Genomic DNA, 55,362 nt, shown 5'->3' on the forward strand with positions numbered 1-55,362 from the left:
AATGAACACCAGATTCAATCTAATTCAAAGTGTTAGAACTTAGAGGTTAGGGAATCTTGGATGAAGTACATATGAATTAGTATTGACTTACATTATTGATTGTCTGTTGAGTTTGTATCTGTCCATGTTCATTGCACAATGTGAGTATGTTGCAATAATCAACATAGAAAAATGGACAACAATAAACATATCAGTGTAAGTTCCAGCTAATTGATTTGGTTAGTGACACTACATCATGAACTTAAAAGCAGAGCGTATAACTAAAAGTACATGGTTTAAGGTAATTGATTTGGACACTTAATTTGTTCCAAACAAAAGTACCGAACATAGTACAAGCTCTATTCTAGATAGAGGGACCAGAGTTGTGGCATAGGCGACCTAATAGAATGCATTAAGCTCGTAATCTCCAACATAGATAAGCTTATTGAATAGAAATTCACAAGGCTTTACTTTTTGCAAGGGACTTCAAACATTCAACTTCGACCTTAGTTTGAACCCACCAAAACAAGAAATCAATTTAAAGTGTGCACTGCACTGACGATAGATGGTATCAGAATTAAGTTATAACTATGGAGTTTTTAATGCCTACATCTAAGTTACTGGCTGATACATTTTGCAACAATTGTCGATAGTAACATCTATCAAGACTAAATGCTTAGAAGGATTATATTTTAATCTGCATCAGCCAAATTTATTTAATCAATAATGAAGTGTAACTCCTTTTGTCAGATCCACTTTTATAAAATATAGTGTCATACATAAGATTGTGTTTAGTTCGCGTGACTAATAATCTGTTTACGTTTGAAAACTTGGACGTGATTTTGAGAAGCAACTATTAGTTGCTTTTGCTGCGTTATAACGTGAAAATAGGGAAAAATGTGGATTCCAAACGTATTACCAAACACGCACTAAGACAATATCATTAAGACCATTTGCCTTAGACCCTGAACCGGATTTTTTTTAATATATTTCTTTTAAATTAAATAATGAAGTAATATATTTTATTATATGATGATTAATTAGTTAATGCATGACATCATATATTTATTTAAAATTTATATATAAACACATTAATATTATAATAAGATTATTAATTTTTAAAATTTTATTATAATTTAAAAGTTATTTTTATATTTATTTTAAATTTTAATAAAAAAATGACATTAAAATGAATATAAGAATTAATTTATATAAAAATAATATGGTATATATATATAAATTAACGAAAATAATAGTGATAAGATGATAAGAATATTATGTTAATTTGGTTCTTCTAAAAAAATATTTTATAGTTTTAATTATTTTGTATTAAATATTAAATTATTTTTATTTTATTATATTCACACATATTATAAAAGATTTTAAATATGAAATCACTTTAAAAAAATATTTGAATTTCAATAAATAAGATTTTTTAAAAAATATTGTCTTAATTTTAGTGATGATGAATTTTTTCCTCTAATTTAAAAATTTTAAAAATAACTAACAAAACAAATTAGTGTTTCATTATAAATATTAAATGTATTTAAAAATTAATTTATGAAATATATATAATATATTTGAGTTCACTGCAAAATAATAATTGAATTAATTACCATTAGATGTTGAAACTTCTTAATTATAAAATTTACATTTAATTAACAATTTTATTAATTAAAAATAAAAAAATTTAATTAAATAAGATTAAAACATAAATATTTTTTTTTCCTTAGATGTAAAATTTATTAGACACCACCCTATTAATTATGTTGCAATGGTAATTTTGCTTTCAAACAACATCGAATGCTATGGTGATGGAGTCAGAGGAGGTAAAAACGGTGAGAATGGAGGCCATATGAAATCAATTGCAGGAGTGTAAAGAGAGATTAAAAATAGTGTCACAACTTACTAACATTATTCGTAATTTTTTTTTTAGAGGAACATTATTCGTAATTATTATAGCATCAAATCCACTTTTTCACATTTTTGTTTACTTTTTATGTTTATATATATATATATATTTTTTTTCTTTCTTTTTTTCTTTTTTCATATCAATTGACATTATAATATTAAATTAGTAAAATGACACTTTAAATATTTTTTATAACTCAAATTTAATTATTATATTTAATAATATTTTAAATTAAATTATATATACAAAATTATATATAATTATTAAGTTATTTAATAATTATATTATATTTCTTTATTTTAACATATAAAATGATATTTAAAATATATATAAATATATATTATTAGATAATATATTCGAAAGATTTCAAATCATTTAAAATTTGATATGCATTATTATGAGTATAATATAATTAAATATAATGGTTGAATCAATTAAAATTTATTATTTTACATCAAATTTTAATTTATTTATTATTTCAACAAAATAACATTAAATTTATTTATATATTTTATAATTTTTTAATCAAGTTAATAAATGAGGTTGTAAAAAAAAATAAAGTGAATAAATGATATTGAAGTAAAAATATTAAAATTTTATAATATTTTTTTTAGATATTAAATTATATATTTAATATAATTAAAGAGTGAAGGTACAATACCCTTATTTCTAAGAAATAAAAGCATAATTTTCTCTATATTTTAACATATAAAAGAAAGATAATGTAATACTTACATTTCTTACAAGAGAGGAGTGTAATTTACTTAACGTTGTTAAGTTAAATAAATCAAATTATATATTTTAACATAGGAGAGAATAATAATGTAATACCCTTATCTTTATCTTTTAGGAGAGGATATCATAATTTACTCAAATATACAATATAAATTTAAACTAATTATATATTAAATATGTTAAATTAAATTAATATTTATATATTAAATTTCAAAACTATTTATTGATATAAATTAAATATATATTAAATATTTTATATTAATTTATTATTTATATTTATATAAGTTTTAAATTAAATATTTATACCTTATATCAGTCAAATGTAAATATGTCAATAACATGTCGATGTTAATTTACTACTGTAATTAATTTTTATAATATTACTATATTATATTCATATTAAAATAATATTGATAGAAATTTTAAATTAGATATTTTAGACCTGATGATATCAGTCAAATATAAATATTTTAAAAACATATTGATATTAATTTAATGAATATATTAAATATTTATTTTAATAATACTACTATATTATATTAATGTGTTAATATTAATATTAAATTATTATATTTATTTATTTAAAATTTAAATTTAATTCTTTTGACCTGATATTAATAGAATATAATTATTCTTTTTATATTAATTCAGGATAGCAAATTAGCATCAATTTAACAGAATATATTATATAGATACAATATATAATATAATATAATATAGTATAATATAATAAATTTATTTATATTTTAAAATTATTATAGAATATAATAAATTTATAAATATAAAACATAAATTTTTATAAAATTTTAAATGATAATACTAATAACATCCTTTTTATTTAATAATTACAATATATTTTGTTAATAGTTATATAAATTTTAAATTATTGTTTTTACTTTAAGTTAATAAAAATATATTTTATTATATCAATCTAGGTTATTATATTAACATTGATTTAACTTTATATTCTATAAATATATAAATATAATGTAAGTTATTTATAAAAATATAATAATTTTTAAAGATTTTAAATAATAATAATATCCACAACATGATTAATATCACACATGTAAAAAATATAACAATAAAAAATAATTACAGTGACTGTTTTAAAATTGGCGTTATGTGAAAATGAAAACCACTTACCGACCGCTTAAAATTGTTATGAAGTGTGAAATTGATACTTTTTCCGATTTCATTAATATGATTACACATTTTTTAACAATCAAAATATCTAATTAAATATCTTTAAAATGGATACCTAATTCAATAATCTTGAATTAGTTTAAAACTTATTATTTAACGAAAACCACTTTTAAGAAAAAAAATATGTAACTCCTTACCAATTGTAAAATATCTTTTTTATATTTATCAAGTTAAATAATTTAAAAATAGATACGAAATTGAATAATATATTAATATTCTATATTTATAAATTGAAAGATCTTGAATGAGTTTTCTCTTTGACAAAAATAAATCTGTATTTGTTAGAAATTATTATTCAACAAAACTTAAAAATTTAGTCTATAAGCACCAATTTTAACAAATCATTTTCATTTTCATTTTTAAATCATATTTGAATATTTTAAAAGTTATTAACAATTAAAAAATTTGTTATATTATAGTTCGAATTATTAATCTTAAATATAAAATATAATTTACGTATTCATAAATATTTATCTATTGTATAAATGTGAATCATAACATAATTTATATATTTAAAAGTATTTATTTTTATAAATTTAAGTTATATAAAATACATAATAAAAATAAGTATGAATAAAAGAGTGAAAATAATAATTTAATCATAAATTTTTGTTGTATAGTTTTGGTAGTTAATTTTACTTATTATTTGAAAGCCAACTCGAATCACACGAATAGATGTTGGAAAATTATGATGACAAATCCAAAAGCCCCCTAAATTATTTAGAAAGGAATAAAGCCCAATAACGCGGTCAAATTTGAAAGCCATCTGATTCTCGTTGAGTTGACTTGGGACCCACGAGACCGTACAATCGAGGAATGAACGGTGGAGATGCGAGCACTCAGCATCCCCAGCAGAAGTACGATGGTCGATGGTGCAATGTAGCGGTGCTACAGAATCGAATTAATTAATAGATATAAATTTTGATTAAAATGAAAAAAAAGCCTAACCGTCCAATGGTGGAGATGGATGGATATAAAAATGTAATGGAATTAATTTCCTGAAAGAGAAAAAAGAATAATGAAATAAATTGGTAGTTATGAAAATGATATTATTATTATTATTATTATAAATTATAAATAAAAAACCTCGTGTTCTGTGTCTCAGCAAGTACTCAAAAGCCTTTTTCTCTCTCTTCCTCTGGCTATTGGCTATGGCTTCTTCTTCTTCATCTTCTTCTTCTTCATTCTCTCTGTGATCGTTTTCGGAACCCTAATTCAGCCGCCACGATCACCGCACGCACAGATTCTACAAACCTACGTCTCCATCCAGAAGCCTCTCAGCCTTGCACATTCCGCTCCCTTGCGTTTATTTGCGATTTTCATTGTTCGCCGAAAGACTTTTTCGGGGTTTTAGGTGGATTTCGCGTGCCAGTCTCTGATCGGGGTTGCGAGTGGCAGAAGTATCGTTTTTGTGGTCTTCGTCGGAATTTGCTGGAGGATGGGATTTGAAGGATGAACGATGCCGGTGCTGCGTAGTGGAGCGCGCAGGGGCCGGGCAGCAGCGAAGCAAGAACAGCGGCACCAGCAGGAGCAGAGTCCGGTGGTGGAGGGGGAGGCGATTGCGACGAGGACGCGCCGGAGGCGTGCGGCGGCGGCGGCAGCGGCAGTGCCAGTGCCCGTGCCCCTGCCTAAGAGTAACAATAACAATAACAAGCAGCAACAACCGCACCAGGTGGTGGTGGTAAATGAGAACGTAGTTGTTGCGGCCAAGGAAGAAGAAGAGAATCGGGTATTGGAGGGTGGTGGAGCGGAGAAGGAAGAGGTAGCGGAGAAAGTGATGGATGGGCATGCCAGTGGTGGCCGGAGCAATGATAAGGCCAATGCAGGTGAAGATGACCCGAATACGCCTCAGATTCCTCAGAAGGTTTCTTTCTTGATTATTCATTATTCATTCTCATTTTATTTGTGATTGGATGGTTATCTTGCTAGTTTCTTGTATAGGTTTATGTGTTGTTTATATTGCTGCTTTGTGCTGGAAACACTGATAGGAAAATATGGAAATCATTGTCTTTGAAAATGCGCGTTTTAGTTTGGCCGACACTAACATTTTATGGGTTAGATCATTGAAACGATGATTAGGGTTTTTCAGTACTAGGGTTTTCCTGTGTCTTATTAGCTGTTGTGATTGGGCCTTGCTTGTGGAGCAAAGGCTTGATACATCCTGATGCTTTTTAAAGTAAGGAATCTGCCTGAGAAATGGACTCCTTGATCACAGATAGGAGTTGGTTCTTGAAAACTGACTGGACATTCTGTTGTTTCACTTGGTAGAAGTGTACACGTGAGAGTGGATGTCATGGTTGACAATGTTTGTTTCTGTGCAGTAATTCCTAGGTTGTATTTGATCAGAGAATGAGAATTATCATATCATTCTTTTTTGGTTTCTGATAAAACAGATTTTGGGTGTGTTGTTGATGTGGGCTTTCTGTTTTGATTTTCTTTTAACGCATATTGGTGTGTGTTGTCACACGTTCAATACACACATAATCATGCCAATTTTCTTCAAATAATCAAAGGCTGTACGTTGTTGCTTCTGTATATTGTCACTTTCGTATAACATGCGTAACATTCAAGACTGGGGCGTAACATTTAAGACTGATTCTGAAACAAACACCCTAATAGCGGTGCAGTTGCTTGTATGTTTTGTTTCTACACGCACTCAACCCAGCCTTCCTATGAAAGAATCCACTGCTAATACTATTTATCCATATACATATGAAACAATCCTACTTCAAGTACCAAGTGAATTGTGAATATTTTATCATTTAGTATGTTGATATGCGTTTGTCTCATATTTGTGATCATGCCCATCCCAACCTAATACCTATCACTCTACTTGAAATTTAGCTGGCACCACTTAAAAGTAGTCAACATTTCATGGTCTTACAAATATGATTTTGCACTAGGAATATTTTATTATGAATTTTTTGTTCAATGGCACTTCCTTGCATTTTAGAGTAAAGGTAGGAATGAGACTGTAGATGCAAACCAAAGAATGTGTTCGGCTTGCTGTGTAATACCAGCAGTTTGAAAAGTCACATTAATAAATTTTTTAAAAAAAGTATAGATATTAAAAAAGCAATTGTTTATCAGTCTTGTCGGAGGTTTCAAGGAATTGTTTTCTTTTTCCTGTTAATATTCTCAGATTTCTCCGGTCATGGATATGAATAAATGTAATTCTTTGTTATAAAAGTTCAGTTGCCCTAATTTAATCTTGAAAATTATTAAGCAAAATCATGCATTATAACTTTTGTTCTGTTGATACTTGTATCCTAATTTTGTTTTCTTCTGTTCACAGATTCAAGTAGGTAACTCCCCTTGGTATAAAGTAGAAAGAAAACTTGGCAAGGGAGGATTTGGTCAAGTATATGTTGGACGACGTACAACAGGTGGAAATTTGAATGAGAGAACTGGACCTGGAGCTGTAGAGGTATGTGTATCCTCTTAGTGTTGAATGATAAGTTATGCTACCTCCTCCAGTCTTTATTATAATGCACAATTTAGAAATAATTGTTAGTCCTTTTTGTAGGTATTTTACAATTTCTATAAAATATTAATTTTATTTTTCATTTTTTGCTCCTATTAAAGATTGTCAAAGTATATGCTTCTCTCTCTCAGCTTTTAGACTCTCCAATTGTCATTTATCATTTTTATTGGTATTGGTGCATAAACCTACACACAAGGTAATATCTTCACCTCATGGAAATTTAATGATAAGTAAGAAAGGTAAAATTGATAAATCATGATTTTGTATGTGTGATTCAGTTAAAAGTGCCTTATAATAAGGACCGAAGAGAGTATTTCTTATTTTTAAATACTTAAATTTTTGTAATTTAAAAAATTCACATTTTTTTAAAACTATTTGATCAGGTTGCATTAAAACTTGAGCACAGAACTAGTAAAGGATGTACCTACGGACCACCCTACGAGTGGCAAGTGTACAAGTGAGTGCTATTCTTGCTCCTTTTTATATTTTCCCTGTATTTTCCTTTAGGCCACTGGTTCATTTATTTTTCTTTTTCCCTCTTATTTATACAGCACTCTCGGTGGCAGTCATGGTGTGCCTCAAGTACACTACAAGGGCCGACAGGGTGACTATTATGTCATGGTATGTTGTAGAGCCTTCTTTCTTGAGTGTTTGTTCATTATTATGACTATTATTTTAAATGATGATTCAATATTTTTTTTTTCTAAGGTTGCCATGGTTAAAGTTTGTTTGACTTAAGACATTCATATGTGTAGGTTATGGATATGCTGGGACCTAGCCTGTGGGATGTTTGGAATAATAACTCTCACACGTAAGTACTTGAAATTATGTCAGATATGAATAAAATTGTATTATTTTTAGTTGATTTTGACTCAGTTGGCCTGTTAATGTGTTTTTGTGAATTCCAGCATGTCCACTGAAATGGTTGCTTGTATTGCCATTGAAGCAATCTCTATTTTGGAGAAAATGCACTCTCGAGGGTAATTTTCATACCACCCACACTAGATAATTTCCATACACAAACCACGTTTGCTTCAACATACTTGAAAGATGAAAACTATGTTTTTCAAACTGTGGCTACATTATATTGCAGGTATGTGCATGGGGATGTAAAGCCCGAAAATTTTCTGCTCGGTGCTCCTAGCACACCTGACGAGAAAAGATTGTTCCTTGTAGATCTTGGATTAGGTATGATTTAGTTGTCAACTAATTTTTTTTATTTATTATATTTGTTTATTTTGGTGGTATTCAATTACTCACTTCCTTTGCTATTTTTGGCTTACAGCTACAAAGTGGAGGGACAGTACAACAGGCTTGCATGTGGAATATGACCAAAGGCCAGATGTTTTCAGGTATTTATAATTGAATTTGGATCATGTAGAAAATGTTCATACATCTATTTATACAGTTTTCTGTATTAGTATTAACTTGTATGGAAAATGTTCAGAGGCACGGTCCGCTATGCTAGTGTGCATGCACATTTAGGAAGAACTGGAAGCAGGAGGGATGACTTGGAATCTCTTGCATATACACTGATTTTTCTTCTCCGAGGTCGCCTTCCCTGGCAGGGGTTCCAGGTTGGACACATTAAAATAACTTAAGTTTTGTTCTTATGTTCTGAAGGTTGGTCGTTAACAGTTAAAACTATTTTTCTCAGGGAGAAAACAAAGGATTTCTGGTTTGCAAGAAGAAGATGGGAACATCTCCAGAGAGCCTATGTTGCTTTTGTCCCCTACCTTTTAAACAGTTTGTTGAACATGTTGTGAACTTAAAGTTTGATGAAGAGCCTAACTATGCAAAATACATTTCTCTATTTGATGGGATTGTTGGTCCAAACCCAGATATTAGGCCAATTAATACCGAGGGTGCACAAAAGGTATCAATTTTGCTATCCCTTTGTACTTGTGTTCTTTTTATGTGTGTTCAATGATTTTAGTAAAGATACTTGATATTGGTAATTTTGCTTTGATTAAAGCTTATTGGTCATAAGAGAGGCCGGTTGGTGATGGAAGAAGAGGACGATGAACAACCCAAAAAGAAGATTCGTATTGGATTGCCAGCATCCCAGTGGATAAGTGTTTACAATGCTCGTAGACCAATGAAACAAAGGTATATATACCCATATGTCAAGAAATTTGTTGTCATTTATATGATTCTATTTTTTCAGGCATTTTAAAGTGATGCATTGGGGGTGGTATATACTCATTTCCGCATCTTCAAGATTAATGATATGTTTGGTTTAGAGAAGAAAGGGAAAGGAAAGTGGAATGATCTTATAGGCTGTTTGGTAGTAAAGAAAGACAAAAAAAATTCTTCCCCTTGTTTGACTATGTAGAAAGTGAAAGGAAAGGATAAAAAACATGTACATAAAAGGCCATAAATATCCTAAACAGAGAAGAGAAGTATATAAAAATAAGGGTATTTTAGTCCTTTATTATACGAAACAGTTTTCTGTTTCTTTTCTCTTCCAAAATGGAGGGATTACTGCAATTGTGGGCCCCACATTTTTATTCATACTCCTGTCTCATGTTGAAACCCAATGGGGGAAGGATTGTAACTGTTCTGTCCTCTGTCGATCCTTCACTTTTCCTGCGTAAACAACACAGCATAACTGTTCTACAATCTCTTGTGCGTTTTTGTAGTACTGTATGTTTGATTTTGGATTTTATGTTTCAATCACAGAAATTATATGCCAAAAATTATCCTGTTTTGAAGTTGTTGATTTAAGGGAGTTGTGCAGTAGGACTGATTGTGTTTTGGATTGTAGATATCACTACAATGTATCAGATGGAAGGCTATCCCAGCACATTGAGAAAGGAAATGAGGATGGTTTATATATTAGCAGTGTTGCTTCGTGTCAGAATGTATGGGCCTTAATCATGGATGCAGGGACAGGTTTCACTGCCCAAGTTTATGAACTCTCACCACTTTTTCTCCATAAGGTAAATTACTAAATTTCTACCCAGTTTTCTATTTGAGGATTGTTTAGAAGGCATGCTTGCAACACACTTACCAATAGACTTACAATTCATCCAATAATAAATAACTTATTTGAAAGTGTCTGAAAGTATATAGACATTATATTGTGTTTTCTGCTTACTGTGATTGTAGTCTGTAGATTTGTTAGAATATAATTTCAAGGCATGCCTATTAATTGGTGATTTTTGGTTTTGGCTAACTCGAAGGAATGGATCATGGAGCACTGGGAAAAAAATTATTATATAAGCGCAATTGCTGGAGCTGCAAATGGGAGCTCGCTAGTAGTAATGTCTAAGGGTAAGTTCTAAAGCATATATTGGCTATGTCATTGGCAATTTTCAATTTTGTTTTGTGCTGACTATTATCTTGGACTCCAGGCACACAGTATATGCAACAATCATACAAAGTTAGTGATTCATTTCCTTTCAAGTGGATTAACAAAAAGTGGAGGGAGGGCTTTTATGTGACTGCAATGGCCACATCAGGGACGAGATGGGGAGTCGTTATGTCTCGTGGTGCAGGATTTTCAGACCAGGTCATTGTTAGACTGAGCTATTATCTGTCGGTAGTTCAGTTCATAACAATGCAATTTCATACTAAAACAGTCTCCGTTTATGTTTTTATGAATTTCAGGTGGTCGAACTAGATTTTCTCTATCCCAGTGAAGGGATTCATAAGCGATGGGATTGCGGGTATCGAATCACTGCTACTGCTGCAACTCTGGACCAAGCTGCTTTCGTCCTGAGTGTGCCAAGGAGGAAACCCTTGGATGAAACTCAGGAAACACTTAGAACATCTGCTTTTCCTAGCACACACGTAAAGGTGGCCAATACTACTATTGTCATTGTTGCTTAGAAGCTGCTTGCATACACGAGTTTAGAAGAGTTTTTGAAAGTTTCAGTATTTAAAAAATCTCTTTTTATTTAGTAAAAAAGCTTTTCTAAAACTCTTATGCATATAGTTATTTCTGTTAATTAAGGTCTCAGATCATATCATACCTTGTTTTACAGGAGAAGTGGGCAAAGAACCTCTACATTGCTTCTATTTGCTACGGACGTACAGTTTCTTGACCCTGCAAACGTGGCTGCTGTGAAGCACAATCCGCTGAATATTTCAAGTGGTCCAGGCCCCAAGAAATTTTGATGACTAAAGTTTTAATTATTTGTATGTAGCAGTATCAATGTCTCCAGTGAAACTAAAATAACCGAATTCGTGTGGAATTTTTTTATGTCAATGATTAGTTAAGGTTATGCAGACGGACGAGGCTCTAAATTTTTTCAATCACCTAGTTAAGGTTTAGTGTCTAACAACATAGGTACGACGTAATTTGATTCACAAAACATCTAACAATAGAATCAAGAGAGAATGGATTTTTTTTTAATTGCAAAATAAAATTCTTATTAAATCGTACTCAGTAGAGTACAAGATGTACCAATAAAGTATACAAATACAAAGATTGTGTAATAATACAAAGACATCTCAAAATACACGAGTCTCACAATAATTGTGTTATTTTATGATATAAATCTAAGTCATCTACATGTTTTTCAAAACAAAGACTCTTCAAGTGTTCTCACTCTATCAGACCATGCAAAATCTCACCAATTTCTCTTAAACTTCAGAAGAGAACCCTTTTAACAAATCATGTCCACCATTTTCTCTTGCACTCCTGAGGAACCCTTTTAACCAATTCAAGTTCTAAGAACTAGCTAAGTGCTGTTATGTGAATGGATTATTATATAGACAACAACTGGGGACATGATTGAAAATTTATATATAACTAGATTTATACCTGCATCTTATTCAAATGATCTACAGGATTTGTATATTAATTTTTTATTGAAAAAAAAGACTGTTTTTTCACCCATGATATAGCTTTAATTTATTTATTTTATTTAATAAATTCATTATTGAACATGTCATTTCACTTGATGTTAGAATTATAATTATTAAATTGTAAAATTTTGGAACGATGTATTAAAGTTTCTTATTTAGAAAATCAAGATTAAACATGTATCAAATGGGAAAGTAGATTTTTTTAATAAAATTTTATTAAAAAATTTAAAGACATTGATTTTATTATTTTAGCTGGTTACAAATTTATATATTTTAAAAATGATTTAATTTTCTAAAAATAACTTTAATTTATTGTGTAACTTTAAAAAATACAAGTAATTATTAATTATAAAATATTATAATATAAATCTCTAACTTCTAAAATAATTTGATATGGTAGATCCAATTTTTGAATTTATGGGATTTATATTCTTATAAAAGTTATTAAGGAGAGGAAATATTCTATGCTTACTTTTAAAATAACAATTTTCATATAAAATAAAAGGTAACAATTTCATAATCTTATGAAACAGATTGAAATTTTTTTTATATTTTCTTTGGTGTGTTTGTCTTGGTGTTATTAACTCAAATCTGACGCCATTTTTGTGAAAACAATAAAATATTGCAGAAGGTATTTAATTCTGAAGCATATCAAGTAAGTGAAAACACATATTCAAACATGTCATTTACTGACGTTATGATTTGTTTTACAGCAAAATTGTTTTTCAAATAATAAAAATTCCTAATAATTTACCTCTTTAAGATTGTGTCTTTGAAATCAAATTTTGGTAGAGCTCTAATATAATTTAATATCTGATTTTTAAAGATTTACATAATAATGTATCTAAATTCATGTATTTGAGGTTAAACTATATTAAAGTTTCGTAAACAATGTCTAAAACAACACATTGTATAAAAGTGTGGGATAGATAGAGAGAGAAGAAAAAAAACTGTTTGAAATTTGAAAAAATTGTTCAAGATGTCTCGAGACTCACTTTTGATTTATATATGTAAAATATGTACATTTGATTTGATAGCAATGGTGTATAAATGTCTTTTAAGTTTTAATTCAATAAAACAAACAAATATAAAAGAAAGGAAAGTCTAATAATGCCTCTTGAACACAATTTTGTAACATCAAATATTTCAATGGTACAAAGCAATTGATGACTTTTAACATAGCAACAGAAGTTATAGAAGAAAAATGTTCAATGTGTAATCCAAAAGGAAAGAACTAATTAACATTTATGTTTTTATTATTTTCTCAATTTTCTTAGTATAGTAAGTGGCTCACTAAAATAGTACAATTTAGCTAACATATAGGTTGTGTTTGTGAAAACATAACTTGCTTTTAATCAAATAGGATAAAAGAGTTACTTCTCGGTTTGATATATTAAAATATGTAAAAATTTACTGAATAGAGATCAAATGATAAACCAAACACATATATATTTGGTCTATGTGAGTTGAACTTGAATTCCTAATGATCACACAATGAAAATTTTTGTTAAACTCAAAAATATATTAAAAGTGGTTAATCAATTTTAAAAAAAATAATTATCAATAAAACTCATAGTATTTCATACCTGTTACTTGATTAAAATAAAAAAAATAGTGTAACTTTGAAAAAACAAAGCAAAATAATAATCAACATGTTAGTAAAAACTCCACATTTAATTTGTTAGAGTTGTTGAGTTATTATATAAGATTATGTAATAAACTTAATACAATCAATGCTCAAAGAACATTCTCAACAACAGGATGAAATTAACTTTTTGTTAAAGTTTTTCCATGAAGTTTGAACATGGTATACTATTTAAGAAAAAAAAAGTAGCTTCTAAGCTAACCGTAGTATAGTTGTCACTATTACTTGAATGGATAAAATATGTATTTACGTTCTATAAAAATGGTTAATTTTATTTTAAATTATTGGTTTTGGTCTTCATAAATTTTTAAAAATTTAAAATAGTCATTAGGTACATGTCTTCTTAGAATGCTATTGGCATAACTACATAACATACTTGAGTGTATGTTACTCTTCTATAAGGAGTGATACAGAATAATTTAAATATTTGGAAGACTAAAATTAAATTTATAATATTTACAAGTGTTAAAAATATATGCAGCCTTGAATTTGTTATTCTGGATAGGCAATTTGATAATCCCTCATTAGTCATTGGTCTAGTTGTACTTGCAATATAGGTATTCTTGGACGACGAAATTTAAATTGTAATTTACAATTTCAATTCCAATTCGAGCGAAATCCTAATGGGTTTGGATTTATAAATTTTAGTGGTGTTAAGAACTAAATGTAGAGTTAAAATTATAAATTTAATTCAAATTTTATTGAGTAGACATAAGTTGTAAATTGTGAACATAAAGTTAATTACAATTATCTCATTAATTTTTTTTAATAAGTCTTAATTTAAATATAATTATATAGTTATTTGAAAATAATACTTTAATTGAGTTGTATGATATATATAAAAAAATTGACTTAGTTAATCATATTTAATAGTGGTGTTTGTCGGTTTAAATAATTCAATAAAATTAATGATTCAAATTAAACTAAGTTGATTCATTTTTTTAATCAGATCAAATCTTATTCAGATAAATTAAATTTGACCTTAATTAGTTTAGATTAGGAATTTATATTTTACAAATTGGATGGTTTGAGAATCAAACCAATTAAAATTATTGATATTACTATATTAATATAATAATTATTATTTTAATATTATGACATTGCATGCAATTGTATCAAGAAGAGAAAAAAGAAACTGAAAATTATATTGTATGCAAATAATTAAATGGTTTCTGTCACCACTAATACTTGGCTTTCAATTCAAAATATTAATTAAATGTGTGTGATTGCTCATTATATTGATGTTGAATGGAGATTAAACAAAAAGAATTACAATTTGGTTGTATTGTTGATCACAAAGGTGACACTAGGAAAAAGCCTAGAGAAATGGTTGTTGGATTGGGGTATTACAAACGTTTTTTGTGTGACTGTTGATAATGCAAGTGTTAATAATTTAGCCATATTATAGTTAATTAAAAGCATGAGTGATTGGAATGACAATACTTTGTTAGCCGAAGTTAATGCATATGAGGTGTGTTGCTCATGATTTGAACTTGATTGTAAGTGATGATTTGAAAGAAATTGATCCCTCTATTAGTAGAATAACGGCTACATGTAAAATTGTTAGGTCCTCTCTATCTAGGTTGGCTACCTTCAAAAGGTGTGCACAACAGCACAAGAGGCAAGTATAACTAGTGAAGTTTCTATTTCTCTTGATGTATCAACTAGGTGGAACTCCAGATATTTAATGTTGGAGGTTGCTGAAATTTTTGAAAAATCGTTAAAAAGACTTGAATAGGAAGATCATTAGTGCTTGATAGCTCTTGCAAATGAAGGGGTTGTCCTAACAGTGATGATTGGAAGCGTACTTGGAATATGATATTGAAGACTCTGATCCTAATGATGAATTTGACATCTTGGTGGAAAGGAAACTCATTCAAATATTATGTTTTTTAGCACATGGCTAAAGACATATTAGTTGTCCCAGTATCTAGTGTATTATCTGAGAGTGCTTTTAGCAAGGGAGATTGAGTCCTTAACTCATTTCAAAGTTCCTTAAAGGCTAATATGGTTGAGGTTTTGATTTGTTCCAAAATTGACTAATGACTAGTCATCATGATTGAGTTACGAGAAGTGATGGATCAAATGCAAAAGTTTGAATTAGGTATAAAAATCGATGTTTTTTATTCATATTGTTTATTGGTTTGTATTTATTGAATTGTTGTTCTATTGTATTTAACTTGTATCATTGGATGTAAATGATGGTGCAGTTGCTAGTATTGGACCTAGATTCAACTCAACTAATACATCTAAAGGTTGTGGAATTACTTTTAATTTTAAAATTTTAGTTGTAGACTAAATACTAAATAATTTCTGACATTTATTTTTACTTAATATATTATTTGCAGCTTGACATCCAAGTTGAAAAAGAAATTCGTAAAGACAACATAGATTATAATTATAACTTATAAAATTTAGTTACATTTAAATGACTACCTTAGTTTTAAATGATGAAGTACTTTAATGTCAAATATTAGATTATAATTGTTTACATTTATTTTATATTTTCTATATTAGTTTTTTATTTACGTTTTGAATGTTATTTATACTCTTTTAATAATAAATTTTTATTTAAATTTTGAAAAAATAATATATTTTTTGTTTAAAGAAAAATGTTTTAAAAAAATAATATATTTTGAGAAAAATTATTTGTTGTCAACCCATTGTTAATTGATTCCATTTGACTTGGATTGCAAAAAAAAAATTTAGTAAATCCAATCAAAATTATTAGTTCCAACTTCAATTTACCCCTAATCCAATCAATCAAAACTATGAAAATATCCGGCCCATTTGAAGCCTCAAATAAATACAGGGTGGCCATTGGCAGGAGTTAAGAATTGCCGCGGTAATGATGGCACTGTTAATTGAAAATGATAGTAATATTTAATTAACTCAATGTTTTGGTATTTTAATTAATATTTATAACATTATAAATAAAATAGACCAATAAAAGAAGACATTCCAAATTCCCTGGCTGTTTTTCAGATCAAAATCTTACCATCTTACATTGTAATAAACATTAACCAAAAGTAACGGAAATACGAACAAAGTTGGCTCTTTTTATCCCCACAAGGATTCTATGGGATTTAAGGTGGGATTTAGGGTGAAATTAAGGGCAGGATTTGTGTAGACCGCAGGTTCCTCTTGTGTAGGCCTACAGCATAACCTCTTCCAAGAAACTCCTTCCTGACATAGGCATATGAAACAACATCAGGTAATGGTAATATAAGGATTTACCTAACAAAGGACCAAAAACGGGAGAAAAAATTGATAGCATAAATGCTCATGACATGGTCATTGTTTGGGGGCATAAGAACATAAATCAAAGATCACCTCAGTGTTGTCATGGACAAATCGGACAATGAATGTGCACGTACAGTCTTCTGGATCATGTATCTTCCTCTGGACTTTTACAACTCGAGCATCACAATAGAGGGCATAATCTTCTCTTTCCTGCGAAAAAAACAATAAGGCCTAATAAGTTCCAACAGTTAAGGAAGTTCTTGAGCAGCAATCAATGCCTATTTGGTCATATTCGTAGATTATGAACAACCTGACCGGATTTCAAGGAAAAAACTGGTGAATCTGGTCAGGTATTCAGATAATTCAATGGTGGAGAATAGATACAAAACTGGTGGCTTGTTATTTATTTTTTTGTTATCTTTTTTTATTTTTTATTAAACCAAAAACCTTTCAAGTTAAAAATTTCCGCATGAGGTCTACCCACGATTTTTTATTATCTAGCTTATTATTATTGATTTTTTATCTTGCAATGCACATATGATATAATATTTTCTTATGATTTTGCCCTACTTTATTACTTCATATATTATACAATATTAAAAATAAATATATTTAGTTATCACTGATTCCATCGTGATCAAATCTATGAAACACGACCACTAAAAGTTTAAAGAGCAGTCCAGTTCTGCAGATATTTTAACCATGTGGATACTCGACAAACACATTGAGTAGATAAATTGAAGCATAATAACAGGTACTAGCGTTCCCTTACCAGAAAACATAGTACAAGATGCCCATCCTTCACCTTGTGACACTCTGAAGGTTCTAACGGAACAGATCTCTCCCGCACCCCCTCTCTCACATTCATCCACTCATCCTGCTCTTTGCCAAATCCAGCATATCTTACACGGGCCTCCTAAATTGTATGCGACAAGATCCATTAATTGGTTGCTCACAGTATCCAAAAAATGCATCCACTAAGCCAGTACTGCTATTTCAAGATGGCAGGATAACTTACAATGTTCACAGGTATATAAAATTATAAATATAATTTGCATAGTCAGTTTTCTGACTTTTCCAGTCTTTCTGAATGAAGTAAAGGAAAATATGCCTAACAACAACATGCAATGCAATCAATTGTATACGAGATTTAGTTTTATAGAGCTTACAGGAACATTATGTATTGAGTAAATCACAACTAACTTTCAGCTTTTAAGAAACATTTACTTTAGTGGGAAGAATTTTCTAAATCATTTTCTAATAACCTCTCCCCCCGCCCCACAAAAAAAAAAAAGAAAAAAAAAAAGAGAGGAATAGCATAAGCGTGAAGGATCAGATCATTTTCACCAAAACTTGCTTACCTTTAGCTGAGTTATACTTAAGGGCAGCAGGAGATAGGGGGTGGGGAGGAAAAGGAATAGCCTAGCTTCTAAAATTATGAAGCAATAAAAGAAATTCAAAGGGTAACCAGTTTAATCATGAAAAACCTGTCACTAGGTGGGGAAAAGCTTGGTTGTTCTTGTTGTATTGTAATACAATTTTAGATGCAAGGGAAAAAAACTTCCTACACAACCAGTATTGCAAGTACAAACCTAGAAAATAATCATAACATCCCGTCTATATGTACTATATAAATATTCAAACAAGTATTGAGCAGCAACTTATGGATAGATATTTTAGGTAAAATGAGGCAGGCATGAAACAAACTATCACTCCTCTTTTTATTACAAATAATAAAGATGTATAAATTATCTCGGTTTCTTTACAGCATAAAATACTTAAATTAGAAGAATCTTACGAGTTCGCCTGTGCTCAGAACTCTATAGTTAAGGAACATTGCAACATCATGCCTGTAATTGAAAAGAAAAATCAGATGTTGGGCACAAAGTATGTAACAAACTAACAAAAAAGTGATAAAATTGGTTCAGAATCTAAAGGAAAGAATAAATTTTTATTGATTAACTCTAAATCCCAATTGCTATGGCAATGCAGTAGCATCCTTAGGCTAGGGTACAAGATACAAAATGAATGATTTCCCTGGATATTCAAGAGACAAGGACTTTACCCACTCTCTAAATAAATTTTTATTGATTAACTCTAAATCCCAATTGCTATGGCAATGCAGTAGCATCCTTAGGCTAGGGTACAAGATACAAAATGAATGATTTCCCTGGATATTCAAGAGACAAGGACTTTACCCACTCTCTAAGAGTCTAATTCTTTGATTTCTTTCTCAAATTACAGATGATTTCTCTCTCAACCTTCCCCTCTTTATTCATAGGCAATATGCCTTATTTGTTCTACTATCTCAAGCTGCCCAACTAACCAAACGAACTAACTCCTCACTAACACACTGACAGAACCCTAACTAACTACTAATGGTATCTTTCATAAAGGCTTTCCATGGAGGGGACACGGATCTAGGGGTAGTTTATTTCCTGATTGGAATGAAACAAACAAAAATCAGACCACAGATTATAATTCTCATACAATGCATTTTATGGCTAAACTCAGAAAACAGCTGCAGCCTAATTAGATTATTCCTTACCATGCAACATCTTTAGTAGATCTTGCTTCAAATGCCAACTCTGAGAGATCTGCAAGTTAAGAACAGAAATTCTAATTACACTATGTAATTTTTAAAGCCAACTAAGGACATGACTGCTAATCATCAATTATTTATTAATCAGTTCTACGTTGCTCGTCACTGCATTCTATTGCTTGCTGAAACTAATCCAAATCCTCATACAACTGTTATCAATACTATTACCATTATTTTTAATATTTTTATTTTTGGATCCACATCATCATGTCTCTTTCATTCTGTCAACAACCCTCACATGACATATGAATGCTACAAATTCATGACCTCACAATTTCTCCAGCCACATAAAACAACACAGTCAAGTATGAACTATGCCACTTGCATGAGGTGTTTATTTCCATTAACCGTAATAAAAAAATCACGATTTGAAAGGAAGAATACTGATGAAAGTAAAATAATTATTCACACCATGCATAATATTGCTTCTAGTCAATATGTGGTGTAATAATATCATGTTAAATATAATATAAAACTGGAAACTGCATAATGCCACTTACATAAAAAGAAATGAAAAATCACACAGCAAAGTATGATTAATGAATGCTACTATTAACAGAGATAGGGTATAAATGGAATCTAAATAAATAACACCGCATGCCAAATGAGAATAGCAGCATTATCCCTACATATTAAGCTTCTGTTGTTGGTGCTATGCTCATTTAACCTAAATCAAGTGAACCCTTTGTCCCCAAAGGAAATGATAGTGTGATAAGACTTTGAAGGCTTCAAGCAAATGACTTTAAGTTCATGGTGAATTTGAATGAGAAAATGTTCCAATGGTTTAGTTCCAGAAAACAAAAAATTTAAACCAGAGGAAAAACTACCCAATTCTATCTAGGGACCTTTTTATTCCTTTTCCAAATTCATAGCCATGATAAAGTCTAACGGAAAGATGGGATAACCTTTTGAACTTGAAGAGTTTCCATCTCCACTTCCTAAAAGAAATGAATGTGAATGATCAGGAGATAGCAGGCAGGGAGATGAGCTATCTTTAACCTGTGTCACTCTCTGTCTATTTCTGAACCACTGTTGCACCTAAAATCCAATAAAATCAATGCAACATTATAACACACTCGACATAAATAACAAATGTACCTAAAGTGAAATACAAAATTTAACAACCTGTTGCCATGATAAGGAAGTTTTACTAGCACCGTTTGAAGAGGAACTACAAAATTAAAGCAAATCAAATTATGGAGTATCATTACATACAAACACAAAATCCTATTTATGGTAAAGAAAGAACCTAATTTACCTAAAATTTTTAGCAATCTCCTGGCAGAGCATCCGATCTAGTGGTTTTTCTCCCATATCTTTGTAGATGTTTTCCAATTCCAGCATCTAGGATAGGGGTGGAGCAGAGGAAGAGTGCATCGATTAGCCAATAAATGTGGAATAATGCAATGACAGTGGAACACAAAAAACATTCCAATGATGTATATACTATTATTACCTCATCAGAAGAGAGCGTAGGGAATGGAGATTCAGTTAAACCTAACTTATTCATCCTTGAGGAGAGAACCAAATGGAGAGAGATGAATATCCAAAATGACAAAAATCCCCTTTCCACTTTCACTTTAGGCTAGCTCTACCACGGAAGGTAGTCACTGTCATATATACGTATTAAGATTCAGAAGCAAAGATTTAGCTTAACAAGATAAAAATCAGAGCCCAGTAAAATGCATAGACGGCAAAAAATAGAAGAAAAATTTCATCCTTATTCCCTCAAACCACAGACTTTCATCATCTTTCCGTAAAAAGCTAACATAGGTAGGTAGATAAAATGGTCCTACGTTAAAAATCAGTTATGATTCCCTAAAGGCTAAAACCGAAACCACGCAAATATTACAAAAAAGCCTAGAAAACTATATGAATTAATTAATAATTGATGTGAATACTTAGCAGCGGCATTAAGAGGTGTTTGAAGCAAAGATGGGTCCTGGTAAAATGCAGAATACAATTTCTCTATTCCACTCTCTATTGCCACGGTTTTAGTGTGTGTGATTGATTATCAAAAAAATATTTAAAAAGAAGGGTTTAATCTCTATACACAATTATCTCCTAATCAAAAATTAAAATTATTATTATATAGTTAAGAGATTACCACGCCAAAGATGAACGAAAGAAAAAAAATGTAGAAGTTGTGGATGGAATAGGGAAGGAGCCGTTGCAGACGAATCAACTTGAATAATGTAAATGTTGCAGTGCTTCAAAACTTAGAGGTGAAAATATGTTAATTTTGTTTAAGAGTTTAATGGGCATATATAATACTCAAGTATATATACACAACTCAATCACTTAAAAAATACATTTGTTTGTTACAGTTAATTTTAATTAATCTAGGATGAGATAAATATTTTATAAATAATTTGTTTAATTAATTAAAGGTAATCGTCTTATGATGAACGTTGTGAAATGCTAATACCTTCCTCACAGGTAATCGACTCCTGAACTCAAAAATTTGGTTTTCGTAAGCTATTTTCTACTTTATGGTTTTTCCGTAAAAAATAACATTGGTGGCGGCTCCTTATTTTTTTAATTTATTTTTGTCATCTCGTTGCAATCTCGGTTGCGACAATTTTTATAATTGCATAAGCATTTTTTTTAATTTTATAAAAATAGACCATGTGAGTAAAATAAAACATAAATAGTATACAAAAACTAAAATAAAATATTTTATTTACAATAGTTAAAAGATAAAATTTACAAAAATATAATTAAACTATAAACAAAGAATTTAATGATAATAATAGTTATTAAATCCATTACAAATAATAAATTTGTTGATATTAACTACTTTAGAATTGTTAAAAATCATATTTTTTTTAATTGATTGAGTTGTGTATATATACTTGAATATTATATATGCCCATTAAACTCTTAAACAAAATTAACATATTTTCACCTCTAAGTTTTGAGGCACTGCAACATTTGCATTATTCAAGCTGATTCGTCTACAAAAACTCTTTCCCTATTCTAACCACAACTTCTACACTTTTTTCTTTCGTTCATCTTTGGCGTGATAATCTCTTAACTATACAATAATTATTATTATTATTTTTGATTAGAAGATAATCGTGTATAGAGATTAAACCCCTCTTTTTAAATATTTTTTTGATATTCAATCACACACACTAAAACCTTGGCAATAAAGAGTGGAACAGAGAAATTGTGTTTTGCATTTTACAAGGACTCATCTGTGCTTCCAGCGCCTCCTAATGCCGCTGTTAAGTATTCACATCAATTATCAATTAATTCATATAATTTTCTAGGCTTTTCTATAATATTTGCGTGGTTTTAGTTTTAGCCTTTAGGGAATCATAACTGATTTTTAACGTAGGACCATTCTATCTACCCACCTATGTTAGCTTTTTACGGAAAGATGATGAAAGTCTGTGGTTTGAGGGAATAGGGATGAAATTTTTCTTCTATTTTTTGTCGTCTATGCATTTGACTGGGCTTTGATTTTTATCTTGTTAAGCTAAATCTTTGCTTCTGAATCTTAATACCTTCTGTGGCACCAAGGGTGTGTTTAGAGCTAGCCTAAAGTGAAAGTGGAAAGTGGATTTTTGTCATTTTGGCTATTCATCTCTCTCCATTTGGTTCTCTCTGCAAGGAGGAATAAGTTAGGTTTAACTGAATCTCCATTTCCTAAGCTCTCTTCTGATGAGGTAATAATAGTATATACATCATTGGAATGTTTTTTTTGTTCCACTGTCATTGCATTATTCCATATTTATTGGCTAATCATTATTTACAGAAGTCGACCTCATGTTGGTTAACTGCCCACCTCACAAGCCTAGATATTTTTTTATACAAATTTCAATAGTCAGTTATGATTATATTACATCAATGTAATAGTTTCACATTTGAGAACAATATAAATTTAATATCCACAAAACAAGTCTAAATCATTAAATGATCATTTCCAAAGCTGATTACTGGAATAGGCCATATAATTAATGACTGTTCATGCTCTAGTCAAAATATACAGTATGCAGGTGTTCATTTAATTGTTTCTTTATTCTTTCTTCATCAATGACATTTGCTTGAAAACTAAACTTCAGAATCATTGAGCTTACATGTCCATGCGGGAATGGATATCTAATCAGGAAGGTAACAACGAAAGGCCCTAACATGACTCGTCCATATTACAAATGCCCTGGTTCTGATAAGGCAAGTCATGCCCTGGTTCTGATAAGTCAAGTCATGAAATAATTTTTGTACACTTTTATTCAAATGTTATATCTTAACATTTATTATTTGACAAGAAAATAACATCAGTGATTGTAAATTCTACTCATTTGAGGATGAACTCAAGCACAGTCCCTGTGGAAGTGGCTTTTGTCGCACCGTCTTTCGACATAAAATAAAATTTCGGTGTTGTTGTGTTATGGTGAGAATTTTAAGGGCTATTATATTCAAGTATGTTTGTTTTTAGAGTTGTATTAAGTCCATGTGTGTATGGGCAGGGAGATGGTGATTGTGGATTCTTTAAGATTATTACGTCAACCTGGAAATTGCCTTCGAGTTCCACTCCCCCAGCTCAGTCTCAGCCTTCGAGTTCCACTCCCCCGGCTCAGTCTCAGCCTCCTTCTAGTAGCCAGGGAGCAAGGAGCAATGTGATGACGAAGCATGAACTACTTGTACGATCTCTCAAAGTAGCTTAATCAAGTTCTACAGCCTATCTTGATCTTATTAAAGAATTTGATGACTGTGGACTAGAGGACTAGAGCATGAGCAGTCATTAATTATATAGCTTATTCTAGTAATCAGCTTTGGAAATGATCATTTAATGATTTAGACTTGTTCTGTGGATATTAAACTTATATTGTACTCAAATGTAAAATTATTACATTGATGTAATATAGTCATATCTGACTATTGAAATTTGTATAAAAAATATTTAAGCTTGTCAGGTGGGCAATTAACCGACATGAGGTCGACTTCTGTAAATAATGATTAGCCAATAAATGTGGAATAATGCAATGACAGTGGAACACAACAAACATTCCAATGATGTATATACTATTATTACCTCATCAGAAGAGAGCTTAGAGAATGAAAATTCAGTTAAACCTAACTTATTCCTCCTTGCAGAGAGAACCAAATAGAGAGAGATGAATAGCCAAAAGGACAAAAATCCCCTTTCCACTTTCACTTTAGGCTAGCTCTAAATACACCCTTGGTGTCACGGAAGGTAGTCACTGACTCACTGTCATATATACGTATTAAGATTCAGAAGCAAAGATTTAGCTTAACAAGATAAAAATCAAAGCCTAGTCAAATGCATAGACGGCAAAAAAAAATAAAAATTTCATCCCTATTCCGTCAGACCACAGACTTTCATCATCTTTCCGTAAAAAGCTAACATAGGTGGGGAGATAGAATGGTCCTACATTAAAAATCAATTATGATTCCCTAAAGGCTAAAACTAAAACCACGCAAATATTACAGAAAAGCCTAGAAAATTATATGAATTAATTGATAATTGATGTGAATATTTCTCTGTTCCACTCTCTATTGCCAAAGTTTTAGTGTGTGTGATTGATTATCAAAAAAAATATTTTAAAAGAAGTGTTTAATTTCTATACACGATTATCTCCTAATCAGAAATTATAATAATAATAATTATTATTGTATAGTTAAGAGATTACCACACCAAAGATGAATGAAAGAAAAGAATGTAGAAGTTGTGGATGGATTAAGGAAGGAGTCGTTGCGAACGAATCGGCTTGAATAATGTAAATGTTACGGTGCCTCAAAACTTATAAATGAAAATATGTTAATTTTGTTTAAAAATTTAATAGACAATAGACATATATAATACTCAAGTATATATACACAACTCAATCAATTAAAAAAAATAATGATTTTTAACAATTTTAAAGCAATTAATATCAACAAATTTATTATTTGTAATGGATTTAATAACTATTATTATCATTAAATTCTTTGTTTATAGTTTAATTATATTTTCGTAAATTTTATCTTTTAACTTTTGTAAATAAAATATTTTATTCTAGTTTTTGTATATTATTTATGTTTTATTTTACTCTCATGGTCTATTTTTATAAAATTAAAAAAAATACTTATGCAATTATAAAAATTGTCGCAACCGAGATTGTAACGGGATGATAAAAATAAATTAAAAAAAAAATAAGAAACCGTCACCAATGTTATTTTTTATGAAAAAGAATTGAAAAAACCATAAAGTAAAAATAGTGTACGAAAACCAGATTTTTGAGTTCAGGAGGCGATTACGTATAAGGAAAGTATTAGCACCTCATAACGTTCATCCTAAGACGATTATCTTTAATTAATTAAACAAATTATTTATAAAATATTTATCTTACCCTAGTTTAATTAAAATTAATCTCTAACAAACAAATGTATTTTATTTAACTAATGCATTTATCAAAAATATATTATTATTATTTTTTTGGCTCGACAAGGTTTATTTGTTATTTGTAAAAAATATTTGTGTGTTGATATTTTATAATTAAATTTTATTTTTGTTAAATTTAAGATTCTTGAAATATCTCAGCTCATTCATCCCCAAAAACATAAAATTGATTGAGGTATATACCAAAGTCAACTCAATAAAATTTTAATTATAATTATTGTTATAAATATTATTATCTTAAAAGATTTTTTGATTGAACATTTTTGTTTTTTCGAGAAAAGATTTAAAAATATCAAGTTGTCACAACTTGTATTTTAAATTTAAAGATTAAAAAAATGTCACATCTAATTAATCATTCTTCTAATAAAATCAATAAAAATTTTATATTTATATTGAATATTGTAACACTATATTCTGATATTTAATCATATTGCACCTTTAAGCTCTAGGAACAATAGAATGTTATATTCAAATAATCTTTTGTAAAATAACAGATATTACTAATATAAAAAGAAAATATAAAGAAGTGAGTTCAATTTACTCACTATTCTTCGCTAAAGAAGTGATAAGTTGCTAGACTCTTCCTTTGAATTCCTTCTGGTCTTCAGAGAGTGTAGAAGAGGAAGAAAATCCAAAGTCGAGATGTCTGGAGCCTTTTGAGAAGCCAAGGCGCTTGCTCCTATTTATAGATTTTCAGCAGTGACCGGAACGGCCCGTTCCGAACTCGGAACGGGCGGTTCTGGATTGTATCTGTACTCAAAACGGCCATATTGGGAACGCCCGTTCCATTTTCCGGAACGGCTGTGGTTGGAACGGCCCGTTCCATTTTCGGAACGGCCGTTCTGGGATATGGTTGGAACGGCCCGTTCCAAATTGGGAACGGCCCGTTCTGATGTAGAATATATAGGTCTTTTTTGTATCTTGGAACGGCCCGTTCTGGGTTATAATTTATAGTGCTTTTTAGTAGATTGGAACGGCCCGTTCCAGATTGGGAACGGCCCGTTCTGGTATACTAAAATCACATGCAAAATTACTAAATTACCCTCCATAAAATATGAAAATTGAGAAATTTGAAAAAAAAAATAGTGAGAAGATTAATAAAATAAAATTGGTGTTTACAAAAATAAAAAGAAAAGTGAATACAATTATAAAGATTAAAAGAAAGAAAAAATAGTTTAACTAAAATAGAAATTTTATAATTATAATTTTTTTTTTAAAATTGTAAAGTTATAAAAACAAAAATAAAATTAAAAATTATTTAAATAATAATGTGTTTAAAAAATATTAAAAGTCTCCCCTTATGTCTTTATAATTAAAATATTTTATTTTAGTTCTTATATATCACTTTTGTTTTCTTTTAATTTTTGTCATCTATTTTTGTAAGAATTAAAAATGAAAATTCATTTCATTATAGACATAAAAAGGAAAAATACATGCAATTGTAAACACTAAAAATATGGTTTATATACAAATTAAAATATAAAATTTTTAATTATAAGAAAAAAAAAGATAAGATTTGTAATATTATAAGATAAAAATTAATTAAATGATGTTTAAATAATCTAACGTGTTTAAAAAATTCAAGCTCTACATTTGGCATGCTACTATTATAGGTAGGGGTGAGCATTAAACCGACACCTGAACCGAACCCGAAAAACCCGATAAAAAATATTGTTTTTGGGTGGGTTCGGGCGGGTCTTATGGGTAAATCGGGTTAAAATTTTGATTTTATAATGGTTATATTGGGCGGGTTCGGTTTTGAATTTTTAAACCCGCCAAAAACCGAACCCAACCGAAAATGAGATAAGTTTAAATTTTTATTACTTTTGTATAACTAAACAACAATGGTCCAAACTTAAAAATCTTTATTTCAAGTATAATATAGCCATCAATTTGTAACTTATTTTTTTTTCCTTTTTCTCATAACTTAGATATTTATTTTGTCTTCTCCTTCCTCATTCAACTTCTCAACACGCTAGTTCATTTTTAGAGTTATCTTTTTGCTTCTTTCTTTGTCTTTTTTTTCCATCTTCTTATCTCCATTTTGAGTACATTTTGTGTGACTGTGATTTCTTATGATTTTGTAATCTAACTTTATATTTCTTTTCCATGTAACAACTATGAATTTTGTTATCTTTTATTTTTGCTTCTTTAGTTTGTAAATGTTTCAACTACGAATCTACTTAAACCTTAAGATAAATTGGTTTACAAAAAAATTCAAACCCGATTATACCCACCCGCTTAAATCCGAATCCGTTTCAACCCGAACCGCCTCAAATCGAAAGCTCAGTCGGTCGGATATGAGTCACATTTTTTCAAAGTCGGTTTACAATGGGTTGCACATTTTTCACCCGAACCCGACCAAACCCACCCGTTGCTCACCCCTAATTATAGGCTCTTTTTTTTTTTGCCAACATGTCTTTTTGAAAAGGTAAAATACACGTCCCTTTTTAATAATATTTTTTTTTACCTATTTTTGTCGAAAAAAAATTAAATATATTTTAACTTAAATTTATTAAAATAAATTTGTTTTTCAAAAAATAATTAATTACTCTATTTCTCCACTTTTTTCATCAATTTATTCCTCTTGGGTATTTTTTTTTATTTTACTTTTTTTTATTTATTGTTTTTCTCCTAAAATTAAGATATTAATTATTCATTGTTCATATTTATTATTAGTATTTTAGTATGTGTATTCCACATGTTAAATATTTATTATAAATATTTAAATTTATGATAAATTATTTATACAAATAAATATTGTATTTGAATATATTAATTTTATATAAAATTTGTAGAAATATTTTTTAAAATATGTAAATTATATTTTAAATTTAAAATAAATAATTTATATTGTGACATGATATTATTTTAAATTATTGATAATTTATTTAAAATATTAAAATTTAATTCATTAATATATATGATAAATAAAATCTTGAATTGGATAAATTTTTTTAAAATATATCTAAAAGACTCCCATCAAAGAATGACCTTAAAAACACTTACACACAAGATATATAGTCGTTCGTGTTTAATATATGGAGATTAATTATTTAAATCTTGATTTTGTACTCTTAATTTTTTGACACGACAACATTATTGATTTTTTCAAGACATCATTTCAAAAGATATGACTCATTGATTTTACGATGAATGATCAATTAATAACCATGGAGAAAGAAAGACAATAAAAGATGAATGAATAGTATCAATTCAAAACTCAACACTTTTTGGTAAGAAAAAAGTTTTTTCATACTATAAATATTTATACTCTTGAGAATAGCTAAAATTTGTTTGGTTATTTATAATGGTTCCTGGGAATATTTATATAGGATTTCCAAAAAATTAATATTTTCATGTTTGGTTATAATAGTATATTCTTGGGCATATAAATACTTTTTACAAAAATATTTTTATTAAAATAATGTCATTAGATGTACTTATCTACTCAAATCTTAATATAAATATAACATTGAACTATTTTGAAAAGTTAAAAATTTATAGTTAAAATTATTTAAATAATTTTTTTTAAATAAATAAATAAAATGCTACGTGATAAATAAAAAACATAAAAATATATATTTTTTCATTTCATTCGAATAAATAAATAAGTTTTAACAAATACCATTATATTGTATAAATAAAATAGACTTTAATAATATTATTAAAATTGATAAAGTCAATAAATAATGAGATACAAAAAAAAGACACAGAAAAATATAGATATGGGATGAAGATAGAGGTAGTGGGAGAGGGAGGGAGGAGGTATGAGAGTGAGAATGACTCTGTAGACCTTAAGTTAATACACAAAGTTAAAACTAAGAAATCACTTGTTGTTTCTCTTACTCACAAGACATGATATAACCAGTTTAAATACATCAATTTATAAAATAAATGAAATAAATTTTTACAATAATTGCTTTTTCTTATTTTTGAGTCTTCAAACTTCTTTATACATGTGTTTTACGAAGATGTTCATTGCAAATCCTTAAGTTTGTCTCACAAACTTGTTTCATCTTTTTTGTTTTCCTTTCTTATAAAGTAAAATGTTCGTTGGTGCAATAAATATGAACATTAAATGCATTTCATCAAAGTGTCTCTTCTTATATTATATGATAAGGAGATTACTTATCACATTTAAGGTACAAAATGAGAGGAATTGTTACATGTGTTAGTAAAAACTAAATCATTTATACGAGACTTCACTTACTTCAAGATATCTACTTGTCCTTTCTCTAACAAAAAACATATCTCTATTTGTTTTTTAAGTTCATGTTCCAAAGAAGTTTTTATTCTTTCGATTTCTTAAGGAATAACATAGATAAAAATGATTTGGTTACTGGACATCATAAATTATATATTTAATGCATTTGTCTTAAACAAACGTAGTGGCTTGTTTGGTAAACTATACGTCATTGTAACCAATTTATTTAAATTCATCTTTCTATGATCTTAAATCATTTCTTAAACAAAAATATTCAAAATTATTAACATTAAAACTTATATTATGAGAAATTTAAGATTATTTTTTATTTAACATAAATAATATATTTTTATTATTAATGGAAAGTAATTTTCAAATTTTAACTCTTAAAATATATTCTTAAAATCACTTTTAGAAATTATATTTATTCTTTTGAAAAGTACTTTCCAAACAAATATTTTTACTCTCTTAGAAAATTCTTTTCAAATGTATATTTTTACTCTTCCGAAAATATATTTTATAAATAACTTTCTACTTTCATGAGAAATATAAATATACTTTTATAAAGCATTTAATAAAAAAAAACTGAAGAGTATTTTGAAAGAAAAAAAAATAACAAAGAGGGTATATTATTAATTAATACATATGTATTTTATTTTTAAAAAAATCTTTTGAAAATCTAATTTGGTTTGATTAAAGGTTCATATCATATATAAAAGGTTTATATATATATATATATATATATATATATATATATATATATATAAAATTAAATATGACGTATCTTTAACAGTCTAATAAAACAATAGGTTAATTAGTGAGTGATTATTTTTCCATGTATAAAATAACTATAAATTTTGAAGATTAGAATAACTACTACTTTTTTGTTAAGAAAAACATCTACTATTTTTATGAAAAATAAAAAATAAAAATAAGTGTTACTCAAGGCACGAGACAAAGAAAAAAATAAGTACTTTTGATTCTATAAGATAAAACAACTTATTTACATGATATAAACTTCTTTTAATTTGTGTTTGATAAATAGGAAAGAAGTGAAAAAAAAAAATAGAACAAAAATAAAGGTTATTTAGTAAAGTAGAAATAAATAAGAAATAAAGTAAAAATTTATTAATAAAATTATTATTGTCAAAAAATAATTTTTTTTTATCCAAAGTGACCCATGACAGTGCATTCTGTTCCTTTTCCCTTAAGCCGGTTACATTTCTCGACACTTTCCCGAAGCTTTTATTTATTTATTTATTTATTTTATGTGGGTTACACTTCTTTTTCATCACAATTTTTTACAATTATCCTTTAATAGACAATACCAAAATTTTAATTTTTCTAAATTTTCCTTCTCTTTCTTCCCTTTTATCTCTATTTACCCTTTATTAATTAAGAGCTTAAGGATTGATATAACATTTATGACAATTATTTAAAGAGATTCAATAATATACAGTCATTTATTTTTAGTTAAAGTATATCAACAAATTACATTATGGGTAGAGATGTCAAAATTAGTTTGACTTGTCAAGTTAGTCTATTGGTCTATTAGATTAAACTCTTTATTGTTAGGTTTAAAAAGATTGAGAACATTTAAATGAACCAATAAAAAATAGACTTTTTTTTTTGTTCGTCTTTGGAGTATTCACCTCAAAGGGTGGGATAGCTGGCCCCAAGATTTAACGCGGCTGCATACACAAGGCAGGATTCGAACCCCTGACCTTGCTTAAGCGTGGATCAACCCCTACCGCTGAACCACACGCTTGGAGTTTAAAAAATAGACTTTAGAAGTATTAAGCTTATTTATTTGACTTGATTTTTTTTTAAATTATATATTAAATTATTAAAAAAAGAATAACATGGTCTAGTTTAGCCTAACTTAATGGGTTAACAAATCAAATCAAACTAAAGAAAACACAAATTCTATAAAATCTAGTCTTGTTCAACTTGTTTCTCATATTTGATGATGGTTGAACTAATTCATTTTAACAACTTTAATCGTGGGTGTAGTTTTAGAAAATTATAGTTATATTTTGTAAACATATTTCAACTAATCCACTAGAGTTGGTTTAGTGGTAAGAGGGAGTTGAGGCAACATGCACAAAATTTTATATTCCAATATTAATCATTATTGTAACATTTATTATGGATAAAAAAATGCACTTCAAGTAAAAATACATGTAATTGTATATGTTGACAAACCTTAGAAACATTTGCTAGTGCACACTCACTCGATTTTGGGTTAGAGTTTCTTAGCAACCCACACAACACCAAAATTTAAGATAATTCTGATTATAACTTGCTAAATACCCTAACAACAAAAAAAGTAGACATAAGTTAATATATCCCTTATTTGAAAGTTTATTTTGCAACAAGATCTTTAAATAAGACGTATTTATATTTATCTTTTAATAAGTTGATAGACTTGCATTTTCATACATATTAACATTCTTAATATATAAAAGGTAAAAGTTAAATTGCCTTTTTATTTCTCTATGATATTCTATATGTAATTTTGGTTTCCTAATTTTTAATTTTATAAATTTAATCGTTGAATATTTACATATTTAATATTATAATTATAACATTAAACATCACTTTACATTAAGTAAATATCATGTGTAATGAATAATTAATTGAAAAAGTAACTCTTTAAACTTCATCTCTTTTTATAAATAAATATATTTAAATAATTTAATTTTAATTAATCATTAATTTTTATCTTTCTTACAAATTAAAATCTTAAATTTAATTTCATCTGAATTAATTTATAAGTTTTATAATTTCTCCTAATAAATATTATTTTTATAATCAAGAAATTAAAATTAACAATTCAGACTATATACTTAATTACACTTTACGTGTCATTTTTAATTAAAAAAATGCGTATAATTTATAATTAGATATATGATTTAAAAAATTCAATTTAATCAAATAAAAGTAAAAAAAAAATCACTTATTACGCTTTTATATATCATTTAAATTAGTCTCTCAACTATCAACTAAAATGGTTCAATAATTTAAAATTACCATAATTAATAAAAAATAAAATAATTTTAAAAGTATTAGATATTAAGAAGAAAAAAAAGTTTGTTATCTATAGTAACTTTACTTAATTCGATCACGGTTGCTTTTGGAGTTCCCATGAATAATATCTGTAATTTTTTTAAAAATAATAAGAATATCGTCATTATTATTTAAATGTTCTGAAATAATCTTTAATCTATAGTTAAACATTCCAAATTCAATTATCCGAAAATATCACCAAACTTATGTTGAGAATGTGCCTCCAAGTAAGCCAAAAAGCAAGAACTCATTTTTCATTTCTTTTATGTAAGTCAAAGCAAAACTAAATTTGCCCAAACCAAAATGAATGGCAGATAAACCAAAATTCTCCACTTCTAGTTCTGTGAAAATGGTCACAATAACCTCGATTTGTAAAATAAATAAATAAATAAAAAAAAAGCACAAGTATTAACACGTGTACAAGTGTTTGTGAAACTCAGGTAGGTATGGATGTGTATTTAATGAAGTTTTTTGTAGGCAAAAATGATGAGATGGTAGACAAGGGTGAGAATTAAAGCCAAGATGAGTTGGTGGGCAAGTGAAATAGTTCTTGTTCCCATACTTGTTTGAAAATTGTACTTGTTGGTGTTTTGGGTAGAATAGAGGAAAGCCATTGAAATGCTCTCTTCTTTGTCTCCTTTAAAGATTGGCCTTCCAATCACCTGCTTGTACTGTCCACCACTCAATATCTGTTGGTCAATTCAGACACATTAGAGCAACGGTTCAGAATTAAACTGTCATGGAAAATAGTGCAGTAATCATGCTGACCTGGGTTTGATCTCCAGCAGTGACTATAAGGGCACCTTGGTGAGGGCAAAAAGAGAGCCAACTTTTCTTGGAGTAAAGATGAAACTGTGAAGAGGCATTGCAAACATGGAAGCACAATGAATGGGAGTAATCTGTTCCTCTGATCAGCATTCTAATGACGTCGTATTTCAGAGAGTTAGCCCATCGATCGCTATTATCTCTGCGATGCTTGTAAACGCAGCAAGTATTCCCACCCACAAATTCTGTATCTGTAATCCCGTTTTTCAATATCACAGGCAACATTTTCATAGCCACCATCTCTATGCGTGACATCACTTTTTCCATCTTCTCACTGCAAATTCAATCATCCGTAATTATAATAATGTATTTGAATGAAAAATTTAAATAGAGAAATTTATTTATTTAAAGAATTTTAATTTTTTTGAAGTAAAATATCTTGTTTGGATAAATAATTTATAAGGAATTTAAAATTTAATTATTTATAAAATTTTTTGAAATATTAAAATTTTAAATTTTTTCAAAAAAGTAAAAATTTAAAATTTTTCATATATTTTTTTCTTATTTTATTTATATATTTTATTTTATCTTTTCAAAATTTTAATTATTTAATATTAAAAAATAATTTTAAAATTATTAAATATTATCTAATATTAATTTTTAAAATGGGAACTACTACGGTATCCATGAAAACGAAATGATTTTGGTGCATCACATTATGTGAACAAATAAATTTTAAAAATAAATTTAGAACAACATAAATTTTAGATTAAAAATTTATATAAAATAAATCAATCAAAAAGACTAATTCAAAACAAAATAATCAAAAGGTCAATTTTCATAACAAATTTTATTTATATCTAACCAAATTAAAAAATTAAAAACAAAAAATTATAATAATATTATAAAAACATTAAAATAAAAAAATAAATAATATAACTGAAAAACTAATTTATACTATAAATTTAAAAAAGTTATCACCAAAGAAAAATTAAAACATATTAAAAAAATATTAATATTAAACTTTTTAATTATAATAGATGCTATATTAAGATATAAATTAAAAAAATATAAAAATAATATAAAGATATAAATAAATTATTAAAAATATTAAATTAAAATAAAAATAAAAATAAAATAACTAATTATAAAAAAAGTAAAAATAAAATAATTGTTCCGGTATTCCCATAATTATAGTGGGTACCATAGAATTTCTCTTTTAAAATTATTAAATATTTAAAAATTAATTAATATTTACTTTTATAAAATTTAATTTAAAAATTTTAACATATAAATATATTTTTAAAATTAATTTTATCATGATGAAATCAAATTATTATATTCATTCCAATAATTTAAAATTTGAAAAATTTAAATTAACTTATCTAAATAAAATATTTTAATAATAATAAAAATTAAAATTAAAATAATTTAAATATCAAAAATTTAAAATTTAAAATTTATAAAATTTATAAAATTTCTCGACTAAATACAACATAATACTTTTTAGTTTCAATATTGTAATAATAGGTTACAATAATTTAGAATATAACCTGAAATTTGGATATCCAGTTGACCAAATTCCCGCCATTTTGGACTTGAAGTCGTCGTCATTGCACCACACGAATTCCTCGCTACCTTCTTCCTTCTCCTCCTCACCGGCGTGGTACTCCTCGAATCCCCAGGGCTTCTCCGGCGACCTCGTGGCGGCAGCACGCCTCGCCGGCGGCACTCGGAATACCCCGGCGGCAGCCTCGGCGGCCTCCTCCATGAGCTGCGGCGGAATGCCGTGGTTGAGAAGCTGGAAGCATCCGATTCCGGCTAGCGAGTCGGAAACGACGTCGCGGAGGGCGCGGTCGCGGTGGAAGCACAGCGCGACGAAATCGACCTCCGGAGGCGCGTGGAGGTGCCTCTGCTTGGGGAAGATCTTGTCCGGCAGCACGAGATCGGGGACGCGGAGCGAGGCCTCGAGAAACTCGGTGAGGACGTCGTCGTTGGTGACGGTGGATCTCCTGCCGGAGGCGACCGGAGAGGGCGGCGGAGCGCGGAAATCGACGGTGATTTCCGGCATAGTTGACGGCGTTAATTGGAGGGTTTAGAGTTGAGAGCGAGAGTGAGTATTTGAAAGGAGTGGGGAAAAAAGCAGGCATGAATGATGATAGCGTGTCTCTCCTAACGCCGACATTGCCTCCGCAAATCATCACCACGTCCTTTCCTTTTCCCCTTCCTTTACAGCCCTGCTACCGCAACAAATCATTATCATTACTAGTTACTACTTCTTTTTGTAGGGCCATTTTGCCACAAATATTCATTCATTTCTTTTTGCCACAAATAAAAGATGGACTCGTTTGTTTCTTATCGTGCCATTTAAGCTAACTCTCTTTAGGAACAGAGAAAGCAAAAAAGTGGAACAAAAAGCAAAAGCTCCTTAATCCAATGCCAAAACTAATGTTGCCCCAATAATCTAAACAAGCGCCAAATCTAAATGTTACTAATCATTAATCCGCTTCTCACATGAGCAATTCAACAACAACAACCACCGGAATGGACTACAATGCATGTGGTACTCACTAATTACTGGTTACCATATGATATGAGCCTATTGTAAAAGATTATAGGTTCATGATATATTCGTTTTTTTTATAAGTATATTTTTTTTTTTCTTAAAAAAAATATTTTTTTAAAATATTTTTAATATTTTTAAAATTTTAAATTTTACATTTTCAACATTCAATTTAATTTGCTCCTCTTATCAATTTTCATATACATTCTTTTGTTTTCTTCATTCTTTATCTATTTGAATAAATAGTTTTAATTCTTTTAGATTTTTACATTACTCTCTTCCTCTCTCTTCTTTCAGTTTTTAGATTATTATCCTTAACTGAAATATAGAACTAGTGTCTAACAACATTGTACGTGTGAGTAATTTTTTTGACAGTGTTAAGGTGCTGAACCAAATATACATTTTTCTTTGAGCACTTCTCCCCATTTAAATGTTTAGAAATTAAGTTTAGTGTTCCAAATAATTTGTATTTGGAAAAATAATTTCAAAATAGTAAAATTAGTGTTCTGCAAAGTACTTTCTAGAAATGTGCTGTTTTACATAATTCCAGAAAATCCTTTCTAGAATAAAAAATTTAATATTTTGAAAACTATTTCTTAAAAGAATATAAAAAACACAATTTTGAAAGGAGATATATTTGAAAATTGAAAGGAGGGGTGAATGGAATATGTGAAAAAGAAGAAAAAAATAATAAATTGAAAGTTGGAGATATAAAATTAAAATATTAAAAAAAAGATTAAAAATATTTTAAAAATTAAGAAAAAATAAGAAAAGTGTACTTATTAAAACAAATGAGGTGCATATATATATGATGAGCCAAGATTATAGCCAAACGAAGATTGGGCTTCCTTCAATTCAAAACTGGATCGTCTTATACAAAAAACCAATGACAGTGGGCTTATACTTAAATTACTCCATGTCCGGTTATGCGTTATACAGTAACTTATAAGCGATTGGACGCACGTCACTTTGAAGCATGATGAAGTAGCTTCTGCGTTTTTTCTACATATTTCTTGTGAAGATTTGCATATAAATTGGTGCCCGTCATTATCATGACTAAAATATAAAATTGAATTGTTTATAACTACTAACTGTTTATAATAATAAAATTGTACTCCAACTTGCGCACATTATTTGCAAATAAATATGTTTTTTTTCTGTAGAACCAAATGTATCTGGTCATTCAATGTATTGGGCTCTTCACGAGTTAATCTACGGAAAGCATGTTTAAAATAATGCTATTACTTGCCATTAAAATAGAATACTATTAATTAAAACTTTGTCTTCTTCGGTTGCTGATGGCAATGAAGGCTCAATTACTACATCTTTTTCAAAAGAAGTCTATCTTTAAAGAAATGAAGGAGAAGTTCCAAATAAAAAAAATTCTTTGAAAAAGACGACATGCATTTGGTGTAAGATAGAAATGTTTTAACTTCCCTACGGAAATAAAAAAAAAAAAATTTGTGTAATATGTCATGACATCATTAGTCATCCGCAAATTGGACATAATTTGCAATTGAAACATCTCGATCAAAGATGAGTCATTAAGAAAGAAAGTTGAGCGCATAAAAAGGAAAAAAAAATAAATGGTAGTGAATGGAAGAAAAGTGTTGTCAATATCATAAGTAGCAATGTCTTGTGTAATATTTCAGTGACTACTCTCTCACAAATTTTAAATCCCATTATGCCCTTTTCTTTATTCCCATTATGCCAACTCGTCAGTACTCAATACTGAATGCCCATTCTTCACTATTTACGTATACTCCATCTGTCTTAATTTAATTTTTCAAAATATCATTTTTTTTATTATTAAAAACAATCCTATTTGAGTGCAAGTGATATATATATTTTTTAATATTTAACGTAATTATATATTCAGTCAGACTTTAAATATTAAGAAATCAATGTGCATTATGTTAAAAGTTTAATAATATAAGATGGAATTAAAGAATACTCTATGGTGTGTTTAGTGAACATTTTTTCTTTTATGTTTTTACTCTTACACTTTGTTTAAAAAAACAACGTAATTTATATTTGTTTCTCTGGTTGTTTTGATTTTAAGAGGGAAAAAATGCTTTAGAATTGGACTCATACAATTTTCAACCCATAGATCTAAAATGGGCAGAAAGCAAATGAGATGTTTCTTTTGTAGAAAATAACTTATTTATCTTCACTTTGTATATTTCTTTATTTGTAAGGTTAATAGTATAATTTTATACGCATATTTTGTCTTCTCTTTCACATTCTGCAAACTCAAAACAAACAGAAGATTTTATTTAGTTATTTATTATAATTTTCTTTCTATCAAACAAATTATAAAATCATATTATTTTGTACTTTTTATTTTCTTTTCTTTTCTTTTAGATATTCTTGAATGAAACATATGATTAGCATAGGTACTAGAACGTCCAACATCTCCTAAACAATAGGGAAGTGGCATGAGGAGGGACACTAATAAAGTGTTTTTGTTCTTACCACCAGTAAGATATATCAGATAGCGTATGTCATATATGATATATATAACTATAATTTTACATGTTAGTTAGAAAGTTCCAAAAGCACCACATGTCTATGGTACTTCCTACTTCCTATCAAAAGGCATAAGAAAACAAACGGCATCGATCAATGGTGTGAATTTGAAGTTTGAAGCACAAAAAGATAAAAGACTTCCAAGACCATTTCTTGCTTCATATTCGCGTGTGGAAAGAGGTGTTCGTTCCTCCAACTCCTCTTTTTCAGTTTTTAAATTGATGAATGAACTTTGAACCACACAAATATTAGATTAATTTCGTCACTCATCAACCGTACTTCTTGGTTTTCCAACGAGACTCAATTTTATCTTTATAATAAAACAAGAAAAGTCTCTAAATTTATAATCCTTTATTAACATTATATGCGACACGTTAAATGTATATGTAACACAAAATATATTTGTATAATTTACGTGACATGTTCATGCAGTCTCTGTGTGTAAGGAATTATTTTACAGAGTTTAAAGTTATGTATATGAAAAATTGTAGGATGAAGTCCTGAATATCTGTCAGATCGGTACTAGAAAAATGTCATTTTTTTTCGAGTTTTTTTGTAAAAAAATATTCGCAGAAATTTTTTACGAATTTTCTTGCAAAAAAAATATTTGCAGAATTTTTTTGCAAATTTATTTACAAAAACTAATTTACAGATATTTTTTACAAATTTTTTTATGAAAAATAATCTACAAGAAATTTTTGCAAATTTTGCTATAATTTTAATGATTATAGAAAAAAAAAATTTCCATGGTAAAAATTTGTAGAAAATATTGTAAAAATTTTATTTTGTTTATTGCAGATTTTCTTGCAAAAATAAATTTGCAAGTAATGTTTATTATATGGTAGAAAAATTTTGCAAATAACTTTTCCTGCAGATTTTCCTACCAATTTTAATCTGCAGGAAAAATAAAAAAAAAATTTAAATTTATAAGTTTAATATTTTAAAAAAACTTCAAGTCCCACATCGATTGAAAATATAAAACAATTAAATAGTATAAGTTAGGACAACACTTACCTTACAAGTTTATTTGTATGGTTGAGTGTTAGACTTATAATATACAATCTTAGAATTAAAAGATTATGTATTACATGTTGGAGGCGTGGAAACAAATGCTTCGGATGAATTCATTGCGAACATTTGAAAGTTGAAGAATTATTGATAGAATTTATATTAATTTCTTTAATTTTTTTCGTAAAAAATACTCCTACAGAATTTCTTGCAAAAAAATTCTTTTCTACGATTTTTTTTTGCATCTGCAAATTTATTTTGCATGAAACTTTCTTGCGAATTTTTTTCGCAAGAAATTTTCCTTGCGAATTTTAAAATTCGTAAAAACATATTATCCACGAAGGTATTACCTGCAGATAAAATTTCGTAGAAAAATTTGTAAAAATAACATTTCCTGTGAATTTTTATGAAAAATTTGCAAGAAATGTTGCATGTAATAAAATAAATTATAATAGTGGATCAAGATCTTAAAAAAAAAAAAAAAAAAAAAGACAGAAAAGGGGGGTATATAAGACATTGAAACTGGACAATGTTTCATATGCGACAAAATCAGAGTTGGAGGAGGTTGAGAGTGATACACTGCCAAAAGGACATCCATTGCTACCCGTGATCTTATCCCTTAGTTCATAGTAACATCATTTCTTTTTCTAGTCATTTATTTTTATTAGAACGGCTAATCAATGTCTATTAGTAGTCAGCATTAGCATCTCCTCTATTTAATAACCTATTAGTGTAATATAAAACTTTAGGTTTAACCTTCTTGTCTTTTAACAGTTTTTTTTTTCATTTATGAAAAATTATTTAATCTATACTTGTATATTAATATTTATGACACTTTTAAATTTTTAAAAATTTGGACAATAATAATTAAAAAAATAATTGTATGCAGTTGATGAATACGAAAACAGTTTGAGTGTAGGTTGAGCAAACAAACGAATCCCGTCGCAAATATACTCGTACCCGCAGGTAATACCCGAACCTGTCCCGACTTTGACGGGAAATACCCGGTTTAACCAGGTACGGGTACGGGTACGGGTACGGGTAAAACCCGATATATTAAATCGGGTACGGGTACGGGTACGGTATGTAGTTACCCGCCCCGTACCTGTACCCGTACCCGTCCTCATTCCCATTTTTAATTTAATATTACTTTCAATTTAATTATATTAAAGAATTTTAATATTTTTTATGTATAATTATTTATTATAATATGAGATAAAAAATAACCTAATTATAATTATAATATAATTAAAAAAATAATTTAAAAATATTATATTTTAAAAAAAAATAAAAAATAAAAATTTTGACGGGTACAGGTACGGGTATGGGTATACCCGATACCCGACGGGGACGGAGATGAGAATGAAAATTACATACCCGACGGGTACGGGTACGAGGATGAGTTTGGCTCGCGGGGACGGGAACGGGTATCATGAAACCCGTACCCACCCCGGCCCACCAAATGTTTAGATATAGAATGCCAAAGCTGAATATTCATACGTAGGACAATGTCTTAATTAGGTCGTTGCTACCTCAAGTTCATAACTCAAAACGACCGTATATGTTGACGGACTACTCCTTTCTGAAATTAAAATAAATATTATAATTCATCTATGTATATACAATATTACTTTAAGACTCCATAAGCAAACATGTATTTGAGATTGGTGTTTCTTGTACCCATTTATTATATAAAATATTTCTTTACTGTTCAAAAAAAACTTTTAAGACTCCATAAGCTTCCTTTTTTATTTTATATATACTAAATAGATTCCCGACAGGCAAACGCAAAGGGAATTAGAAATCTATACGTGTAAAATTGGAATGTGTTATATTGATTACTAATTCAAACAAAGAATTAGTCATCATATATTTAAACAATTTGATTTGTGTTTCTCGTCTTAGCTAAATACTCAGGTACGATCGACGTAAGAGTGTGGATGTGTTGTTTGTCTGTTTTGTACTTTTAGTGGTAACATATATTGTATTAAAACTAAATATATTTATAGTACAAATAAATTATATCAATTTATTCTATATAATTAAAATATTTAAATAATTTTAAACTAAAGTAAGTTACCACAAATATGAGTATGAGTATATGAACATTCCAGTCTAATATTTATATTTATATTTTTCAACTTATTATAACACTTGGAATGTAAATAAAATCTCACACTGTTAAAATAGAATAAGAAATATAAATTTATAAATCATAATGAAGTGTTCTGTTTGATGATAAAAAAAAATAAATTTATCAAAATTTAAATTTAAAATTAATAATATCATGTGTATCATCGATAACAAAATTTTGCAGCACGTAAAGACGTTCATAGATCAAATGTTTGAAAAATTCAAATCAAATTGAGTCGATCCGTTTTATAAAAGTGAATCAGTTAACTGATATATTTTTTATAAAGTGGATCGATTTGATTTTTTTAAAATATAAATAGATTATTTTAAAAGTGTATCGTTCTGATGTGATATAATTATCTATTTTTTATTTATATATGGGTCAATTTTTTTAAAAATTAAATTAAATTGAACCGATTCATTTTGTAATATTAGATCAGATAATTGAACTAATTTTATAAAGTAGATTAGTTGAGATTTTTTTTTTCTTTCAAAAAATGATCGAATTTTCGTGGTTTTAAATTAATTGGAATTTGTTCACACTCCTAAGTCCTAACGGCAGATGCGTTGATTGGTAAGTATGAGGTTACTTTTTCGATCCCAATGAGAACATGAACAATCACTTTCAAGATGCGACTGTGAAATGGAAAACAAATATTGTGGGCCAAGGTTAATTTGCCGTCAACTCATGTTGGCAGACTATGGGAATGCATTGCATTCGCATCTGGCGGCGTCTAAGCATCTCCCCTTCAAATGAAACTTTATCTATCATAGTCTTTAGAGTTAAGGATATTTAAGATACAATTTTATAATTGTTATATATTAATCACATTAGTTTATCTATTTAAATATTTTTTATTAATATTAACCATGTATATGTGGATCACACATGATATCTAATCAATTAAATTAAAATGAAAGTTCTTTTTAGTTGATAAAAGCTTTTAATGTCACCAACACAATGTATATATAGAAAATATAACTTAATTCAATATTATTGTCTTGTCATTTTAATCTCTCTGCATACTTTATATTTTTGGTGTTCTGTTTTCTTTTAAAAGCTCTCCTTTGTGCTTCTAACAAACTTCTATGAATCATATTTTCATTCTCTAGACAATCAAATTGATGAGGGGGAGAAAAATTGAAAATCTTATTTAATTAGTAACAAATTAGACGCATTAGAAAACTAATTAAAAACTAACTAGATTTAACATGGATAATAAATTATTTTTCAACAAATACTTTGAAGTAATGATATCAAAAATAGATTGATCATTGACTCTATTAAAGTATTGAATTAATAAATAAATGAATTACTAGTTGAACAATATAAATCTATATATTATTGTATATATAATTTATATTGATGATATCTCAAACTATTTTATATCATTCGAAATGATTGAGTGATTTTCAGGTCAATTAATTAAATTCACATATCCGAATTGAGTTTGATTATATTAGTTGATCTATATATATATATATATAAAATATTTGTTTAGAAAAAGTTGATATCTTAAATAAATCTCAATATATTTAATAATTTGTCCTTAACAAAACTAATTAAAATAACTACAAACAACTAGAAATTAAATACTTTAAATAATATTCATAACTACATAAATGTTTAGTGCGGTGGCTAATACCTTAAGCTAATTAAACTAAAAAAATCGTTGCCAGATGAATATTTTGTTGCGGAAACGTCTAGCAAATTTTAAACCAAAAAGCAAAACAAGAAAGAAAGAACACCAAGAATTTAACGAGGTTCAGCCAATTATGCCTACTTCCTCGGACACTACCAAATATATTTCACTAAGAAATATTACAATAGAGAGAGAAGAGAAAACTACAAGCCTTAGAAGTTACAAATGAACTTGTAGTTGGGATGATTTCAAAGTGAAGGGAAGGGTTTCTATATATAGAACCTAAGGCACTACACATTCCCAAACCTATCCAATGTGAGACTAATTTGGCCACATCAAAAAAACTTATTCGATGTGGGACTAAATTTGCCACACCATATTCAACAAATCTCCACCTTGGCAAATTTCATATTTTCAAATCTCTCATCTTTGATAGTGTCTACCAATGCAGTCTTCAAATTTTGATAATATTAATCAAGTCCAAACAGTGTTGGAACTTGATTGAATCTACTACCTTTGTCAACATATCAGCTGGATTCTCTGTGGTCCTTATCTTCTGGATAGCCACTCCACCTTCTTCGATAATCTCTCTTATGAAGTGGTAACGAACATCAATATGCTTCGTCCTTGCATGGTAAGTTTGATTCTTTGCCAACATGATTGCACTTTGACTATCACAATGCACCTTCACATGCTTTTGTAGAATTCCTAATTCACCAAGCAACCCTTGAAGCCAAATTGCTTCCTTCACAGCCTCTGTCAAAGCCATATACTCTGCCTCTGTTGTAGACAAAGCTACAGTTGACTGTAAAGTAGACCTCCAACATACCGGTGCTTTTGCCAAAGTAAAAACATAGCCAGTAGTTGATCGACGATTATCCAGATCTCCAGCATAGTTGGAATCACAATATCCAACCACATTTTGACCATCTTGTTCCTGCTGAAATACCAAACCAACATCTACAGTGTTCCGAATGTACCGTAGAATCCATTTCACAGCTTGCCAATGCTCTTTTCCTGGATTATGCATGTATCTGCTCACAACCCCTACTGCATATGAAATGTCAGGCCTTGTACACACCATAGCATACATTAAGCTTCCAACAGCGCTAGCATATGGAACTTTAGACATGTAGGCTTTCTCTGCTGCATCTCTTGGAGATAAATTTGCACTGAGTTTAAAATGAGAAGCAAGTGGTGTACTAACAGGTTTGGATTCATCAGATATGCCAAAACGTTTTAGTACCCTTTTCAAATACTCTTTCTGAGTTAAACAAAGTCTTCCCAATTTTCTGTCTCTACTTATCTCCATGCCAAGAATATTCTTTGCTTCACCAAGATCCTTCATTTCAAATTCACCATTTAATTGAGTTTTTAACTTCTCAATTTCCTCTTTGTTCTTGGAAGCAATCAACATATCATCAACATAAAGAAGAAGATATATAAAAGATCCATCATGTAGCTTGCGCAAATACACACAGTGATCGTACTTGCTCCTTGTGTACTTTTGCCTCAACATAAACTTGTCAAATCGTTTGTACCATTGTCTTGGTGATTGCTTCAATCCGTACAACGATTTTTCAAGTTTACAAAACATATTTTCTTTTCCAGCAACCTTGAACCCTTCAGGCTGAGTCATATAGATTTCCTCCTCCAAGTCTCCATGTAAAAATGCCGTCTTTACATCCATTTGAACCAGTTCCATATCCAATTGTGCCACCAAAGCCAACAGAACACGGATGGAAGAGTGTTTTACAACTGGAGAAAACACCTCATTGTAGTCAATTCCTTTTTTCTGAGCATAACCTTTGGCTACTAACCTTGCTTTGTAGCGCACTTCTGACTTGTCAGGAAATCCATCTTTCTTTGCATATACCCATTTGCACCCAATTGCTTTCTTTCCCTTTGGAAGATTTGCTAACTTCCAAGTCTGGTTCCTTCTAAGGGACTCCATTTCTTCGGACATGGCACTTCTCCACTTATCTTCTTCTGAACCTTTGACTGCTTCAATATAAGTGGTAGGAATGTCATCACTTGCAACTGGAGATGCATAGGACACCATATCAACATAACGAGCAGGCATTATGGTTGTCCTCTTTGGTTTTCTTAATGCAATTGATTCAAGTTGCTGTGGAGGTTCTTGGATATGAACCTCTTCTTCATCTGACTCCTCATCTACCATAGGAGTTTTTTCTTCATCATTTGCTGGAAAAACAATCTTCCTTTCAAACTCCACCCGTTTTGGAGTACCATTCTTCTTTTGTTCTGTTGTCACCTTTCCCAACATGGTAGATTCATCAAAGGTGACATCCCTGCTAATGATTGTCTTCTTGGTCTCTAGGCACCAAAGACGATATCCTTTTACACCAGATGCAATCCCCATGAAAATTGCTTTCTTTGCACGAGGATCCAATTTTGACTCCTTAACATGATAATAAGCAGTGCAGCCAAATACATGTAAGGAATCATAATCTATAGCAGGTTTTCCGAACCATTTCTCTAGTGGTGTTTTGCCACCAATTGCACTTGATGGTAGGCGATTGATAAGATAACTCGCATATACAACAGCTTCAGCCCAAAACTGTTTGCCCAATCCAGCATTGGACAACATACACCGAACTTTCTCCAGCAATGTTCGATTCATGCGTTCTGCCACTCCATTTTGTTGTGGTGTGTGCTTGACTGTGAAGTGTCTGACAATGCCGCTTTCTTCGCAAGCCTTCTTAAATGGATCACTCGTGTACTCCCCACCATTGTCTGTTCGAAAATGCTTGATCTTTCGCCCAGTTTGGGTTTCCATCCTCTTTTTCCATTTAAGGAAAATTCCAAGCACCTCATCCTTAGTCTTCATTGCATACACCCAAATTCTCCGGGAAAAATCATCAACAAAGGTGACATAGTAGTGGTTTCCTGCCAATGATGCTGTTTTTGAAGGTCCCCACACATCAGAATGAACATAATCCAAAATACCTTTAGTATCATGGATAGCTGTTCCAAAATTCACCCTTGTCTTCTTCCCTTTGACACAATGCTCACAAAAGTCCAATTTGCAAGCCTGATTATTTTTCAACAATCCTTGTTTCATGAGTAAATTCAAGGATCTTTCACCAGCGTGTCCCAGCCGCATATGCCATAACTTGGCCAACTCCAACTCCTTCTCGTCACTGGATGCCACTGCTGCAGTTCCAATAATAGTAGTACCTTGGTAATAGTACAACCTATTATTTTTCCGAACTCCTTTCATTACCACCAGAGCTCCAGAGATTATCTTCATTACTCCACCTTCTGCGTGCACCTTGAAACCCTTCTCTTCTAAGGCTCCCACAGAAATGAGATTTCTTGATAAACTCGGGACAAAACGAACATCCTTCAAAGTTCTGATTGCTCCATCACGATTCTTCAATCGAATAGAACCAATCCCATGTGTGGTAAGAGGAACATCATTTGCTGTATAAACAACTTCTTCTTCTAGTTCTCTGAAATCATAGAACCATTCTCGATTAGGACACATATGATTGCTGCATCCCGAATCAAGAAGCCAAGCACTAGAAGAGCTGGTTGAACCAGAAACAGCAAGTGAACAATCTGAGTCATCAACATACTCAGCTACATTTGAATCTGCAACAGTCTTAGATTGACCTTTGTTTTTTAGTTTAGGACAATCTTTCTTCCAATGCCCCTTTTCTCGACAAAAGGCACACTCATCTTTCCCAACTTTAGCCTTCGACTTCGATCGCTTCTTCTTTCCTTTCGCCTGGATCACCGGACGTCCTCTTGCAACCAAAGCTTCATTAGCCTTCTCTGAGCTATCTTTTTTGTCTTTTCTCCTCAGTTCATAGCTGTATAGGGCTCCACAAACTTCATTTAGAGACACAGCAACCTTCCCATGGAGTAGAGTTGTTTCCAGAAACTCAAACTCTTCAGGAAGTGATCCCAACAACATTAGGGCAAGATCCTCATCTTCAAAAGTCACGTCCAGGTTTAACAAATCAGCAACAAGCTGATTAAAACTAGTGATGTGATCATTCATTGTGGCACCAGGAATGTAAGTGAACCGAAACAGCCTTTTCTTCATGTGAAGTTTATTCTGACTGCTTTTCTTCAAGAACTTTTCCTCCAACTCCGTCATCAACTTACTAGCAGAGGTCTCTTTGCAAAATGCATACTTCTGCTCTCTTGATAAGCATGACCTTATTGTACCACATGCCAATCGATTGAGGGTCTTCCAATCTTCCTCTCCCATACTTTCTGGTTTCTTTCCTTCAATTGTAATGTCTAGACCTTGCTGAAAAAGAGCATCTAGAACCTCACTTTGCCACATGCCGAAATGACCGCTGCCATCGAAAATCTCTACCATCAACCTTGGATTCCCACCAACAGCTCTTTGCAAAATGCTTGAAGAAGCATTCAAAGTTGATGATGTAATTCTAAGTGGATTTTCTTCGTTTGCCATCTCAGCTCAATTCGAAAAGAGTGTTTAAAATTTGTTAAATGTCAAATAATAAAAATAGGTCCAGGATTAAGGAAAAATTTTCTGATGTGCCGACTATAGAATACCTACAGCGCACAGAGCATAGTGTTTTTTCCTTAAAATAACCTGGCTCTTGATACCAATTGTTGCGGAAACGTCTAGCAAATTTTAAACCAAAAAGCAAAACAAGAAAGAAAGAACACCAAGAATTTAACGAGGTTCAGCCAATTATGCCTACTTCCTCGGACACTACCAAATATATTTCACTAAGAAATATTACAATAGAGAGAGAAGAGAAAACTACAAGCCTTAGAAGTTACAAATGAACTTGTAGTTGGGATGATTTCAAAGTGAAGGGAAGGGTTTCTATATATAGAACCTAAGGCACTACACATTCCCAAACCTATCCAATGTGGGACTAATTTGGCCACATCAAAAAAACTTATTCGATGTGGGACTAAATTTGTCACACCATATTCAACATATTTAGTATTAGTGTTGTATAAAGTCGGCGTCGATACTATAATTAATGCTCATTCCTAACATTATTCATAGACTTCTTTTGCGCTAAAACAAAATAGTATCAACAAGACTAATGCTATACAGTTATGCTAAAATGAGTCTAAATTAAAAATATATTTATATTTGGTCATAATCAATAATAAATAATAAGTATAATATATATATATATATATATATATATATATATATATATTTTTTTTTAAGTGTCACTCCATTATAGACGAAACCTAAATACAATTTAATTAGCTGTATTGTTCATGGGTAAAAATTAAAATTGCATTTCAATAACCAACACAATAAAAATTTATATTGACAAATTATACAAAATTTAAAAATAAACTTCTAATTCTAATTAAAAATTAACATGTATCTAAAAGAGTATATCCATTTTGTCCCCTCACTATTACTATTAGAGATGCGTTCGAGTTTTACTTAAAGCCGACTTTGTCTTATATACATATAAGCACTTCTCTAACTAGGCGGCGGCTGCCTAGGCACTGTCTTGTCTCCTTCTTCCTTTCCTTAGTCACTATGTCCAAAACATATTTTGCTCTCTTTACATCGCTCCAATTAATTACTTAGCTATAACGCTAAATTAACCGATTAAATGTCTTGTATAATTGATGGATAACTAATTTATTTCTTAACTATATAATTATTGTTTGATATCTAGTTAATTTTTATATATAAATATTTTGTTTAAAAAATATCAGTCACCTAATAAATAGATTCTAATATTTATAGAAATTAGTCTTTTAATTTTCGGTTAAAAAGAATACTCTAATTCAAAGGCAAAAAGCTAACTGCAAATTGAAATTATAAAACTTACTCCAAATAACTATCGGAAACAATCCTTCACAGAAAAAAAAAGAAGAAGAAAGAAAAAGTGTGGACACAAACATATTCTGGTCAGATCATATACCTTGCTTACCTACATCTAGATGGAGCTTACCTTTGGCTCAGAATAAGTCCAGAGTGGGTTGGTATGTGTTGATGTCACAGAGATAGATTGACGATTCATAAAATCCTTAATTCTCCTACTTATTTCAATACTCTTATTCAACTTTGCAATATATCCGAGTCAACCTAGATAAAAAATAAATAAAATAGCTTCGTGTATAGTCTACATACAGTAATTAATAGAGCAATGTTTTAGTTGTTACCAACAACCCCTTAGTTATTTCAGAACCAAAAGAATTAAATAAAAGAATTACGAACTTCGTTCAATTCTAATATACATTGTCAACTATGGTTAAGAGTTAGTGAACCGTTAAATACATAATCAACTATGATTTATTAATTTTGAGAGACAGAGAAAGGTATTGAACATGAAAAATTCGTTATTTGGTTGCCTGTTTGTTGTTGTTTAGTGCTAATTAAAGGTAGCTAAACAACTTCAATTCGACAACAGTTAAGACGATTTTAAAAATAAAAAAAAACTGATAAACGGTGACAACTAACAATTGAATTATAAGTATACGTGGAAGTGGATTACAAATTAAATTATAATCGCTGCTGCTCACTTTCACGTAGACTCGACTATTCATTCAACTCAACTACTCACTCTTCTATTAGAATGGTGCTAGCTATCACTGTTTTAATTACATATTTTCTTTAGTAAATGTATATTTCATACACTATTTTTTCCTATATTAATTCATTATCTAATCAGGTTTATGTTGTTTGTTTGGTATCTAATTAGGTTAACATTATGTTTGTGATGACAAACACATGGAAGATATATATGTAAGGAGCAGTACTGTCTGTAATCTGTATATATATAATTAAGTGTTATGATGATAATAGCAGAATATGTAGATATATATTTTAGTTAATTTTGTCAAAACTGAAAGACCAATAAAGTGGATCATGATATTTATTAATTTGGAAGTCAAGCGAAAAGTTGAGCTTGAAGTCTGAGTTCTTGAATTTCTGTTGGATCATTGAGGAAATTAAAGGCTTCTAGATGGAGCATCATGAGATTGACTCAGCGTATCCAATTCTAGAAGGAAACACAACCAGCGTGGGTTAAACGCTACGTACCCTAAACCACAGGACTTTTGAATAAGGAAGGAAGGAAATTAAAAGAAGTAAACTAACCATGTAGGATTACATATATTGGTAAATATACATACATTATGTGTGAAGTCTTTGACAATAAATACCACGACATTCACATTAAATTCTTGGATTCAAAGGTCGAACAATGCAAACTCATTTAAGTTGTCAGAATATAATATATTTTATGTATTAAAAAAAGAAAACAGACTAAATAGACTTAGTAGTTTCTGGACATGGGTCTAGTCTCATCTAACCCTCCATTAATTTGCCCTGATTCATTTAACTCTCTAATTTAAAAGTTTGATTAACCCATTAGACTAGATCAACTTTGATATAACTCTAATGTACACTCCTTGATTATAAACACTTATTTGATATTTTTTATTTGTCTATTATTTTATCACATTACAAGTCAAATCAACATCCTCTCCATCAAATTTTCCTTCCAGCCAAAATCTTGCAAGATTTGAGCCCTTAGTTGGTTATGTTACATTGAAAAATGTAATCTTTGCTAGAGAGAAAAACTTGCCAAAATGAGGCAATAGAGAATCCATGCTCTTACATAACATACATGTACATTCTCTACATTTTTATCTCTTACTCCCTCAAAGTGTGCAAATAACCCGAGTTGTTCATGCATCATTGTTCAATTTTTAAGATTGACAAAGCATAAATTACCTTGCACAAATAGCAGTGGCAAAGTAGGTTATATAGGTAATGGACAGCCCAAATTAAAATGCATAAATTAGGAAGAGTTTTAAATAGAATGAAATAGTATTTCTCGTTTTCAAATCCTAATTTACTTATATTAGAGTATTTCATGCACTTACCATTTTGACACCCTCGATTTGAATTGACCAACATATAATTTTAAAATAATGATCATATACATATAATGTTAAAATACAGTATAATCCCTGTAAGTAAAATATCCATGACAAATGGCGGTAAGAGGTAATGATAATTATTCTAGAAGCCCTCCAAAGACTTCCATAATGTTATTTATATATTTTACGTATAATCAACGTCTTAATAATGTAACGTCTTGTGTTGAATTACTTTTCTCTTCGATAGAATAATGATATTTTGTTCGTGATTGCTTCAGTATTTTTATTTATTTACTTATTCATAGTGCCTTTATTTTAAGTGAGTATCTGTATCTTTCCATATTGAAACAACAAAAGACAATTATACGTACATTAAAATTACATTATAATTAAATGAGTTATTATAATTTAATTTTAAAGGTTTTTATTGGCTAATTTTAAAGCTGTTTTAAATTTTATAATTATAAACAATCCCATCAATCGAGATTTATTTCAATATGAAAATATTCAAGTATAAGTGGAATCTTAAGACAAAAAATTAACAAATCCTAAACAATAAGTTATATTATTGAGTGTTTAATATTTATTAGTCAACTTAGAAAGAAAATATTGGCAGCCTTAAAATATACGTTTGGTAATGTTGACTTGAGATTTTCTTTAATTTAGATCCATGAGTAAGTGTCTGCATTTCCTTGAGAAAAGAATATGTGAATTATTAGGGAACATGGTCTAGTGATGGATGAGAGAATTCCAAGTCCATGTCCTTAAATTTATCAGTCTTGCTCTGATGATTCAGTTATGAATACACATATCTTGCAAAAGATACGCGAATTTGCAGTATTTTTCCCCCTTGACTTTTGAAATCATTACCAATTTTTCTAATGATGAAATTGAAAAGAAAAAAAAAATTAGAGGTGGACCAACTTTGATGTTCAAAGAAAAGCTCAAGTCACTTTTGTTCTTCAGTTTGAACGGGAAGTTTGTTTTAGTATATGCTAAAAATGTCTCGCATTGAAAGACAGAGTTAATGTAGATGTGTAATTATATTGTCTTCGTAGTTCATGCATTAATTAAAGGGTCATTTAGATATATCCTCTTCACTCTTGATTCTCCTATATCCCAATACTTCCTTTTGTCACCTAAATACCTACAAAAACTCATTACTTATATTATTAACTATTTAACCTAATATTAACATCACTAAAACATAATTAAACAAAATATTCACCCAGCTTACTAAAATTAAAACAACTAATTTATATGCCAAACATCAACACACAAGGCTTTTTTTTTTTTTTTTTTTTTAATAAAAGAACTTACATATAAATTTGATTTCTCATTGTACTAGAAGATATGTAAGAGCAAATGTCTACCATTTCCGATTTACAAAGATAACAATAATCACTTTTTTCTAAAATAAAAAATGATTAGTAATAAAATTTATATTTTAAAATAAAATAAATAATATAAAAAATAAATATATTGTCTTTTAAGGAGTAAAGTAAATAATTTAAAGTTATATTTTGCAAATTTACTTGAAGGTATAAGTGCTATTTTTTTTTTACATGTAATCGACTCTCATATAATTGTTTTTGTTTGTGACCAATTTCTAGTTTTTTTGTTGTTGTAGTTTTTACATAATAAATTATGGTGGAAGCTATTATATGTAATGATTCAAAAAGTTATTATACTTAGTATATAACACAATATAACATAACAAAAAATACTAACGTTAGTTAATTATTCTAGGATTTTCATGTAACAATTATCTGGTCATTTAAGTAATTTATACATATATAAGATAAAAAACATTGTGTTGAAAACATAAATTTCATTATAAGGTAACATATACATCTTATACACATATAATTTACATAAACTACATAATTGTACACTAAAACCCTTAATCGTTAGTCAAACATCTATAAATCAGACATGTTATATCAGAGTAGTATCCTCAAAATTGAGTCATCACCAATATAACCCTCCACCAATTAACCAAGTCATCTTGTACTACTCTCATACAAACTATGATCATTGCAGTTCAATCACAAAGAAAAGAAAGGATAAGCTTGTGAAAAAATTCAACATGCAACAATAAAAAGTAATACCGTATGAAACTTAAAAAACAATAATTACTTACGCAACACAACTTTAGCTCATCACCAACTACAACCCAATACAACTTACAACACAACACAACTTCACAACTTTAACATAACAACATCTGGCTCCCAATGCCTTTACCTAACTCATGCCTATCAATACCACATTGGCTCCCGACGTCATCTAGGCCAAGTTCTGTCTTAGTCAAGTCAAAAATATTTCTCTCTCCCTCACGCTCGATATCATTCAAACCATGCTTGGCGTGATCAATTCATTAGCTTTTATCTCTCCTCACACCTAACACCACAAGTACTACACTCGACGTGATCAAAGTGAAACGTCTTGATTTGAGCCACATTTGATACCATGAAAGCGTGTCTAATGTGATGAGAATTTCTACACTTGACAGAATCTCATTTTAGCTCAATCCACCTGAAACTCATAAATATATCAACATGCAAAGTAACTATCCCCACATTAGGCATGACAATTTAACTCGCTCCCATGGGTACCCACTCAAACTTGCCCCGATTTGGACGGGAAAAACTCGTGTTTACCGGGTTCGGGTTTTCTCCGATTGATAAAATCGGGGGTGGGGGCGGGGACGGGGATGTCAATACCCGTCCGCCGACATCCCCGTCCCCGCCCCCACCCCGTACCTGTCCCCGCCCCGCTTAATAATATAATTAAAAAATTATATATATATATATATATATATATATATATAAACCAAAATTAGAAATATTTATATGTAAAAATGTGTATTATCTTACTTTTATTTTATTTTTATTTAATTTTTTTAATATTTATTAGAAATAAAAATAAGAAAAAATAAAAATAAAAAGGTAGGAGCAGGGGCGAGGGCAGGGCAGGGAAACTCGAACCCCATCGAGGATGGGGATAGGTACCTAGATTTTACCCCCAACGGGTATCAAGGGTGAGGGCATGGGCGGTTTAAATCTGCGAGGGCAGGGCGGGGAACATAAAACATGTCCCCGTCCTGTCCCATTGCCATGCCTACCCCATAGGCATGGCAACGGGGCGGGGCGGGGGCGAGTTTTACGTTCCCCGCCCCGCTCCCGCAAATTTAAACCGCCCCCGCCCCCGCCCCTGATACCTGACGGGGATAAAATATGGGTCCCCATCCCCGCCCTCGGCGGGGTTCGGGTTTCCCCGCCCCCGCTCCTATTTTTTTTTTCTTCTTTTTTTTTAAAAATAAATATGAACAATTTAAAAAAAAATAAAAGAAGTAAAATAATATAAATTTTTACATATAAATATTTCTAATTTTGGTTTATATATATATAAAAATAATTTTTTAATTATATTATTAAGCGAGGCAGGAGCGGGGGCGGGTATCAGGTGGGTATTAACATCCCTACCCCCGCCCCCGATTTTATCAATCGGGAAAAACCCGAACTCGAACCT

General features: G+C 29.6%; 3 protein-coding genes across 4 annotated transcripts; 1 reads left to right on the top strand and 2 right to left on the bottom strand.

Annotated features, from left to right (window-relative positions):
• The first annotated feature begins 4,923 nt into the window (after positions 1-4,923).
• Positions 4,924-11,549, top strand: LOC109809092 (casein kinase 1-like protein HD16). The gene is made up of 16 exons (XM_020372316.3): positions 4,924-5,696; positions 7,128-7,259; positions 7,700-7,773; positions 7,868-7,937; positions 8,072-8,127; positions 8,225-8,296; positions 8,410-8,504; positions 8,602-8,668; positions 8,764-8,893; positions 8,974-9,192; positions 9,292-9,425; positions 10,084-10,258; positions 10,502-10,592; positions 10,673-10,830; positions 10,929-11,117; positions 11,306-11,549. The coding sequence occupies exons 1-16, from the start codon at positions 5,292-5,294 to the stop codon at positions 11,363-11,365; spliced, it is 2,127 nt and encodes a 708-aa protein (XP_020227905.1). The 5' UTR covers positions 4,924-5,291; the 3' UTR covers positions 11,366-11,549.
• A 5,179-nt stretch (positions 11,550-16,728) lies between these two features.
• LOC109808783 (protein SAWADEE HOMEODOMAIN HOMOLOG 1) lies at positions 16,729-26,730 on the bottom strand. 2 transcript variants are annotated; one of them, XM_029273532.2, is made up of 11 exons: positions 26,576-26,695; positions 21,729-21,839; positions 21,078-21,231; positions 20,880-20,965; positions 20,747-20,792; positions 20,527-20,659; positions 19,568-19,616; positions 18,818-18,869; positions 17,792-17,935; positions 17,110-17,229; positions 16,729-16,962 (listed from the first exon to the last, which is right to left on the bottom strand). In XM_029273532.2, the coding sequence occupies exons 3-11, from the start codon at positions 21,129-21,131 to the stop codon at positions 16,837-16,839; spliced, it is 810 nt and encodes a 269-aa protein (XP_029129365.1). In that variant the 5' UTR covers positions 21,132-21,231; positions 21,729-21,839; positions 26,576-26,695; the 3' UTR covers positions 16,729-16,836. The 2 variants fall into 2 exon arrangements, with proteins under 2 accessions (XP_029129365.1, XP_020227511.1); XM_020371922.3 differs by lacking the exon at positions 21,729-21,839 and having other exon boundaries at positions 26,576-26,730.
• A 6,804-nt stretch (positions 26,731-33,534) lies between these two features.
• Positions 33,535-36,410, bottom strand: DTA4 (downstream target of AGL15-4). The gene is made up of 3 exons (XM_020372823.3): positions 35,625-36,410; positions 34,075-34,405; positions 33,535-33,995 (listed from the first exon to the last, which is right to left on the bottom strand). Exons 1-3 carry the CDS (start codon positions 36,140-36,142, stop codon positions 33,765-33,767), a joined length of 1,080 nt encoding a protein of 359 aa, XP_020228412.1. The 5' UTR covers positions 36,143-36,410; the 3' UTR covers positions 33,535-33,764.
• Between the last annotated feature and the right edge of the window lie 18,952 nt (positions 36,411-55,362).

The sequence above is a fragment of the Cajanus cajan genome, chromosome 5 (assembly GCF_000230855.2).
Source record: "Cajanus cajan strain Asha chromosome 5, NIPB_CcT2T_4, whole genome shotgun sequence".
NCBI lineage: Eukaryota > Viridiplantae > Streptophyta > Magnoliopsida > Fabales > Fabaceae > Cajanus > Cajanus cajan.

Bases quoted from the DNA above. Each gene is read 5' to 3' on its own strand.
- LOC109809092 (XM_020372316.3), top strand. From the start codon at position 5,292: ATGCCGGTGCTGCGTAGTGGAGCGCGCAGGGGCCGGGCAGCAGCGAAG. The intron at 7,774-7,867 runs GTGAGTGCTATT...TTATTTATACAG, and splicing joins TACGAGTGGCAAGTGTACAA to CACTCTCGGTGGCAGTCATG. The intron at 9,426-10,083 runs GTATATATACCC...TTTGGATTGTAG, and splicing joins CGTAGACCAATGAAACAAAG to ATATCACTACAATGTATCAG.
- LOC109808783 (XM_020371922.3), bottom strand. From the start codon at position 21,131: ATGAATAAGTTAGGTTTAACTGAATCTCCATTCCCTACGCTCTCTTCT. The intron at 20,793-20,879 runs GTAAATTAGGTT...TTAATTTTGTAG, and splicing joins GAGATTGCTAAAAATTTTAG to TTCCTCTTCAAACGGTGCTA. The intron at 17,230-17,791 runs GTAAGGGAACGC...TTTTTTTCGCAG, and splicing joins ATCTTGTACTATGTTTTCTG to GAAAGAGAAGATTATGCCCT.
- DTA4 (XM_020372823.3), bottom strand. From the start codon at position 36,142: ATGCCGGAAATCACCGTCGATTTCCGCGCTCCGCCGCCCTCTCCGGTC. The intron at 34,406-35,624 runs GTTATATTCTAA...TTGAATTTGCAG, and splicing joins ACTGGATATCCAAATTTCAG to TGAGAAGATGGAAAAAGTGA. The intron at 33,996-34,074 runs GTCAGCATGATT...ATTGACCAACAG, and splicing joins CTGCTGGAGATCAAACCCAG to ATATTGAGTGGTGGACAGTA.